A 72,089-nucleotide genomic window follows, 5' to 3' on the forward strand; every position below is an offset into this window, starting at 1 on the left:
ATTTTATATAAACTATATCTCTTGTAGTATTTCAAATATCTGTGAAAGTTTGAATGTACTGTTATTTTGTTTAGGTCTTACAGAAATGTTGCGCATTGACATAAAAACTCTAGATACACACTTGGTGGTCGTGCAGTAAAATAGTATAGTGGGTGCCTGAATTTTTCATCTCCAACCCTCAGGGTGTTTTCGTGTTTTGGGACATTTCCATTTTCCTGAAAAACAAGATGGCCGCACCCGTTCACGATCGCGTGGGTAAATTCGCGCGAGATTTCCCCCGCGATCACACGCGAACATGTACTAGCGAGCCGCACACTTTGCGAGATTACACATAGCGCCCGGAAACGGAATTACGTCACGCAAACAAGATGGCCACACCCATGTACGACCGCTAGGGTAACTTCGCAAACGTTGCGCTACAAGCGGCTTGCGAAAACGCAAAAAATCACGCGAACCAACACGCCGCAAAAAAAACAATTTGTGTATTCGCACGAATTCGCGGCTTCCGAAATCGATCTCGCCCGAATTCTCGCCCCGCGAATCGCGCAAAATTGCAGAAAAACGATTTTTGCAAAACTGAAAGCACTCAGCAGGTGCAAAAGTTCAATCTTATCATTAGTAACCATTCCCTCTAGTGCTTCCTGAGGGGCCCCTCCAGAGTTCAGCTGCCTACTTGCAACTATTCTATGACCCTGCTCTGACCCTCACAGCAGGCTCAGAGAATAGGTATAAGTATGCCACAAAGGTCCTGCTAAAAAAAATTAGACTGCAACAGAAAGCAATTACAGATAAGGAAGCAGGTGCCAGACTGGAAGTTCAAATTCAGTGACACATTAATCAATCAGCCCCTAATTCATTCATGTCAGTTGAGGCAGGGCAGGTGTGCTTTTCCCCCCATAATCTACAGTGATGAAACAGAGAGTGCCATGGGTGAGCCAGAGGGTGGCAGTGGTGAAACAGAGGGTGGCAGTGGTGAAAAAGAGGGTGCTGTGATGAACCAGACGTAGAAACAACATGGTCGCGACCGTTGCTACCCGACAAGTAAGTTCGCGTTTGCGAACTGGTAAAAAACCCTTGTGAAACGGCAGAAACACTTGCGAACCCCAAAAAAATAAAAAATCCACAAAATTTGCGAGAGTTCGCGGATTTTGCGGCTTGCGAATCCATAAATACGCAAATTCGCGGATTGCGAATCCGCAAAATTCGCCCATACTTACTCCAGGGGGGTGTAATAGTAGGGTAAGTGCTGGATAGTGTAGGGGTTAAAATTACTATTTTAACACCAGGGGGGTATAATAGTAGGGTAAGTGCTGGGTAGTGTAGGGGTTAAAATTACTATTCTAGCTCCAGGGGGTGTAATAGTAGGGTAAGTGTTGGATAGAGTAGGGGTTAAAATTACTATTCTAACTCCAGGGGGTTTAATTAAAATACATTTTATTAAAATTCAATATAATTTAAATATTAAAATGTATTTTAATAAATTAAATTATAATTATTTTAAGAAAATTAATTTAAAATTAAATTAATATTATTTTAATTAAATACTTACCCATACTTAGGTTGTAATGGCATGCGTTGTAATAGCACCTGCGTTGTAATGGCATGCGTTGTAAAAGCATGCGTTGCAATGATCTTGCGTTGTAAACATTTCGTTGTAATGGTAGTGCGTTGTAAAAGTTGCGCTGTTATGGTTGTTTCCCTCCCACACCAGTTACCAGTGTGGAGGAATGATTCCAAGGTTTTTGATATCCAACAAAATATGTTTCCATGCAGCCGTTCTCGAGATAGCATTTTCCGCGAGGTTATAATGCACCTCTACCTATATGTCAGGCAGAGTCACAGACAACCCAGGAAAATGGTCTTCGAAGGTTACAGAGGGGTTCTGCTCATGCAGGGGCACCCTCTCACGTAAAACCCAGCACCCTGCCTTCAGGATTGATAAGGCCTGCTATAGGGGTAACTTATAAGTTTTAAGTGCCCTGACCTATAGTTATAGTGAACCTATTTCTAAGGTCAGTGGTGAAAGCACCAGGTTACAAAGGTTGCAGTAGCAGACCTGTAGCTCCATTTTGCATGGCCCTTCATTGGTGGCATAATACATGCTCCAGATCCATTAGAGGCCTCTGGGGTACCTATGCGCTGGGTACAAATGTACCATATACTAGGGGATCCCTGATCAAATATCGATCCAAAAACACGGACCAACAAAAACATCGCCAAAAAAATTTCGTATGCAAAAATATCATCATATACTTAACCAATAATTTACACAAATATCGATATTTAATTATCGTAAAAAAATATATTGTTAACAATTATATTTACTACAAACATATCGACCACAAAAATATCAAAAATACATAAAATAAAAAAAATAACAAAAATATCGACAACACTATTATCGACTTACAAATAGCCTAATAACATATACAAAAAATATCGACAATATTATTCAACATTAAATAAACACTCCTCTCAAATACGTAGCAATGTAATTAACAAAAACATTTAAATAAATATTAAACAAACATATATAAATATATTATATACTTAAAATATATATAAATAAATAATTTATGCACCAATAAATATAAACATACTTAAGAATTTAAATATAGTCAATAAAACATATTTATTAACATATATTGCATATACAAACATTTTTTAAATTATAAAACAAATGTATACATTTAATCTTAAAACACCTACAAAACAAAATTAATTATATACCACTAACAAAAACCAAACACAACACCCTAATTAAAAAGTAATGACTACCAAATTCAAAATAATTTTCTCAACCAATAAATTTATAGTACAACACAATTAACCAATTAAAATGCAGAACTACTTAACTGACAACTATAAAAACAATTACCTAACTTACTAAAATTACTGTGTTTCAGCCAAACACAGCGGAAGACTGTTACTTTGCTAAAGAGAGAGAGAAAGAAATTCTACAACAACTACTTCAACAGATTATACAACAACACAAGTAAGAAAAAGCTTATTTTATTGACTATTAAATCCTCAACATCCTTAGTTTAACTCCCTAAAGTATATAAATGTTCTCTTTTTTTATTTGAGGCAGTAAACTGCAAACGATGTGTGACAGGACATGAAATTATTAATCCTCTTTCCCTGCTTGAAGCCCTTGACATCATATGATAGTGTTCTTTTACTGAAAGCTCACGCTTTGCATCTTTCACAAGGGAAGAATCCCTTGGCTTCCTGCAATAGCCTTGGTTTCTTTACAGTGTGATCTCGATGACTATGTACAAGGTTGTCTCGTAGAGAACGTGCTTTCCTGAAAGTAGTCAGGTGAGCAACTGGCACGTCAGAACCAATAATACTGTCGGTTTTTAACACATGCCAGTGTCTTCTCATGATTTTCCTAAACAGATTGGAGTCTTGGGAGAAGGAGGTTATCATCAGAAACCTCCCATCATCTTTGGTTTGTTTTTGTTTCTCAAAGAGACCCTCCCTCAGTAACTGTCTGACTCTATGAAGTGTATTGTTTAGGAGTTCAGTACTATAGCCTCTAGCTCAAAATCTGTCCAAACTGTCTTTGGCAGGGATCTCAAAGTCACATTTCATGGAACAATTGCGTCTTAACCTGAGAAATTCCCCATATGGTATATTCTTAATCAGGTTTTGGGGATTACTACTCGACGCATGTAGCGTGCTGTTCCCTGCGGTGGGTTTCCTGTACAGGGCCGCTTGTATCCTTCCATCACACACTTCCACTTTCAGATCTGGGTAGCTAGCTGCCACCAAGCTAACCTGGCCTGTAAATCTTAAATTGATGTTATTCATATTTAGGAATCTTATATATTCTTCTGCCTCATTCACAGGACCATTCCACACCACAAATAAGTCATCTATATAACGATACCATGACACAATTTTACTAGACCACTATTCGGGAAGTAGTCCTTCCTTTGTATTTATGATAACATGCCTGGTATTAAGATGGCGCCGCTTAGCACGTCGTGTTGCATTGAGACACCGAAGAAGGAAGTCTTTCCGAAACGTGTCTGTCTGAATAATAAAGATACTGCCTTGCTGAATACTTTCCGAGAGTGCTGCCTTCTTTTCCATGGACTGAGGAGGATTTTGAGCTTATATATATATATATATATATATATATATATATATATATATATATATATATATATATATATATATATATATATATATATGTATATATATTCACTGAAAAAACCATAGGTTATAGACCATATATAGTTAGGAATTAGCATTTAAAAAACCTTATTTTATTCACACAAAACCATTGAAATTCCATATATAGTTAGTTGCACTAACTATATATCGCGCACCCGCAATCCACTGCTGATCATGTCACATATTACATCATTCATGACATGGTCAGTGACATCACTGATGACATCACTGATGACATCTCAAATGACATCACTGATGAGATCACTGATGACATCTCATTTGACATCACTGATGAGATCACTGATGACATCATCCAGTGACTGTGTGTTTCTGTAAAGTTTAAATATGTTTTACATATTGAAGAATGAGTAGATGTATAAGTGTCTGGACGAAGGATTTAGTAGGTGCATGACTGAATGTATGAGTGAGTGATTAAATGTGTCTCACTGAGTGCATGGGTTAGTGACTAAACTGTCTTAATTTGTGCATCATTATGTCTGTTGTTCTGTAAACTGCTGCATGTGTTGATCAGTAGCTATATGATTAACTATATGGGTTATTGATTGATTGTCTAAGTATTTGTATGGGAGACTGAGTGTGTGTGTGGCTGGCTGGGAGGTGTGTGACTCTGTGCAGATCAATGTGTACTTGTATCAATGATTGTATAAGAAAGTAAGTATGTGTTAGTATATGTTTGAAAATGTAAGTTGCTCTATGTTTAACTGTATAGACAAGAAAATGGAAGTGTGATTGATTCTTTACAGGACTGACTAGGTGTGTGAGTAACTCCATGGATGAGTGGCAGAGTGTGAGTGTCTGTATAGGTGTATGAGTGCATATGATAGTGTTGTAAAGATGAGTGATTGTATGTATGAATGATTGTATGGGTGAATGAGTGAATGTGTGTGTAGACGTAGGAATCAGTGAGTACGTATGTAGTAACTAGTATTGGTGTGTCAATGGTTTCAAAAATTATACTCTGTATTTAACACTGGGTGAAACAGAGGTTATATTAAAATGTGAGGAGATGCATTGTATTGTCACATGAATGATATCATCAGTGATGTGGTCATTGATGTCAAATGAGATGTCATCAGTGATCTCATCAGTGATGTCATTTGAGATGTCATCAGTGATGTCATCAGTGATGTCACTGACCATGTCATGAATGATGTAATATGTGACATGATCAGCAGTGGATTGCGGGTGCGCGATATATAGTTAGTGCAACTAACTATATATGGAATTTCAATGGTTTTGTGTGAATAAAATAAGGTTTTTTAAATGCTAATTCCTAACTATATATGGTCTATAACCTATGGTTTTTTCAGTGAATTTTCAAGGTTTTGTAAATGCTAATTCCTAACTATATATGGTCTATAACCTATGGTTTTTTCAGTGAATTTCAATGGTTTTTTAATAGCAAATATCAAAACCTTTACAATGTATTCTTCTTTAAATCGAAAAATATTTTTTACATGTTTTTAATACAATTTTTTTAAAATTATTTTTATTGTTTCGCTCCCGGTACGCGAACCGGTTAGCTTCCCGTTAGCTCAATTCGGAGCCGCGACCCGGTCCGCGAACCGGTAAACGTTCCGTTTGCGCAACTGTCGCGTTAGAAAACAACATCGTGACGCGTCGCGTCAGCATGACGTTTCGCGTTGTCGCGTGATACGTCATATGACGTGCTACGTTACGCTGCCCAGAACGCTTCCCAGTTCGCGGACCGGGCGCTACCCACGCAAAAAAAACAAAAAAAAAATGTTGTTTTTTTTGCCCCGCGGGGCCCTTTTAAAGCCTCCACATTAAACCTAGGGGGTCAGGGAGGATCTACTATGCCCCCTTATGGTTATTTCCCCCTTTGTTTTGGCCTCCTCTTGTCTCTCAATCCTACCGAGAGACAAGATGGCGGCCGCTCCGGACTGTTTGGAATGTTGACAGACGCCGGAGAGCCAAACAGCTTCGCTACGCGAAGTTCTGGTACGCGCCCCGGTCCGCGAACCGGGGAGCTGCCCGGTCCGCTGTTACAGATATATATCTTTTTTTAAACGTTAATTTCTCAAAATCCACTGGAGCACATATATTGAGACCTACAAAAGGCACATCGGGCAACCAGTCCCTACAATTTTGCCAAGTTTCGTGCAAATCCATTCAGCCATTCGGGCTAAAAGTGAGGCCAACCGCCCTATGAAAAACTCAATGTTAAAAACACGTTTTGGGACCCCCCTTTTTTCTCGGCCCCCCCTGGACGAACCTCCCCAAATTTTCAGGGCTGCTCAGAAACAAAATGTTCCATTTTCCAGAAAATTTCAGCCAATTCCGTCCACAAACGCTAAAGTTATTAGACATAGAATTTTAAAAAATCCCATAGGGAAAAAATCCTAACTATATATACGTACTGGCGACCGCCAGTAGGTAATATATATATATATATATATATATACATGTATATACATATATATATATATTCACTGAAAAAAACGTAGGTTTTACACATGTTATAGTTAGGAAGTAGCATTTACAAAACCTTTGAAATTCACTGAAAAAACCGTAGGTTTGACACATGCAGGACATTTCACTCATATAAAACCATTGGAATTCCCCCGTTATAGTTAGTTCAGCTAACTATAACTCGTGCGCCTGCAATGCACTGCTGATGACGTCACATATTACATCACTCATGACATGGTCAGTGACATCACTCATGACATCACTGATGACATCACTGATGAAATCATCCAGTGAATGGGTGTTTTTCTGAAAATTAAATATGTTTTATATATGTATATCTGAAGGTTGATGGAAGAAGAAATGGGTATATAAGTGTATAAATGGCTGCTTTTTTGGTGAAAAATAGATTGTATAACTGACTGATTAAGTGTATCTTAATGAATACATGGGTTAGTAAGTAATGTTTAAATATATACATTTCTGTATCAGTCTCTCACTTTCTGTATAAGTGGCTGCATGTGTTGGTGAGTAGCTATATGAGTGATACATGAGTGTCTATATAGGTTATTGTTTGTTTGATTATCAGTAGGAGTATCTGAGTGTTTGAGTGTCTGTATGCTTCGTTGGGAGGTCTTATGTAGTGCATAGATGCATAAATGAGTGACTTACTGCTTGTATGTGTTGAAGGCAACATACGTGCAGGACTGTATGGGTGGATGAGTGTGTGTGTGGTGAGTAGCTATATAGGTAAATATTTTTTTTTTCTGTATGGGTGGATGAGTGTATATATGGGTTTGTTAGTGAATGAATGACTTTGTTAATAGTGTATTTGTGAGTAAGTACATATGTTTTAAACTAGTACATATGAGTTATGTGTGAGTAACTCTATGGATGAGTGTCGGTGTGTAACAGGATGATCAGGATGTATCAGTGTATGAGTACATATGATGAGTGAGTACATGTATGAGTGACTGTATATGTCTGTTGATGAATGAGTGGATGTGTGTATAGATCTTGGAATTACTAAATAGGTGTGTTGTAAGTGGCATTGGTATGTCTATTGTATTGAAAATGTTATTTTCTATTTTTGAATGTGTGTAATAAAGGTTATATTAGGGTGAGAGAAGGTCTGCCACTCTTCCACAAGGATGATGTCATCAGTGATGTCATCAGTGATGTCATTTGAGATGTCATCAGTGATGTCATGAGTGATGTCACTGACCATGTCATGAGTGATGTAATATGTGACGTCATCAGCAGTGCATTGCGGGCGCGCGAGTTATAGTTAGCTGAACTAACTATAACGGGGGAATTTCAATGGTTTTATATGAGTGAAATGTCCAGCTAACTATAACATGTGTCAAACCTACGTTTTTTTCGGTGAATTTCAAAGGTTTTGTAAATGCTACTTCCTAACTATAACGTGTGTAAAACCTACGGTTTTGTCAGTGAATTTCAAAGGTTTTTTAAATGCTAATTCCTAACTATAACGTTGCTGTAACCTATGGTTTTTTCAGTGAATTTCAATGGTTTTGTAAATGAACATTTTTTAATGTAATAATTGTTATATTTTTTATACTGATTTACAATATTATTATAATTTTTTTATTTTTAGATATATTATTTTTTAAATTGCATTACATATTTTTAATATAAATTGATAAAAATGTTTGTACACCGCTCTGCAACACAGCCCCCTGACGCGCTTGCAGAGGGGGAACTAATTCCCCTTGCATACTGGGGGTCCCTGGGGCCCAACTAGCCCACCAGGAACCTCCAGTATTCCCCAGGGGGCTGCATTGCAGAGAGGTGTAATGAGGCCACGCCCTTTTTTACACCTCTCTGCAGCGCAGCCCACGGGCACGTTTGCAGAGGGGGAACTAATTCCCCTTGCATACTGGGGGTCCCTGGAAGGCAACTAGCCCACCAGGAGCCTCCAGTATGCGCCAGGGGACTGCGTTGCTTTGCCCCGGAGGGTGGCGGTCCTCGGGGCAGTGTGGGGGGGGGGATTGGTCACCCCCCACACTTCTTTATCACTATGCCCCCACAATTTGGACCCCCTGGGGGTAATTTTTTAATAAACATACCGGGTTTTTAAAAAAACAAAACATTTTTGGCCTTGGGGGTCCTTGTGGATCCCCATGAGCAGGCCTAGGGGGTCAGGGTGCTTCTACCCTGCCCCCTTTTTGTATTCTACACGTTTGTTTTTCTGCTTTCTTGTGCCTCGGTCTACCGAGCACAAGATGGCTGCCAACACTTCCTGGTTTGAAGTGTTGAGAGACAATGAGAATGCAGCTCGTGCTCGAGAAGTTTTAGAACTCAAAAAGGGGGCAGGGTAGAAGCACCCTGACCCCCTAGGCCTGCTCAGGGGTTCCCAAAAGGACCCCCAAGGCAAAAAAAAACATGTGGGGGGGGGAAATCATGGGGTGCGCGTACCCCGCGATTTTTCGTAATTTATTATTATTATTTTTTTCACCTTGGGGGTCCCTGTGGGACCCCCTGAGCAGGCCTAGGGGGTCAGTGTGCTTCTACCCTGCCCCCTTTTTGGGTTCTACACTTTGTTTCTGCTTTCTTGTGCCTCAGGTTACTGAGGCACAAGATGGCGCCATCAATTTCTGTTTTGGAGTGTTGACAGACAGTGGCAGCCAATCAGCATGAAGCTCGTGCACGGCAAGGTGCGCGCACGGTGCGCGCTTATAGATATATAATTGATTTCAACTTTAATTTTCTCAGCAACTACTGGAGGGATTTACACCATTTAAACAAAAGTGTGATCTGCGTACCAGACCCTACCATTTTCCCAAATTTGGTGTAATTCCGTTCAGCGGTTCGGGCTGTAGCTGTGTCTAATCGTCCTATGGAAATTAACATGGGGAAAACACGTTTTGGGACCCCCCTTTTTTCTCGGCCCCGCTTGACGAATCTTCCCGAGACTTTCAGGGAAGGATCAGAGCCATCTTCTTTGAGAAATTCGCGGAGATTCATCAACCGGCGCCAGTTATTCCCAATAGAATGTTGCGGATTTCCTATGGAAACTAGATCCTAACTATAACTACCTACTGGCGACCGCCAGTAGGTATTTATATTTATATTTATATTTATATATATATATATTCACTAAAAAAACATAGGTTTCACAATCGTTATAGTTAGGAATTAGCATTTAAAAAACCTTTCAAATTCACTGAAAAAACCATAGGTTTCACACCAGTTATAGTTAGCTGAACATGTTACTCATTCAAAACCATTGAAATTCCCACGTTATAGTTAGTTGGACTCACTATAACTCGCGCGCCCACAATCCACTGCTGATGATGTCACATATTACATCATTCATGACATGGTCAGTGACATCACTGATGACATCACTGATGACATCTCAAATGACATCACTGATGACATCTAAAATGACATCACTGATGACATCACTGATGACATCTCAAATGACATCTCTGATGACATCACTGATGACATCATCCAGTGAATGTGTGTTTCTGAAAGGTAAAAATATGTTTTATATATTGAAGAATGAGTGGATGTATGAGTGTCTGGATGAAGGATTTAGTAGGTGCCTGAGTGACTGTATGAGTGAGTGATTAAATGTGTCTTACTGAATGCATTGGTTAGTGACTAAATAGTCTGAATGTGTGCATCAGTATGTCAGTTGTTGTGTAAGCTGCCGCATGTATTGATCAGTAGCTATATGAGTGGCTATATGGGTTATTGATTGGTTGTCCAAGTATTTGTATGTGAGGGTGAGTGTGTGTGTGGGTGGCTGGGAGGTGTGTGACTCTGTGCATATATGTGTGAGCAGTTGATTCACTTTGTATATGGGTTCAACAGTGCATGTGGAAAGAGCTGTATGGGTGGTTGACTGTCTGCATGGGTGTGTTGGTGAGTGAACGGCTATCTCAGTGCTCCATGTCCAAGTAAGTACATATGTAAAACACAGTGCATGTGAGAGTTGGCATATATAAATGACTATACATGAGAGCCTGTGATTGCGTAAGTGACTGTATGGATCAATGTGTACTTGTATCAGTGATTGTAAAAGAGAGTAAGTATGTGTTAGTATATGTTTGAATAAGTAAGGTTTAGTGTGTATAACTGTGTAGTTGAGGAAATGAGAGTGTGATTGATTCTTTGCATAAGTGACAAGGTGTGTGAGTAACTCTGTGGATGAGTGTCAGCGTGTGAGTGTCTGTATAGGTGTATGAGTGGATATGATAGTGTTCTATTGATGAGTGACTGTATGTATGACTGATTGTATGGGTGAATGAGTGGATGTGTGTGTAGACCTAGAAATCAGTGAGTGCGTATGTAGTTACTGGTATTGGTGTGTCAATAATTTCAGGAATGGTAGTTTGTATTTAACACTGGGTGTATCAAAGGTTAGATTAGAGTGTGAGGTGGTGCATCGTATTATCACATGGATGATGTCATCAGTGATGTCATCAGTGATGTCATTTGAGATGTCATCAGTGATGTCATCAGTGATGTCATATGAGATGTCATCAGCGATGTCATCAGTGATGTCACTGACCATGTCATGAATGATGTAATATGTGACATCATCAGCAGTGGATTGCGGGCGCGCGAGTTATAGTGAGTCCAACTAACTATAACGTGGGAATTTCAATGGTTTTGTATGAGTAAAATATTCAGCTAACTATAACTGGTGTGAAACCTATGGTTTTTTCAGTAAATTTGAAAGGTTTTTTAAATGCTAATTCCTAACTATGACGAGTGTGAAACCTATGTTTTTTTCAGTGAATTTCAAAGGTTTTTTAAATACTAATTCCTAACTTTAACGATTGTGAAACCTATGGTTTTTTTAGTGAATTGCAAAGGTTTTTTAAAAGCTTATTCCTAACTATAACGTTTGTGAAACCTATGTTTTTTTAGTGAATTTCAAAGGTTTTTTAAAAGCTAATTCCTAGCTTTAACGTTTGTGAAACCTATGGTTTTTTCAGTGAATTTCATAGTTTTTTTAAAAGCTAATTCCTTTGTATATCGACTTTGTAACCTACTATTTTTTTTTTATTAGCTGTTTTTTATAACTATTAATTATATATTTTTTTAAAAATTAATTATTTGTTCAATGTATATTTTTTTAAATAATTTTTTCCTGGTGCGCTCAGGGTGCGCGCACCGGTAAGCTTACCCGTATCATTTTGTCTTGGAGCGCTCAGGGTGCACGCACCGGTAAGCTCTCCCGAGAGCGCAGCGAGAGCGCTATTTCTGCGTTCGTAAAAAAACAATATGTATGAAAAGTAAATAATAATGCAAGACATTCAGTACCATACTTATAAAAGCAGTGTTTTTGATTTACAAAATGAAAATGATTTTGCATTTCCATAAAGCTACCAAAACGTCACTTAGGCGCGCCGCGTTAGTGCCCCCGGAAGCGCCTACGTTCGTGCCACGTAAGCGCTCCGGTGCGCGTAGCGTAAGCGCGTCAAGTCATGTGACCTTAAAATAACAAGTTTCATTGTAAGCATGGGCGTAAAATCTGTTCTGCTCGCGGATTTTGCGGATTTTCGGCTAATTCGCAATTTGCGAACTCTCGCGAATTTGCCGAAAATCCGCAAATTCGCACGCAGCAGATTTTTTTGCTTGGTGATACAATTTTGCGGTGCGCGGCGCTCACTTACCGTCATTCAGCATTTGCAGAGTTGTTTTTCTCCATATGTTGCGTGTGCTGCGCCATTTTGGATCTTGCTGCGGGATCCCACGGGAGTTTGGCGACCGCGATTACGTCATCGCGGCTTGCCACCTTGCACAGCACGCATCGCGAGAGTTCGCAATTACGAACACGTAAATGCTGCGAGCAGCAACAATCTCGCACTCGCGAAATTTCAAAATTTGCAATTTTGCACAAGAATCCACCAGCAAGCAGCATAAACCTACTAAAAATGATGATTTTTATCAGAATAACTCCTAAGGTTGACATTTGCCTGCACTTTTTTTGCAAGGAGTCCATTTTGGGGGGGGGGGAGGAAGGAAGTGCCCCACAGTCTCCAACTTCCTGTTCCTGTCCAGCAGGCTCCTCCCAGTGCTTTCTTCATGTGCTGGTCACTTTCATTTGGATCTTGACCTGGAAGGATTACTTTTTGTGGATGCTGCTGGATGTTTGGATTTGAGGCCTTTTTGACTTTCTTTGAATTACTTTTGGATTAGAAATCAACTTTCACAAGTAAGTTTGTTTGGGGCATTACAGTTGCTGCAACTACAATTTTGGAACTTTTTCAGAACATTAAATAAAATATATTGTGGGTAGCCACAGTATCTAGTAGGACCAGGGTTAGTTATGGGTGCATGATACAACTGTTTTGTTGAATTTAAACATCATTGAGGGCATGGATGGCATGGGATTGTGCTGATTTTTGTGTGTTTTTCGATTTTTGGGGCTGCTGTTGGGGCCTTTTGCCCAGGGGTAGTGAGTGGTGCATGGACTGAGTCTTTCTGTGGGGTCTCTTTAATGTAAACATCATGGAGGGCATGGATGGCATTGGATTGTGGTGATTTTTGTGTGTTTTTCCTTTTTTTGGGGTATACTGTTGATGGGGACTGACAATGTGGGTGGGGGCTATTTTGAGTGCTGGTACAGGCAGGCCCTTGCCATGTGCTTGGGGTGCAAGGGGCCATTTTGAAGGCAGGCAGTGTTCTCAGGCCTGCACCCATTTTGCCTAGCTTTCATCCATTATGCCCAAGGGTAGTGAATGGTGCATGGGCCTAGTCTTTCTGTGGGGTGACTTGAATTTAAACATCATTGAGGGCATGGATGGCATGGGATTGTGCTGATTTTTGTGTGTTTTTCGATTTTTGGGGCTGCTGTTGGGGCCTTTTGCCCAGAGGTAGTGAGTGGTGCATGGACTGAGTCTTTCTGTGGGGTCTCTTTAATGTAAACATCATGGAGGGCATGGATGGCATTGGATTGTGGTCATTTTTGTGTGTTTTTCATTTTTTTGGGGTGTACTGTTGATGGGGACTGGCCATGTGGGTGGGGGCCATTTTGAGTGCTGGTACAGGCAGGCCCTGGCCATGTGCTTGGGGTGCAAGGGGCCATTTTGAAGGCAGGCAGTGTTCTCAGGCCTGCCCCCATTTTGCCTAGCTTTCATCCATTATGCCCAGGGGTAGTGAGTGGTGCATGGGCCTAGTCTTTCTGTGGGGTGTCTTGAATTTAAACATCATTGAGGGCATGGATGGCATGGGATTGTGCTGATTTTTGTGTGTTTTTCGATTTTTGGGGCTGCTGTTGGGGCCTTTTGCCCAGGGGTCGTGAGTGGTGCATGGACTGAGTCTTTCTGTTGGGTCTCTTTAATGTAAACATCATGGAGGGCATGGATGGCATTGGATTGTGGTGATATGTGTGTGTTTTTCGTTTTTTTGGGGTGTACAGTTGATGGGGACTGGCCATGTGGGTGGGGGCCATTTTGAGTGCTGGTACAGGCAGGCCCTGGCCATGTGCTTGGGGTGCAAGAGGCCATTTTGAAGGCAGGCAGTGTTCTCAGGCCTGCACCCATTTTGCCTAGCTTTCATCCATTATGCCCAGGGGTAGTGAGTGGTGCATGGGCCTAGTTTTTCTGTGGGGTGTCTTGAATTTAAACATCATTGAGGGCATGGATGGCATGGGATTGTGCTGATTTTTGTGTGTTTTTCGATTTTTGGGGCTGCTGTTGGGGCCTTTTGCCCAGGGGTAGCGAGTGGTGCATGGACTGAGTCTTTCTGTTGGGTCTCTTTAATGTAAACATCATGGAGGGCATGGATGGCATTGGATTGTGGTGATATTTGTGTGTTTTTCGTTTTTTTGGGGTGTACAGTTGATGGGGACTGGCCATGTGGGTGGGGGCCATTTTGAGTGCTGGTACAGGCAGTCCCTGGCCATGTGCTTGGGGTGCAAGGGGCCATTTTGAAGGCAGGCAGTGTTCTCAGGCCTGCACCCATTTTGCCTAGCTTTCATCCATTATGCCCAGGGGTAGTGAGTGGTGCATGGCCTAGTCTTTCGGTGGGGTGTCTTGAATTTAAACATCATTGAGGGCATGGATGGCATGGGATTGTACTGATTTTTGTGTTTTTTTCGATTTTTGGTGCTGCTGTTGGGGCCTTTTGCCCAGGGGTAGTGAGTGGTGCATGGACTGAGTCTTTCTGTGGGGTCTCTTTAATGTAAACATCATGGAGGGCATGGATGGCATTGGATTGTGGTCATTTTTGTGTGTTTTTCGTTTTTTTGGGGTGTACTGTTGATGGGGACTGGCCATGTGGGTGGGGTCCATTTTGAGTGCTGGTACAGGCAGGCCCTGGCCATGTGCTTGGGGTGCAAGGGGCCATTTTGAAGGCAGGCAGTGTTCTCAGGCCTGCACCCATTTTGCCTAGCTTTCATCCATTATGCCCAGGGGTAGTGAGTGGTGCATGGGCCTAGTCTTTCTGTGGGGTGTCTTGAATTTAAACATCATTGAGGCATGGATGGCATGGGATTGTGCTGATTTCTGTGTTTTTTTCGATTTTGTTGGCTGCTGTTGGGGCCTTTTGCCCAGGGGTACCCAGTGGTGCATGGACTGAGTCTTTCTGTGGGGTCTCTTTCATGTAAACATCATTGAGGGCATGGATGGCTTTGGATTGTGTTGATTTTTGTGTGTTTTTTTATTTTTGGGGGTGTTGATGGGGCCTGTCCATGTGGGTGGGGGCCATTTTGAGGCCTGGTCCAGGCAGGGCCTGGCCATGTGGGTGGGGGTCTAGGGGCAATTTTGAAGCCAGGCAGTGTGCTTTGTAGTGTCATAGGCCTGCACCCAGTCTGCCATGCTTTCATCCATTATGCCCAGGGGTACTCTGTCAGTGGTGCATTTTATTGGTCTTTCCATTTTGGGGGGTGGGTATAATAAAAATGCTTACTTGCAAACTAATTATTGAAGCGCTATATATGCAACTTTTATTTAACTCATGTTCCTCTGGCTTCGTTTGCTTTTAGGTGCAGAAAGACGAATCATCAGCCTCATCGTGCCTCATCAGTGCCAGGAAGAAGTCATGCTGCGGTGTGTGCAGCACAACGTCACGTGTGGCCACAGACAACTCTGCAATAATTTCAAAAGGGGGTGGTGATGGACAGAGTATCTGAGTTAATCAGAACACTCCTACCCAGTCAACAGATCAGGGCTTGATCCATCACCGTTTTTTAGCTCACTGCACCATCCCAGTTCAGAACCTGGCTATATGCAAATTAGTCTGTCCCTGGCCCAGTGCATCATGGGAACAGGGCAGACCAAACTACCAAGCCAATTCTTCACTGGAAAGGAAACAAGCTTCCGTGGACCGGTTTCTGGCATTACAGCCGTCTTCGGCACGGCTTGCTTGAATCCTGATGGTGCAGTGAGCAAGGGACTCACGTCTGAGCATACCCTTCCACACTTGTGGTGGCCAAAATAATTTCAAAAGGGGGTGGTGATGGACAGAGTATCTGAGTTAATCAGAACACTCCTACCCAGTCAACAGATCAGGGCTTGATCCATCACCGTTTTTTAGCTCACTGCACCATCCCAGTTCAGAACCTGGCTATATGCAAATTAGTCTGTCCCTGGCCCAGTGCATCATGGGAACAGGGCAGACCAAACTACCAAGCCAATTCTTCACTGGAAAGTAAACGAGCTTCCGGGGACCGGTTTCTGGCATTACAGCCGTCTTCGGCACGGCTTGCTTGAATCCTGATGGTGCAGTGAGCAAGGGACTCACGTCTGAGCATACCCTTCCACACTTGTGGTGGCCAAAATAATTTCAAAAGGGGGTGGTGATGGACAGAGTATCTGAGTTAATCAGAACACTCCTACCCAGTCAACAGATCAGGGCTTGATCCATCACCGTTTTTTAGCTCACTGCACCATCCCAGTTCAGAACCTGGCTATATGCAAATTAGTCTGTCCCTGGCCCAGTGCATCATGGGAACAGGGCAGACCAAACTACCAAGCCAATTCTTCACTGGAAAGGAAACAAGCTACCGGGGACCGGTTTCTGGCATTACAGCCATCTTCGGCACGGCTTGCTTGAATCCTGATGGTGCAGTGAGCAAGGGACTCACGTCTGAGCATACCCTTCCACACTTGTGGTGGCCAAAATAATTTCAAAAGGGGGTGGTGATGGACAGAGTATCTGAGTTAATCAGAACACTCCTACCCAGTCAACAGATCAGGGCTTGATCCATCACCGTTTTTTAGCTCACTGCACCATCCCAGTTCAGAACCTGTCTATATGCAAATTAGTCTGTCCCTGGCCCAGTGCATCATGGGAACAGGGCAGACCAAACTACCAAGCCAATTCTTCACTGGAAAGGAAACAAGCTTCCGGGGACCGGTTTCTGGCATTACAGCCGTCTTCGGCACGGCTTGCTTGAATCCTGATGGTGCAGTGAGAAAGGGACTCACGTCTGAGCATATCCTTCCACACTTGTGGTGGCCAAAATAATTTCAAAAGGGGGTGGTGATGGACAGAGTATCTGAGTTAATCAGAACACTCCTACCCAGTCAACAGATCAGGGCTTGATCCATCACCGTTTTTTAGCTCACTGCACCATCCCAGTTCAGAACCTGGCTATATGCAAATTAGTCTGTCCCTGGCCCAGTGCATCATGGGAACAGGGCAGACCAAACTACCAAGCCAATTCTTCACTGGAAAGGAAACAAGCTTCCGGGGACCGGTTTCTGGCATTACAGCCGTCTTCGGCACGGCTTGCTTGAATCCTGATGGTGCAGTGAGCAAGGGACTCACGTCTGAGCATACCCTTCCACACTTGTGGTGGCCAAAATAATTTCAAAAGGGGGTGGTGATGGACAGAGTATCTGAGTTAATCAGAACACTCCTACCCAGTCAACAGATCAGGGCTTGATCCATCACCGTTTTTTAGCTCACTGCACCATCCCAGTTCAGTACCTGGCTATATGCAAATTAGTCTGTCCCTGGCCCAGTGCATCATGGGAACAGGGCAGACCAAACTACCAAGCCAATTCTTCACTGGAAAGGAAACAAGCTTCCGGGGACCGGTTTCTGGCATTACAGCCGTCTTCGGCACGGCTTGCTTGAATCCTGATGGTGCAGTGAGCAAGGGACTCACGTCTGAGCATACCCTTCCACACTTGTGGTGGCCAAAATAATTTCAAAAGGGGGTGGTGATGGACAGAGTATCTGAGTTAATCAGAACACTCCTACCCAGTCAACAGATCAGGGCTTGATCCATCACCGTTTTTTAGCTCACTGCACCATCCCAGTTCAGAACCTGGCTATATGCAAATTAGTCTGTCCCTGGCCCAGTGCATCATGGGAACAGGGCAGACCAAACTACCAAGCCAATTCTTCACTGGAAAGGAAACAAGCTTCCGGGGACCTGTTTCTGGCATTACAGCCATCTTCGGCACGGCTTGCTTGAATCCTGATGGTGCAGTGAGCAAGGGACTCACGTCTGAGCATACCCTTCCACACTTGTGGTGGCCAAAATAATTTCAAAAGGGGGTGGTGATGGACAGAGTATCTGAGTTAATCAGAACACTCCCACCCAGTCAACAGATCAGGGCTTGATCCATCACCGTTTTTTAGCTCACTGCACCATCCCAGTTCAGAACCTGGCTATATGCAAATTAGTCTGTCCCTGGCCCAGTGCATCATGGGAACAGGGCAGACCAAACTACCAAGCCAATTCTTCACTGGAAAGGAAACAAGCTTCCGGGGACCGGTTTCTGGCATTACAGCCGTCTTCGGCACGGCTTGCTTGAATCCTGATGGTGCAGTGAGAAAGGGACTCACGTCTGAGCATATCCTTCCACACTTGTGGTGGCCAAAATAATTTCAAAAGGGGGTGGTGATGGACAGAGTATCTGAGTTAATCAGAACACTCCTACCCAGTCAACAGATCAGGGCTTGATCCATCACCGTTTTTTAGCTCACTGCACCATCCCAGTTCAGAACCTGGCTATATGCAAATTAGTCTGTCCCTGGCCCAGTGCATCATGGGAACAGGGCAGACCAAACTACCAAGCCAATTCTTCACTGGAAAGGAAACAAGCTTCCGGGGACCGGTTTCTGGCATTACAGCCGTCTTCGGCACGGCTTGCTTGAATCCTGATGGTGCAGTGAGCAAGGGACTCACGTCTGAGCATACCCTTCCACACTTGTGGTGGCCAAAATAATTTCAAAAGGGGGTGGTGATGGACAGAGTATCTGAGTTAATCAGAACACTCCTACCCAGTCAACAGATCAGGGCTTGATCCATCACCGTTTTTTAGCTCACTGCACCATCCCAGTTCAGTACCTGGCTATATGCAAATTAGTCTGTCCCTGGCCCAGTGCATCATGGGAACAGGGCAGACCAAACTACCAAGCCAATTCTTCACTGGAAAGGAAACAAGCTTCCGGGGACCGGTTTCTGGCAACTTGTGCAACTGCGGCCTGCTGTTCTGAAATCTGAAGAAGATGGCCCCAAAAAAAGTTGCCCGTAGCTCCTCTAGCAAGAAAGTTGCCAGTAAGGAGCAGAAGAAGCAACTGGCGCCACTTACCAAGGAGACTGGTGTGAAGACCGCCACATTTTTTGGGATAAAAAAAGTACGCCTGCAGCAGCAGCGGGGTCTGCTGGGGACCAAGCTGGGAGCAGCACCTCCGCTCCATTGGGCTCAGTGCCACCACCACCACGCCAACTTAGGTCCAAGCCCTTGAGTGCTGCAGAGGCAGCCAGTATAGTTGTTCAATCACCATCGACCAGTGATGTTGGCTCATCGCAAGAAAGTAGCAGCATCCCTCAATCAACACAGGTTGTTGTAACTCATCTGACGAGTGTTCAACAACCACAGCCGCAACAAAAACCACATGTGCAAGTACAAGTCCAAGTACATGTGGAAGGAGAGGCGGTGCAAGGAGAGGAGCAAGTAGAGGTACGTGGAGCGGCACAAGTGCCCACAATAGTTGTTCCTCCCGAAGTAGGGGCACATCAGGAAATCGACATTCAAGCCGAGGTATCACATGAGGAAGCCACTCCTCCTGATGATTCATTATCTTCTAGATCCCCAGCAAGGAAAAGATCAAGGATGGTGTCTACTTCTTCTTCAAGCCCCCTTCCTTCTGATGATATGGATGAAACTTGGGAACCACCAGTGCTGCCTGAGAGTGAGGCACACCATGATCTGACAAAGGTAGCTAAGCGTAAAAGGAAGGTCCCCGAAAGTCTCAGAGTCATGGAGTGTGATGATGATGCTGAACAAGAAGGGGCGTATACTGCTCCTGCTGATGAAGACTCTCACAACGACGACGCAGTCATCATAGGCGTCACTCCAGCCTCAGCGGGCATGCAGCACACAGACATTTTCACCCTAGCCCGAAATGCTGCTGAGCGTGATGATGATGATGGCGACGTGGGAATGGGACCACCATGAATGCAGTTAACTAGTACACCAACATCACCACCTACAGCTTCCATATTTTCGCGCCAGAAGGGACCTCCATCCACCTCGACCTCCATGTCCTCAATTAGTGGTGCTGTAAGTGCACAACGTACTAAATTTCGGCAACACACATCCTCCAGTTCATCTGGCATTAGCAGCATTCCCAGTATCGCCTCCTCCGCTCCCGCAGACATTTGAAGTCCGCAGTTTGGGACTTCTTTAGTGTTAGCCCAACAAGGGAAAACATAGCCATTTGTACCATTTGTAAGGTTCGAGTTAGTCGTGGTAAGCTTGGTACCAACTATGGTACCGGAGGCCAGAGAGGTCATCTTGAGAGACAGCACACTGTCAAATGGCATGCGCACCTAAGGGAGATCAAGGATGCCCGAATTGCAAGTCAACAAATTGTATCCGTTGATGTTTCATCTGCTGATGATGAGGAGGAAGAAGAAGCGTCAAACATTTCTTCACTTACACCCAGTACCCCTGTCAGAGTGTGGAAGAGAGTGAGACACCAACGTGAAAAAGTTCATCACGGAGCGTAACTGGGTCGCAGAAGTCATCATCATCCCGTAAAATGGTCCAGCCCACCATTAGAAGCATGTTGTTTTCAGAAGCGCCATATGAACGCAACCACCCAATGGCGCGTCTGTATATCAGTAAGCTGGCTAAAATGCTAGCGCTGGACCTTGTCCCTTTTTCTTTTGTGGAAGGGGTGGGTTTTCTTGAAATGGTGGCAACGCTCTGCCCTAAATGGAAGGTTCCTAGCCGGTTCTATTTTGCCAGAGTTGCGATTCCAGCACTACATGAAGATGTGCTGGAGGTGATTGGGGCAGCTTTGCAGAAGAGTGCTGTTCACACTATACATCTGACAACAGACATGTGGAGCAGTTGCGCAGCCACTGATTACATGTGCATCACTACACACTGGGTCTCTTTTTCAGGGGTTAAAGGCAAGATAAACGCAGGTGTTGACGAGGACAAAGTTTATAAAGCTGCTCGGAAACATGCAACAATAGCCATGTTTGCCATCGAGAAAACTCATACAGCAGAAAACATTTTGCATGAGTTTAACACAAAGGTATTTCAATGGCTGTCCCCAAGAAAACGCATGATTGGTTATGTTTCCACGGATAATGGCGCCAATGTAGTTAAGGCCATGGATATGGGTAACTATTTCAGAGTGCCGTGTCTGGTGCACTGTATAAACCTGGTTGTTAAAAAATTCTTGAGTGAAGAAAGTCCAGTCTCCGAGTTACTGACCACCTGCCGAAGAATGTGCACACATTTCAACCATTTTTTTAAGGCCCGGAAGCAGCTGAGGTGCCTGCAATATGAACATGAATTGCCAGTGAAAGCACTCATCCAGGAGGTGTCAACACGTTGGAACTCAACCTTCTACATGCTTGAGCGTCTGTATGAGCAGTATGCGGTAGTTGATCAGTATTTCTTTAAACTGGGTACACCTATGATGGACATGAGGATACAGGTGGAGCAATGGCACCTAGATAAAAGCCTGACAGACATGCTTTGTCCTTTTGAGGTCTTCACGCCTGCAGTCAGCAGGGAGGACTGTAATTTGGGAAAAGCTATCCCATTGTTGAGCATGCTAGAGCACCGACTGAAGGCGGTGTGTTCTAAGTTTGAAAAAGATGGAAAGGAAGAAGCATTAGAGTTGGCGGCGAAGTTATTACACCGTCTACTTGGCGATGATCGTCTTGAAATGATCAAGACAGAACAGCATTCCATTTATGCTACTATTCTGGATCCACGGTACAAAAAGGCAGTGGCAGGCAGAGTATTCTTTTCTTTTGATGACGCAGATGTTACAAAGTACAAACATTGGCTAGCTGTGTCAGCCACTCGGTTGTCAGCCACTCGGTTGTCAGCCACTCGGTTTGAAAGAGAACAGCAGGAAATTGAAGGAAAAGGCAGTACATCAGCATCAGCAGGCCGTCCGCAGTCAAAAAAATCCCCTTCTGCATTTGTGGCTGTGGCAGAAGTGAGTGATTTTCCCTCTCAGCCGTTAACGACACCAGCAACCGTATCATCTGCACCAGACACAACAGTAATATCGGGTGATGAAGAGGATTGGCTAACTCAGCTTGGGTTTGCTTCTGAAATGGTCCCATAAAAAAGTAAGCAAAGTGGAGGAACCCGGGAGAACCTTGAGTTGATGGTGCAGGCCTATCTGAATGACTCAACAGAGGTCCATCTTTCTCATGACCCATTGGCGTATTGGCATGGGAAAACAGTTGCTTGGCCAGAGATCACCAACCTGGCTATAAATTACTTGTTTTAACCACTTGCAAGAGTGTCTTCTGAACATGTTTTCAGTACTGCTGGTGGCATTGTAACTTCCAAAAGGACCCGCCTCTCGCCCAAAAATGTGGAGAGGTTAACAATGATCAAGATGAATCAGCACCTCATACCACCAAATTACAAAATACGAGAATGCACGCAGGAAGAAGACGAGGAGGACACCAACTTAGATGAGGGAAGTTCTTCTATGTTAAGTGACCTACTCCCGTATGAATTCGAAGAGTTTGAGGACGAGCTCTTCTTCCCTGACACCGAGCCTTGAAAATGAGTCAATGAATCACTAACTTTCTTTTTCGTCCTTATTCACTTTTATTCCTGTGTGTCTCTTTCTTTGTTTTGCAAAATCTATATAACAAAAACTTTAATCACCTAATCACAAAAACAAGCCCATCAGCAGAACTTTCTTCACTTATTTGCTTATTGATTTGAAGGTGCCGCAGTCTGCATTCCTCAGGTTCACAAGTTCACAAGAACATGCTCCTCTATCCTCCTCCTCCAGACTCCTATTTCCCTCAAAGCAGATGGCTGGATTACGCCCAATGAAGAAAGACTCAGCACTTGTGGGGGTGTTCTACTTCTTTGCGGGTGAGTTGACGGCTCTGGGGCCATTGCTGGGAAGGTCTAATACCTGATAAAAGTGGTTTGGAGAAAATCGGAGCAAAAAAGATGTTTGCCTTTTTGCTCACTATCATGTTTTCGGTGGCCTGTTTGGGGGGGTTCCTGGTGTTTGTGGGTGGGTTTTGGGGTCTGGGAGCAACGCTGGCACAGTATAATTTTGATTGCATTTGTTTTCCAGGACATCCATGGTGGAAAAGTCGAGTTATGACCTTGCTGCACAGCGCGTTTGGACAGAATTGAAAGAAGGCTGAAAAATATTCTAAGTATGAGATTTTCCATTTTTGCTTTTTGCCTGTTTGGGGGTGTTGTGCTTTTTTGCGGGTGGGTTGGCGGGTCTTGGGGCATTGCTGGGAAGGTCTAATACCGGATAAAAGTGTTTTGGAGAAAATCCATGAGGAAAAGCGTTTTGGCACATTAACTTAGGGCTCGTTAGGGTTAGCACTAGCAGCAGGATTGCATGTGTTTCGGGGTGTTCTAGATTTTTGCAACTGAGTTCTGGGGTCTTAGAGCACTCGTGGGAATTTGTAATTTTGGTTGCATGTGGTTTGAAGAAAATCCGTGGTGGGAAAGGGGGGATTTGGCCTAGTTAAAGAAAGCGTTTGCCACTATTCTTAACTTTGGGCTCGTTAGGGTTAGCAGTATTGTATTGCATGTGTTTGGGGGGGGCTGTTTGTGGGGGGATTTGGGCCTACTTTACTTTCAAAGTACGTTTTGTCACCATTTTCTACTAGGCCTTGTTTTTTGAGATCTGATTGGGGGTCTTCTACATTTTTGCGACTGGGTTTAGTAAGGGTCTGGGAGCACTGCTGGGAAGGTCTAATTTTGTTATAAGACCCAGTTTACAGTACACCTAGCTTGAGGGGAAAGATCCGCTAAATTAATTCGCCCATACTTATTTATCCTTCAAAAGGAGACTCAGACAGAGTATGCACTTTCAAAAATATTAAACTGTCTATTAGGAAACTCAAAGTGTGACTTTTTGTACTACACAGCGTACATACCTTATATTTATTTGTCAGTGGTGTTCTAATATCACTTCCTGTTTTTCCATCAATAATTACAGCCCGGGTTTCAGCCTGTGCAATGGGAAAAGGATAAAGTCAGGCTTCACATTAGCGAGCCGCAATTCAGCATCCGCAAGGCAGGCAGTGGACAGGGTGTCTTCTGGTCACCAACATTGATGGACGGAGCATCAGATGGAATGGAGGAGTCCCGCTAATAAGAGGAATGGTTGGATGCATCTTACAACTTCCCAAATTCAACAGGACATCTACAACAACATACAGATACAGTATCCGTTCTTTTCTAATTATCTTTTAAGTAATGTTATTGCTGTGAACTTCTATGAGTGTGACTCTGCATTTCTTTGATCTCTGCTTCTAAATTCATCCCTACAGCCATTGGATAGGTTTTACTTCTTCTATTTTTCTAACCTAATTTAATGTACGAAGTGTTTCTCTGAGTGCAGAGATAGGCAAGTGAAAACGCATAGTTATTACTGCAGCCCTGTACTGTCGCATTCTTTCATTCACGGTTGTCGAAAGTACTACTTACTTTTCAGTAACCATGCATGCAGTAGTGCATGCACTTCCTTTATGTCACTTAAAAGATTTATGGTTAGCTTTGTACCCAAAGATTTGTTTATCTTCAATTATTGTTTGTCCATGCTGTGCTTTTTTTTTCTTCTCTCAACAAAACTTTCCCAAAAACCCCCATTCCCATCCATTTTCTAAACCCTTTCCCTCTTCCCCCGGGCTGTGTGGTTTTGATTGATGTGTTACTAAATGACAGTAATAATTCCACACACTTGCTGGGGAGGATAAGGTCATAGCAACAGGCTGGTGAAGGAATCCGAGGATATATTCTTACTCAGCTTGATACCGAGTCACTATTGACAAATGAAAGCAGATTTTCATGTGCGCCATCAACTTGATTGAGAGTGAGTCCTATTAAATTAGCATGTCAATGTTTCTTAATGATCATATAGATATACAGAACATATATAATGGCTCTATTTATCTACAGAGCATCATCCATTAAGAATATTCTTCAGCAGCCAACTGGCAAGGTTGAATTAATAGGAGAAGTCTGAAGAAGCCTATCCGAAATAGGTAAGAGTGAATCTATACTATGTATAACGCTATCCTTTAGAATATTCAAACAAAGTAGTAGTATTGAAAAATAACTTAATAACAGCGACATCTTGATACACCATTAAATTTTATATTCACCATTTTATATTCGATTGTAAGATAGTTTCTATTATATTATTCCTCTACATTAATGTACAAACATCCTCTCCATACTAAACTATTCTAACTCTCTATTCTATTCTAAAGTATATTCTCTTCCTTATACCTAAATGAATCTATTCATGTAGGTGAATCTAGGATTATGCCTAGAATCATGAATTATGTAGGACAATTTTGTTGTATATAATATGTGTTGTCTAAAAATATGAAAACTCACGTCTTAGGTTTATTTCTTTATAGGCAGATATATGGTTACCTCTGTAAATATATATGTTTTCTCAGAGTGAAATAATATCTGGCGGTATTATCATGTTTATGTATCTGTTCTCTAGCACATAAACTATTAATAAAAAAATGTAAACTGTTTTGCACAAAAGATATTAGATTGTAAAAACTTGTCTCTAATGTTTCTTCCAGCATCATGATGGTAAAGTCCTGAGGAAGACACGGACATGTGTCGAAACGCGTAGACAGGAAACCATCCACATATGAATTTTTATTAGCATTCATTTTTATATTACCTAATGCATATGCTACAATGCCATAATGTTTTATCATATGTCATGAATGATTCTTTGTTTTTATCAAATACTATCCCATGTATGTAATTAAAATGTACTTTTGTTGCTAAACAGTTGTGTATTATTTAATTTTGTGGCTTATTTGCCATTGTTTATGTGCTAGTTAATAATCGAGTTTTGCCTGGGTTTGTTTATTTACATATATTGTTTTCCCTGACCCAGGAATCAGGGGGACCTTGTTATCTCACATATCCATCAACTTGATTGGTCATCAAGAACATCCTCCTCCTAGACGTGGCAAATGAAATTATTACGCTGCTGTGTCCTTCACCTTCAGTACTATTTCTTGTATTAGTAGCCAATGTCAAAGAAATTCAAGGCAAGTAGTAGTTATACTTTAAATACTTTACCATTTGTTAGGTTACATTGTGGCACTGTTCTAGTGTACTGTCACCTGCTATATTCTCTATCGTACCGTTCTAATGCTACGGTAAGGACAAACAAGGTTTCATTTTCTTTTTTTTCAGATGCTGCAACTGCCACTGTGTAACATCACAAGTACCACCGCAATGATGACATTTCATCCGTCCAGGATTGCCAACCTTAATCGCCATTTCGCGTGCAGCCAGCCCTGTGCCTAGCCCTATCTCCAAACACAAATTACAGGTAAGATAAGCGTTTGGGGGGAGGTAGTATAATGGAGTATTAGGAGAGACCAGAGAGTGACGGTCCTAGGACTATTGAATTCACTTACTCTGTGAGAGGCACTTAGTTTTGAAAACATTTGTGCCATTAGTACTTACACAACTTGAATCAAGATGCCACTTAAGTTTCAGGACTGTTAAACCCCCACCCACCAGCCTCAAAAGCAGTAAAAAAAAGTATGCTAAGATTAAGTTTAAAGTATATTTATATATCCAGTAACATAAAAAATCTCCTGCAAGACCCAACCCACCCCCTCCCCCGAACCCCAACGAATGTCCCTGAAAACAAAGTCCAAAAAAGTAGAAAACCCAACTCCCAATTCCCACCCCCCAGAAGTCTTTAAAAAAGGGGCAAGGGACAGTCTCCTCCTACTGGCTGCTGTTAACTTTTCGGGCCAGGTCAGCATGCTCCTTGCGGAGGGTCTCGAGCAGGGTTTTGGTGTTGAGGAGCTCCTGCTCGAGGTAGGAAACCCTCAGGGAAAGGCGGTGCATCCTTTTTTTGCAACTGCTGTGGGGGGCAGCTGATGTCTTTGCTGCTCGGCGTGGCGGGTGGCTGCGGTACCCCGGCTCCGTACCACTGGAGACTTGCTGCGCTGACTGGCTGACCCAGGGAGCGCGGAGGAGGATGCAGGTGTCGCCGTGGATGTTGTTGACGTACTCTGCGTGTCCTCCTCCTCCTGGGCCACCAGCCGCCGATATTCGGCAACAGTGGCCTCCAGTCTCCGTTGCCGGGCCCTTTCAGCCAGTTCCTTACTTGTTGGTTTGGAAGGAGCATCTATATGAAGAAAGAAAGACATAGTCTGTAACCAATGCTCTTTAAGATTAACACAAAATGATTCAGCAGAAAGTTGTGTCACAGTAGAAGTAGCAACTTGCAAGCGCAGTACATAACTATTGTGGCCAGTATCTATCTAACCTCCCACTTCTTCATCCTTGCTCTAACATTAGTGAGAGTTTAAGGAATCAATTCTACGAGCACTATGGACTCACTCCATTAGAGTCGACTATGACAGAACACCAGTCTTATTCTTCTTCTTCTCTCTTGTTTAGCAAAATTGGTACGTTAACTTCTGCAAGCCGGCATAATACCAGCACAGTCAACTTGCACCAGAGAAAAACAGACGCCCGCCATGATGAGTGAGACAGACTTGCGTTACTGTACCAGTCCAGTACATTCAGGTGGTGATGCTCTTACTTTTCTATTACGGGTGGCACTGAGAATACTCTGTTACAAGGGCTACTGCTTAATTAATTTAACTTTCACCCTACAGTGCCAATGAATAGATACTAGAAAAGGAAAATGAAGAAGATAAATAATCTGATTATCTATCACTGCACATGGTATGTATTTTCTTACATATGGGATGACTTTAGGTGCTTTGCTTTTTATTGATTGAACAGTGATACATCCACACAAGAATGACCGAGTTCTACTAAACTTATTAACAGAGGTAGTGAGTGGCCATCGTAATAGCCGGATATATGCTGTGCTTGCAATACAAACTACTGCTACTATTCAAGGTAGTATTCGGACAAAATTACAACTTCTTTTCCTTGCCTTTCCTACACTGGGACGGACGTGTGGGTGCGGTGTTACATGCTCTTCAAAGTAACACTCAGTTCATCCAGTGACCGTCTACTCTCTTGAGATACACATATGCTATCTAAGAGTCAGATAGTACCATGATCCAGGCATCCATCCATTCAAACTATATGTCAATCATTCTTCTTCATGTCTCGCATCTGGACAAACCTTACGTTTTCTCACGGGGAGCACACTATGCAGTCTGCAATCTCAATAAGTAAGGAATATAAGAGCTTACCACTGCCCGCCACTACCGTGGCAACCCGCACAGCAGTTTGGTCCGGCACTTGCACCGCCTCCTACCCAGAACTTCATTCCTCCACCTCCGCGCTGGGCCCAGCACCAGATGTTCCACCTACAAAGTACATTTAAGAATGTTAGATGTCATAGACATACACCAATCACTAGTATTTTGTCTAGGAATGAAAAAATGTGAATACTGAAAACAAGCTAATAATTTGTGACTGTCGACTCTAAAGTAAAAATGTCCCTTTTTCCAGGGCAGGGTGTTGTCTTGCTGCACTTTTTGGCACAACTGATGAATGCTTGCTTTTTAACACGCACCATTTATCTCATAACAGACTGAAGCTTCACTTCTAAGAACAAATCATCATCACTAGGATGGACGGACCAACGATTCAGCACCAAAAAGAAAAATTAAAGTTCAAACCAGGTGAGGACTCGGCTCGCCCACAAAAAATGTGTGAAATAAATCACTAGAAGCACTTTTCCATTTTTAATCAACCGTTTATGTTTTATGACAAGCTTGATTTTAATAAATATTTTTACTTTTAATAAAGCTTTAAAACTTAAATAGACTCTGTGGGTTTTGGTCATGAGTGAATGAGCAAAAGGTTTTGCAATTTGCAATGCATGAGCCCGTGCCTCTGACACTTCTGGACTCTGACTCCGTACTCTTGTCCTGCGTTGGATAATCATCATTGGGGATCAATCATCGATGAATTCGGGAGCTAAATGACTCTGCCACACTATCTAGTCAGTAAGGAGATTGGGGGTTCTTCAAAGTCTGATATCACTGAGGTATGTGGAAAGTCTACCTGCGCCTATTATAATTGATAAACAATGCACTTTAGTGTCCGTAGTTCTGTTTGTACAGATTTGTCCCTGCAACAGTAGTAGTATGGATTGTCCTCCTATCCAAACCAAAAGTAAAGTAGTATCTTATTCTTTCTTGGTGGTCATTCACCTTTTTATTGTTGGTAATTGTCAAAGCATAAACATTTAGAAGACTTGAAAAGACATTAGGGACAATCCCAGAGGACTGCACTCAGTGCATAGAGCTATTGCTGACTAGAATGGGAGTTTCGTTTTACACCTTTTGCCAAATGTTCAATCTTAGTTAGCTACACAGACAGACAAATAAGAATAATCTAGTAATACCACAGGGAGTCATAGTCGAGGCAGGATAAGAATTTAGATACAGTCTACAAGAAGATCAAAGACGATTTAGAAAAAATCGAATGAGGAACGCTAGGAAAAAATAGGTACTCTATATTAAAATTAAAACTTACCGGGGCCAGCAAAGGAGTCCTCGCCTGACCGATCCTGGCCTTGTTCAGCAGCAGCAGCCTCCTCCAATGTCCTCTTGCCCCTGGGGGGAGCTGATGTACAACATGAAAGAAAGAAAGACCCAAAAACATGGATGATTGTTGTCAACCAAATCAAACATTTCAAAAGAACAATAACAAAATCTTTTGGCGAAATAGCAAATAGACATCTATTCAACGGGATATATTGACCTATCTCATGTGGTCTACTACGATATTAGTATTGCTTGATTTGCGGACCGTCGACTTGGAAAGTTATGCAACTCACTAAACAAACTACTAAAAAGGTTCGCCTAGGACTGGCAGGCAGCAGTCCGCAGCACGCGAAGTGACAGACAAACTCCATTGTGATTGCAGATCAGCGACAACACTAAAAAGTGTCCTACTACATTAACCAGTCATTAAAATACTCAAACTATCAATCCACCACCACTATTTCTTCTTATTGCCAGGTGTACAAAGGAAGGGCTGGACTTGAGTCTGTAGGGGCAGATTTACAAGCCCCTTGCTGTTCTTTTGCTCCATTGTAGCGTGACTTTTGTGACGCAGAGGCATAACAAAAGAGGCGCCATGGTGGGGCGTATATTAACAACGTGACGCATATGGGAGATGCATCACGTTGTAAAGCCCTGCGTCATCAGGGGGGCGTTTCGGCGCAAGGGAGGGCGTTCCTGCGCAGGAACGCATCCTAAAAGTGGCTGAGGGAAATCTACAAGATGTCAATCAGTCACTTTTAGGACAATGATGCGTGACTCAAACCCTGCACCTGCTTGAAGCAGACGTACGGCTTGACGCAGCATTGGGGAGATAGGGCACCCCAGAGTATTGCTGGAGCTGCGCCATCGTTGTGACGCAACTCCAGCAATGCGCCGCCTTCACGCCACAGATGCGTAAGGCTTCTGTGATGTTTTGGGCCCATGGTGCACCGCATTGTAAATACGGCGCACCATGGGTGGTGGTGGCGTGGCGCACAATTACTGGCGCATCCCTACTACTTTGCAGGGATGCACGGGTAATTGAAGATCTGACCCTTAGTGGCTAGCATTACGCAGTTCTTTACACTACACTCATACATCATTTCTCAGGCCAATGAAATGAACACAAAATAGAAAACAAATAAGCATAGTAGCAAGGCTACTGAGAAGGAGAGCAGTGCACCTGAAATGTACAGAAGATTTTGAAATATAATTTACCTACAATGTAATCGGCAGCATTATTGCTCTTGGTAAAAAACTAAAATTTGCTATATAATAACACACAGAGCGGGAGAAAACAGAGTAGTGATGAAATAGCTACAAATAGCTACTACTACTCACCAAGCCCGGGGATCTCGATGCCGAGCACGTCCAGCAAGTCGCGTTCCCGGTCCATGAGATCCGTCCAGCGGTGGGTGGCCTGGTTGTAGGTGCGCCGGACCCCAGATTGTTCAAACATGGCCCGGCACACCATCTCCCACCGCTTCCGGCGCTCCCGGATCCCGTAGCCGGTAGTGATCTTGCCGCCTCCCATGATGGTCTTGGGGAGGCGGCGCTGGACATGAAAGACTAGTGCGGCCACCTCCTCCGCACTAAAAATCTCCCGAGCTATAACTTGCGCTACAAGCGGCTTGCGAACACGCAAAAAATCACGCAAACAAACACGCCGCAAAAAAACAAATCGTGTATTTACACGAATTCGCGGCTTTCGAAATCTTTCTCGCACAAATTCCCACCCCGCGAATCGCGCAAAATTGCAGAAAAACGATATTTGCAAAACTGAAAGCACTGAGCAGGTGCAAAAGTTCAATCTTAACATTAGTAACCATTCCCTCTAGTGCTTCCTGAGGGGCCCCTCCAGAGTTCAGTTGCCTACTTGCAACTATTCTCTGACCCTGCTCTGACCCTCACAGCAGGCTCAGAGAATAGCTACAAGTATGCCAAAGGTCCTGCTAAAAAAAATTAGACTGCAACACAAAGCAATTACAGATAAGGAAGCAGGTGCCAGACTTGAAGTTCAAATTCAGTGACACATTAATCAATCAGCCCCTAATTCATTCATGTCAGTTGAGGCAGGGCAGGTGTGCTTTTCCCCCCGTAATCTACAGTGATGAAACACAGGGTGGCATGGGTGAGCCAGAGGGTGGCAGTGGTGAAACAGAGGGGGGCAGTGGTGAAAAAGAGGGTGCTGTGATGAACCAGACGTAGAAACAACATGGTCACGACCGTTGCTACCCGACAAGTAAGTTCGCGTTTGCGAACTGGTAAAAAACCCTCGCGAAACGGCAGAAACACTTGCGAAACCAATTTTGCGGATTGCCAATTCGCAAAATTCGCCCATGCTTATTTCATTGGTTGCTAACAGGTTTTTTTTTTCAAAGAATGAAAACCCCACCCTTTTCCTTCACTTCTTCTTTCACTTTGGTGAGAGCAAGACCTCTTTTTTTCTGTGCTAACAATCTGTGGATAGAATGGCTGCCAGAGCATCCAGCAGCAGTGAGGAGTCAGATGGTTTTATAGATGAAGAGCCTCCTCAGCCAAAGGTGAAAGAACATTTCATTTGGAAATTTTTTGATATACCTGAGGGACATAAAAAAGTAAATGCTCCAAAGGTGGAGTGTAAGATCTGCCTTACTGTACTTTCCCGAGGAGACCCCAGAAGGAAGTACAGTTTTGGTAATTCTACTATGATTCGACACGTCCAGAGGAGGCACCCCCAGAACTATGCCCGGGAGAGTGTCAGGGCTCCGGCACGAGAGGCTCCAAGGGATGGTGCCTCTACTTCAACTGGAGGAGCAACTGCATCGGTGAGGGGGCGACCAGAAGAGCTGATCCCGAATATTCAGCCAGTTTTTAATGAGGCCACAATCAAATGCAAACATTGTGATGCTCTACTTTGTTACGGGGAACAAAGTATTATGATCATTGTTCGAGCATTAGAGAACCACCGCTGCCGTTCCCAGCCCTAATTTGGATTATATTTTTTTTGCTCCTGTCGAGCAGTTTCCCATTTCCTGTTTTTGTTTTTGTTGTAAAAAAAGAAAAAAGAAGAAAAAAAATAGTTCTTTTTAGAACTACCTCCAATTCTCAAAAAAGAACTGTATTCTTAAAAAAATGAAAAAGAGTAACTGAAGTGGAGTGCAGTGAGAGAGGAGAGGAAAATGAGTGAGAAAGCAAAGAAAGGGACGAGAGGGGAAGTGAAGTGAAGTAGGGGGACTGAAAGAAGGTGAGTGTGGGAGGTGAGTGAGGAGAAGGAGAGTGAACATGGGGAATGAGGATAAGTGAAGAAAATGTAGTAAAGGAACGGGGGTGTGGTAGGGTAAGAAAAGAGCAGTGATGTTTAGGAAAGAATGGAGATACGGACTGGAAAAAGGCAAGTGAGTGTGAGACAAGGTGAGTAAGGGAGTGAAGAGACAGAGAAAGTGAAAGAAAAAGTGAGAGTAGAATACTGCGGGCCTAATTTATGAGGCCATGTGTCACTTTTACGCCGCCGGTGCGTCACTTTTTGTGACGCACCAGTGGTGTAAAAATGCACCTTGTTGAGTCATATTTACAAAGTGACGCATCTAGGTAGATGCGTCACTTTGTAAACCCCCTGCGCCACATTAAACCTGCGCCAGGTGTAATGTATGCAAAGGGGGTGTATTGACGCAAGGAAGGGTCGTAGAAGTGACGCCGTGAGATTTCACTGCGTCACTTTTGTGACACACTCCAGCAATGCGTCACTTTTGCACTTACAGATACGTCAGAAATACTGACGTATCTGTAACTCCTTGCGACATGATGAGTCATACATTAAATATGACGCATCAGGAATGTCGCAAGGAGAGCGCACTGAGAAGTGATGCATCGCTGCTTTCACGCGGCGATGTGTCATTTCTCATAAATGAGGCCCTGAGTGAGAGAGAAAAGAAACATAAGTGAGGAAGTGTGGCTGTGTTATAGGGAGTGAGTGTGATAGAAGAAGAGTGACAGACTTACGGGTCAGAGAGAATGAGGCTAACAGAGAGAGAATGAGCTAAGTGGAGTGTAGAAGTAAGAGGACAGAGGGAGTAAGAGAAGGAATTAGTGAAGTGGAGTAATTACAGTAAGGGAAGGGAAAACAGTGAAAGAGCAAAGGATGGGAAGAGAGAGGAAGAAAAGAATAATGGCATTGATTTTTTCTAATTTCAGACCCATATTCTTGTACCTAACCGATTAAAATTGTTCCCACACATATTCAAAACCAAACTGCACATTTTAATTGGTTGTACATTTCAAGACATTGAAACTCACATAACATTCACCCCTCCCAGTGCTCATTCACCAAGTAACCATGGTAACTCCCTCTTAAACCAGCATACAGTTCACAAGCTCATCATACTAGGTTGCAAAAAAATCCATCAATGCTGTTTGACCTCTCAATCTACTAGCTAATGAAATGCAATGTTTGTTTAAATGTCTTTTTCTCAACCATTGAAATGACTTCTTACAAAAAAAAAAGCATGCACCCTAATTTTCAGTGGAGATTTTTAAGAAAGCTCCAATCATTTCTGGTTATTCAACTGCACTGATTCTATGGCAGGACCGGATTATGCTTTCTCATTTCTTTACTGCACAAACAGCAGCCAATGAAAATGAAACTACAAATGAAAAAACAACATTTCCCATGAGGCTTTGAACCACGCCTCCAATACAACAACCAATCACAGTAGTAATAAGCATATAAAGTATAGAGACACTAATCTGGCCTCCTCTTTCTTTGCTGCTCCGCAGCCCAGATAAGTGCTCTTTACTTTATATGCTTATTCTGCTTCAGGGCAGGCCTCCTGTTGTAAATATCGCCCCTGGCGCTTACTTGCGGATAATTACTATTTATATTGTTGTATTTGCACTGTTTTACCTTGTATGCACTGTTTATACCGCTATTGTGATTGTTGGGTCTACGCCGCTGACGGCTTCTTTTCCCCTCCCGACTTCGGAGCGGACCTTCTCTGGCCCACTCCGTGTCACTTAGGTTTCCCTTGGAGCGTGTGTTGCGCCAGTAGGCCCACCTTCTCTCCCGGTTTGCTGCTTGAAGACCGCGGCCGCTTCGATCGCGGTCCGCGATTAGGAGGGACTTGCCCCCCCCCCCTCAGGGAAGGAGGCGCACGTCGGAGCTCGTCTGAAGACCGGCGTCTTCGGTGACTCGCGCGCGTCAGTGTGCGTGCGCAGCCCGCCTTTAGTGCCTGCAAGACGCTCTGCCCCCGGCTGAAGTGGGGAAATATGCAGTTTGGCCAGGAGCCGAGGGGCCGTTTTTGACATCAAAAAGCAGCGTTTTCCAGCGCAAATTGCATCGGAGCTCTTGAGCATTAACCCCTTGCTTCCCAGTGAGTGAGGAAGTGGGACAATTTTTGGAAACCCTTCAATAAGCCAGTTAAGGGTTATTTTCCCTCCATTAGTCCTAGAATTGGACTTATACGCCTGACTTTGACTTCTTTCTTGGTATTTCCGGCTCCTGTGCTTGGCACTTCCCCTGATTTGACGCCCTCGCCTGGGTTGGCAATTGTGCTTCCCTCTGGGTACTTAGAGTGGAATTTTGACAATTCCTTGTGGATATGGCAGATACGGAATACTGCGATGAGGAGGGTACTGCGTGTGGCTACCAGGGCAATGATGAGTATTACGAAGAGGAGTCTATGGAGGATATTATTGACAAAAAACTGGACGCTAAACTTGATAAGGCCCTTTCCTCGGCCCTGCTTCCCTTAGCCAAGAAACTGAAGCTATTAGTCCCTGGTAAGCCTCTTCCTCTTCCTGGTCAAGACCACTCCCGCCCCCCCCCCCTAAGAAGGTGGCTATTGACCCGACCTGGCCCCACGCCCAGTCCTATGATAAGCTATATAAATCCAAAGAGTCTTCTGCTGGTGACAAAGCCTTGCCGTCCCGTCCCCTCCCCTCCCCCCCTGATAATACCACTACTGACACCGATACTGATACGGACTCCTCAGATGCTGCCCCGCGCAAGCGCACTAAGAAACGTAAGCATGCTTACCCCCTGTCAACCCTTCGCCCTTCTCTTTTGACCCATCGGACATTGTGCACCCTAGATCTTCGGATTTGGTTCCCCCCCCTGCTGTGGCAGAATACCTGGAAACTCACCTCCGTAAAGGTTTTGACAAAGAGGTGAGAGCACGTCTTAAGTCCGAGTGCCCCGTCCCGATTTGGCCCACAAGGTGGCCGTCACCCCCGACATTGACACTTCTATGACTACTTTCCTCAAGAAATATAAAAAAGGCCCCAAGAAGGGTATTGATCACGCGCTCAGAGCGTGCCAAGATAAGGTCCTTGACCTTTCGGGTCCTTTGGCCAAGATCCTGGAACTGGCCCTTCAAGCTCAAGAGACTGGGGATGCCATTCATCCTGAGGTCCTAGCGGGCTGGGCGCAACGTGCCATCTGCATGCTGGGGAACGCCAACTGCGCCTCAGCTTCTGAGAGACGGAAGTCAGTCTTGCTCCGGATTGACCCTCAGTTGGTAGAACTGGCTTCTTCTGAGCCGGGTCCTTTGGCGGAAGGGCAGCTGTTTGGAGACAACTTTGTGAAGGATATTGCGAAATTTGTTAATACCTTCGCGTCCCTGGATAAATCTCAAGCCTCCTTGAAGAGGGTGTTGCACCAGGTCTCTAATAGGGCCGGACGTGGCAGGGGACGCTCGACCGGCCCCTATTCTAATACCAGTCCTCAAAGGGGATACGCACCTAGACGTGGCAGAGGCTACATGCAAGAGCCGGACCAGGCCGGTTTCTACCCGTCAAGATCCCGCGGCTTCAGAGGCCGCTTTAATCGAGGTGTCAACAGAGGTTACAAGAATTTCGACAATCAGTCCTCTGGTAAGTCCCTTGTGCCCCTTGGCTCCTTTAGGGGGCAGGTTGCATCACTTTGCGATGAATTGGACGAGCCTCACGTCAGATGCTTGGGTCCTCCAGACCGTCCAGGGCTACCAGATAGAGATGTTAGATTGTCCCCTCCAGGCCTTCCCCCGTCAGCCTCTCCTTTTCTCCCGTCTAGAACAGAGTTTTATCGACTCAGAGCTGGAAGAATTGTTAGCCAAAAAGGCTATTGCTGTAGGGCCCTTCACTACGGGAGGCTTCTGCAGCAACGTCTTCCTAGTACAGAAGAAAGGAGGCGGCCAACGCCTAGTTTTAAATTTAAGAGACTTCAATCCTTATGTCACTTATCGCCACTTCAAGATGGAGGGTATCCATCTTTTACGAGACCTTCTGTTGGAGAACGACTGGATGGTCCGTTTAGATTTAAAGGATGCCTATCTGACAGTCCCCATCTGCCCCTCTCATCAAAAATACTTACAGTTCCCTTGGAAAGGGCAGTGGTACCGTTACAGGGTGCTTCCCTTTGGTCTGTCCTCAGCCCCTTGGGTGTTCATCAAGCTTCTCAAACCTGTGATCTCTCGCCTCCGAAAGATGGGAGTGCGTCTCATTGTTTACCTAGACGACATGCTCATTCTTGCCCAAGATTGGTCCCTTCCTCTCACCCACTTAGAGTGGACGACGTCCCTGCTGCAGAATCTGGGGTTCGTAATCAATACCAAAAAATCGGTGATGATACCAAACCAGCAGATGGAATTCCTAGGTTTTCTGATAGACTCAGTCTCAGCTCAACTCCTCCTTCCTCTTCACAAGATCAGGTCCATCAAGAGAGAAATAACATCCACATTGACCAAGGAGATGATCTCCTTGCGGGTTCTGGTGAGGATTGTGGGCCTCCTGGCTTCGTCAATTCAGGCCATTTTCCCGGGCCCCCTACATTACAGGGCCCTACAGAGACTAAAAATCTTTTACTTACAGAGGAGGTTTGATTACGACCATCTCATTCCTCTTTCCCCCGAGGCCCGAGAGGAACTTCAGTGGTGGCTGGAACACATGTCAGCTTGGAACGGCCGAGCCATCTTCGGGCCAGCCACAGATGTGGTAGTCGAGTCAGACGCCAGCCAGTGGGGCTGGGGCGCTCGCTGTGGAGACTTTACCACAGGAGGACGGTGGTCAGCAGACGAACTCACACTACACATAAACTGTCTAGAGTTGTTGGCAGGGTCTTTTGCCATCAGGTCTGTCTCACCGCTGAAGAGCAATTGTTGTATACTCCTTCGAATGGACAATGTCTCAGCGGTGAGATACATCAATCGGTTAGGGGGGACAAAGTCCCGCATGCTGGTGCACATTGCGAAGGAATTTTGGCACTTTTGCCTGGCTCGCAAGATCTCTGTGGTGGCAGAATACCTTCCGGGGAAATTCAATCAGGTGGCGGATTGGAATTCCCGGTTTCTTCGAGACTTCAGCGATTGGAGACTTCATCCATCGCTGTTTGCTCGGATTATGAGTATGCGAGGCCCCTGTCAGATAGACTTGTTTGCCTCTCGCCTCAATGCCCATCTTCCCCTGTTTTACAGCTGAAGACCGGATCCGATGGTGAAGGGAACGGACGTGTTCCTACACCATTGAGGGCAACGGAGGAATTATGCCTTTCCCCCATTTGCTCTGATCCCGAGAGTAGCGGCCTTTGTGCGCCGGCAGAGGGCAACAATAGTGTTGGTGACCCCGTTCTGGTTGACTCAGTCGTGGTTTCCCACACTGTTGGAGTTATCTGTGGACCTTCCCTTCAGGCTCCCAGTTTTCTCGACGCTTCTGCAGGATCCAGTGGGAGCTTGCCACCCCTTAATCCTGCAGAATCAGTTGACTTTGATGGTGTGGACGCTCTCCGGAGACATGAATGCCTTGCAGGCCTTTCACAGGAGGCTTCCAGCTTTATGCAGCAGGCGTGGGCTCCTTCCACCCGGAAACGATACACTGCATCTTGGAAGAAGTGGGTGGGTTGGTGCCTTTCAAAACAGGTGGATCCCGTGGGATCAAATGTAACTGAAGTTCTGAATTTTCTGTCTGAATGTGCAGCTTCAGGCCTGGCTTACAGGTTGGTGAATAATTTCAGGTCTGCTATTTCTGCTGGACACGATCATATTGGTGGTAAGCCTGTGGGGATGCATCCCTTAGTGTGTAAGATACTTAAAGGGGTTCGTGTGGCCAACCCTCCTCAGCCCAGGTATTCCACGCTTTGGGATGTTACAAAAGTTCTTAACTTCTTGGAAACCTGGCCCGATAACGGTGATTTATCCTTAAAACAGCTTTCTGCCAAGCTTACTATGTTACTGTGTCTCATCTCATGTCGCAGAGTTTCAGATGTTAGAGCTTTAGATTTGGCTGGTAGGATGTTTTCTCCACAGGGTGTCTCCTTTGTTATTATACGACGAACTAAGACTATGTCACGCTCAGTGGAGTATCCCGCTTTTCCACATAATAGCAAGTTATGTGTGTTGCAGTGTCTGAAATGCTATGAAGAGCGTACTATTGCACATAGGACTGATCCCTTAGGCCAGTTGCTAATCTCTGTTCAGAAACCCTACAAACCAGTCGCTGCGGCTACTTTAGCCAGATGGGTTCGTTGGATTATGTCAGAGGCTGGCATCGATATTTCTGTTTATGGTGCTCACTCAGCTAGAGGTGCGATGGCTTCTAAAGCCTATTTGTTGGGTTCCCGTTTGGAGGACATCCTCAAAGCGGCTGATTGGTCTTCGGACTCAATGTTTAAAGTTTTTTATTATAAACCTATTCCTCATGTTTCTGATGCTGTGTTTGGTGAGCTTTGAACCCGCATAATCAGAAGCCTCCTGTCCTGCCATAGAATACAAAATTTTCTAGCTATCACGACAAGAATTTTAGATTCTATTAAGGACACGGAGGCGAGGGTTATCCCACCCGTTGGGACAGTTATGTAACTGTAGAGTTATTAAAGTTATGTTGTTTAACATCTTTATACCCACCCAGTGAGAAATGTAGTGGTGGGCTCCTTTTTCTCAAACTTCTTTTTCTATTTTAGGAAACGACTCCAACAAGAGTTGATTGCCTTCGTTGGATTGTGCTGCTGTACCTTCCTGGCGGAAGATGATTCCTTCGTAGTTATGGATTGTTAAGGAACTGTTTTTTCTCTCCGTTTAGAGTTCAAGACTTGGTTATTATTACGAGACTGTTTGCGCAAAGAAAGAGGAGGCCAGATTAGTGTCTCTATACTTTATATGCTTATTACTACTGTGATTGGTTGTTGTATTGGAGGCGTGGTTCAAAGCCTCATGAGAAATGTTGTTTTTTACATTTGTAGTTTCATTTTCATTGGCTGCTGTTTGTGCAGTAAAGAAATGAGAAAGCATAATCCTCGCCTCCATGTCCTTAATAGAATCTAAAATTCTTGTTGCGATAGCTAGAAAATTTTGTATTCTCAAACACTTTTTTTTCATAATCAAACTGCCATTTAATTTCCACAATTCATCTGACTAGAAGCACATCTACCTTCAACATGCAAAAAGTCTGGTTTGTGGGTCATAGCTATGTCCACTGGAGTCAAAAATACGCAGTTAACAGAGGTATTTACAATCTTGATTTACCAAATGTGGACATTGTATAGATTGGACAGAGAGGATTGAGGAGTCACCAATTGATACCATTGGTAAAATCCTTTATGCATTTACCACACCCTGACCTTATAATTGTGCACTGTGGTGGAAATTACCTAGGCACTTTGACTGGGGTTGGTCTGGAAATGCTTTTAAAGGACATCTTTGGGCAATTGATGTCACTTTTTCCAAAAACTGCCTTGGTATTTTCTAATATATGCCAAAGGCAAAAATGGAACTGGTCCAACCAATTTTGTCCACAGATTGAAAAAGCAAGGAAACATGTAAATAAATCTGTTTCTGCTTTCCTCAGAGACTATGGTATGGGTTCCATTTACCACAACAACTTGCATTACAACATGCAAGGCATGTATAGGAGAGATGGTGTGCATTTTACAGATGAGGGGAATATAAGACTCTGCATTGGTACCTACTTGTAGGTACAAAAAACACCCACATAACACAACAGCTCTTTTCAGAGCTAACTTACCTCTAAACACTCTACATTATTTTTTTACTCTATTTTTTTACACTGTTTTTCCCCGTGGTGCGCTCAGGGTGCGCGTACTGGAGAGCGTACCCGGGAACGCACCCAGCGCTTACCCCGCGAAAATTTAAAAAAAATAAAATGTTTTTTTGCCCTTCGGGGTCCTTCTTGGCCCCCCTCAGAAAACCTAGGGGGTCAGGGGGTGTCTACTCTGCCCCCTTTTAATTATTTCCCCCTTTCTTTTTCACCTCTTGTGTCTCGATTCTACCGAGACACAAGATGGCGGACTCTCCGGACTGTTTAGAATGTTGACAGACACCCGACAGCCAATCAGCTTTCCGCTCGCTCACTCCCGTAGCGCGCCGGGTGCGCTCCCCGGTAGGCGTACCGGTGAGCGCTCGGAGCGCGCCTATAGATATGTATGTGTTTTTGAAGTTAATTTTTAAAAAAACCACTGGAGCAATTTTCACCAAATATAGCAAAGGCACATCTGCGTACCAGTGCCTACAATTTTGCCAAGTTTGGCGTAATTCCATTGAGTGGTTCGGGCTGTAGACTTGTCAGACCGTCCTATGGAAATTAACATCGGGAAAACACGTTTTGGGACCCCCCTTTTTTCTCAGCCCCCACTTCACGAATCCCCCCGAAACTTCCAGGGAAGGAGCGGAGCGGAGCTGGCCAAAATTTTGGAAAATTACACACAAATTCCTCAACCGGCACCAGAGTTATTCCCAATAGAATGTTGCGGATTTCCTATGGCAGCCAATCCTAACTATAACTACCTACTATATATATATATATATATATATATATATGTATGTATGTATGTATGTATGTATGTATATATATATATATATATATATATATATATATATATATATATCACAAAACAGAAAGGGGTGTCCCCTCGAATGAAGCCATCACACTGGTAGGTATTTTCAGCGTTTTATTGTTGCAGGTTAGCATCAAAGTTCAAAGGACAGATCAACACAGTTCTTGTAGCCTGACGCGTTTCGTGCTCCACTCGCACTTTTTCGAAGGCTGCGCTGGAAATTCAACGCCGAGCATTAGAACACCTGATTTCAATCTTCATCTTCCCAAGTGGGCGTTAACATCAGCTCGCGCTGTCTGCTGGTATTTGTGGTGTTGCTAATTACACTGCAGTGAGCTGCTCGGCGTCAAATTAAATATCCCAAATCTTAACACCTCATTTGGTGGGCAGTTAGGTCTCTTCGTTCTTTGTGCCCAGTGACCCTACAAACACGCACCTCCAGTCCAGAAAACTGCTGCAAGCCCAAGCATGCAGCACTGGTCCGCTTTTCTGCGGCGGGGCTCCCTTCACGGCTGGACTGGCCGTAAATATCACAAAACAGAAAGGGGTGTCCCCTCAAACGAAGCCATCACACTGGTAGGTATTTTCAGCGTTTTATTGTTGCAGGTTAGCATCAAAGTTCAAAGGACAGATCAACACAGTTCTTGTGGCCTGACGCGTTTCGTGCTCCACTCGCACTTTTTCGAAGGCTGCGCTGGAAATTCAACGCCGAGCATTAGAACACCTGATTTAAATGTTCATCTTCCCAAGTGGACATTAACACACTGGAAAAGATTAGACTGCCCATTGCCCATCCATGCTCAGTAGTATTCGCTATTCTTTTTTTTTCCAGAGGAACATAATTATATTAACCCATTATTAATTATTAATTGCTGTCATGGATTTATCATCCTTCCAGCACTAAAGGTTACACTAGTCACTTTATAGGTTGAGTCCACTACTTCAGTTTGTTGTAACTTGTACTTGGCTATCCCTGCCACCATTGTGTTTTATTTTTACATTAGCATTGATTAATATCACTATAATTCATCATCACTTTCTTCTTGTTTGGCAGTCTTCTTCTTGGGTACTTACTACTTACTGTACTTCTACTACTCGTTCCCTAGTTTTCCTCAGGTGAGTGACTTGTCTCAATTTCTTTTTTTGCAAATGCAACTGTCTACTACTGCTACCACCACCCACCATGGCACCTTAGGAAACCAAACCATCACCATGCAGCCCTTGCTACACCTAAACATCAATCACAGGTAAGAGAAGAAGTGTGGAGGAGTTAATAATGTATATCCTATGGAAATTAATTAATTCACACACCCACATCCTTTTGAGTAAATACCACAAAGGGATTTTAGTTGCAGAGTGCATAGACTAGGAGGAGAGACTGACAATAGTAGGACAAGTGAGGGTACTGCATCTATCTGTCGGTGTGTTACACTATTGGTAGATTTCAAAAACTGGCTGCGGCCCAGCAACAAAAGGAGGAAACAAAAACAAACAAGGTGATGTAAAAGAGTAACCCCCTGTTAAAAATTTGCATCAGATCTTGTGTATTGGAAAACTATAAATGTATTACCCTAACAAGTATAAACTAGAAGACAAACCTACAACAGCTGACTAGCTCTTCTCCCTAACCCCAACCAATGCCCAGTAAATTAAATAAATGTTCATGTCCAAGTTCAAGAAAAAGTAAACCTCAAGGTTCCCCAACTAGTCCCAACATCCCACCCACCAAAAGAAAGATTAAAAAAGGGGCAAGAGTCAAATACTGAGGGCAGTGATGATGATGAGTCTGATGTCTAGAAGATGGGCTGTCGTCTACTTCTCTCCAGGACATCCTCCAGCTTGGCCTCCAGGCACGCCACCCTGAGGAGCATGCTGCACCAAAGGTTCCTGCAGGAACAACAGAGGTGGGCAGCAGTAGATGTTGGTGATGGGCAGGGGGCGGCTGCCATAACACGGCACCATACCACCGGAGGCACAGGGTGCTGGCTGGGCTCTGGGGCATTGGAGTAGGAAGCTGCAGCTGCCGCCTCCTCCTGCTCCTCCCCCAAGACAACCAGCCGGCGATATTCATCCCCGATGACCTCCAGCCCCCTTTGCCGGGCACTGGCCGCCAACTCCTGCCTAGTGGTTTGGGAAGGAGTAGCTATTTCAAGAAAGGAAAAAAAGAGAATTGTAACCAATTCTTTTAGCACAACAGTAACACAAAATTAAATTACTCACATAAAAATTATAGTGCACAGTAGTAGCAGTAGCACTAGCAGTTGTCGTATCCTCCTCTCCTCCTCGCTTCCCTTCCTCTGCCCCTAGCATTTGGATGTGATGATTATACTTTCAGGCACTAAGTATGGAGTATAGTATAAGTTTTCTTTTTATCTCTATTGTTTGGCATAATTAATCTTGTAGGCATTCCTGCTCAGTCAGCTTGTGCCCTTGACAGACATACTCGTGTTGCAGACTCATGGACTTTACTACTGTCTACATGTGGGGCAGCTGTACTACACAATTATATATTTCCATTACGGCCATACTCTGTTAAATCAATGGCAAACGCTCAGACAATTTCACTTTCACTCTGACTACACTACTGCAATAAGGCACATAATGATGGTTAATGATTACATGCTTATGGATGATGAGAAACGGCAGCATGACATCATTTCACTCACGTGATGATGATTATGACATACTGAATGATTTGTAAGTACTAGTTAACATGCAGACGATAGGCTCCCCATGGCTGACACAGGGAGGGGACTGGAGCGAAAGTGGGCATCAGAGTCGGAGGGAGGCGATTATGGGTAGGGTAAATATTTAGTCAGTCAGTCAGTCCAAAGCACTTTATTCGATTAATTAAAAATCATAAAAGCAAAAATGTGACAATTCATTACTTCCTGTACATACAATCACATGTGCAAATTTATCATATAGTAAAAATAGTTAAAAAAATACATCAAATCAGGGATATACAAATATTAAAACCCAAGAAGAAGAAAACAAGATCAGTCAGGGTGATTACAGATAACTGCTCTCTTAGCATTATTCCGAACAGCTGCTACCAAGAAACTTGCAACACCAAACATTACTCGGGAACTACTTAATAGTTGCAAGTAGGTCAATGCGGGTCTGACTTGTAAAAACCCAGCCTCCCTCAGTAACAGTTTTAAAAAAGTTTTTCTGATTTCGGCGTAGTGCTCACAGAACATGATAAAGTGCAACGTGTCTTGGCTAGAGAAGTTGTCACAGCTACAAGGTGGTGAGCTTTCCGGTTTGCCCCAGACTGGAAAATGGCCTAACGATAAGTGGATTAAGTTGAACCTGAATCTAATTAAGAGATAACGATGGAACGGGATTGTGACAATTTTTAAATATGGTTCTAAAGACATTGATGTCAATAGAGCGTAATTAGCTCTGGCACAGGGTTTCAACTGTTCCCGTTCCTCACGCTCTAGAGCTAGCATACCCAGGGCATTCTTCTTTGTCCAGGCTATGTCTTCCTTTTTAATTAGCTCTGGAGCCAGATAAATTTCAGGGCACCCGAGTTTTAAAAACATTTCCTTTATGTAAACTAGCCAAGGTACCCTATCTACCCTATCTAAGACCATACAATCTCTCAAAATAAGATGGTTCAGTGAAATCTCTTGGTTCAGCCAAGTCTTAATCCAGGTAATCAATGGGGCAACCTTCAGTTGATCACTCACATATCCCACCCCCAATTCAGAGTGAATAGAAAATGTGGGAGTAGATTGGGGAACCGCCAAGAGGGATCTTAGGAATTTATTCTCGGCCACCTGTATCTTTTCCTGAGTTGTATAGCCCCATACAGAGGCCCCATACGAGGCTATAGCCAGGCATTTCGATTTGTACACATTTAAAAGTGCCTCCATGGGTCTCGCCCCCAGCCGCTTTGCGAAGCCCATAAGTGCAATTGTTGATCTAGCTACAACGTTGGACTTTAACTTCTGCTGAGGACCCCATGTACTCCTTTCATCAAATAAAACCCTAAGGTAAGTAAAAACAGGTACCCTTGAGATTTCCACACCGTTGCAAAAAAAACGTTTACGTTTTTGCCCCCTCGGACGTTTGCCCATAATCATAACATGTGACTTAGGGTTGTTGACCTTCAAATCTAAGGAACCCATAAAGGTCCCAAAGGAGTCCAATAGTCTCTGGAGACAAATGCCCGTCCTAGCCAACAACACTGCATCGTCCGCGTACAGGAGAACCGGTATTACAGAACCTCCTATACGCAGGACATCTAGTGAAGCACCCTCCAGATTTTTGTCTAGGGCATTAATGTATAGGGTAAAAAGAAGGGGCGCAAGGATGCAACCCTGCCTTACGCCCCGCCTCGAACTAAAGTGACTGGTGCGACCCCCCTCCCTAGTGACCCTGACTGATGCTGAAAGCCCTTGATGGAGAGTGGCTAAAAAATGTACTAAAGATGGGTCAATCCCTATGCTTAATAAGATAACCCAGAGTTTCGACCTGTTCACCAGATCAAAGGCCGAAGAGAGGTCCATAAATCCCAAGTAGAGCAACCCTTCCTTGGCCTGGGTATATTTGCTTATCAACAGGTGCAGGTTTAAGCATTGATCAAATGTACTTCTCTGCTCCCTGAACCCATATTGGAAATTGGAAAGGACCCCTCTTTCCTCCAGCCAGTTCCTAAGTTGGTACAGGATGACTCTGCCCAAGATTTTAACAGCAGAGTCAATCAGCGAGATTGGTCTGTAACAGGAGGGGTCATCCCTCCGGCCCTTTTTGAAAACTGGGACTATTACAGAGGTTGCCCAGGATGCCGGGAACCCATTTACGCAAGACGCATTAAAAACATTAGTTAAAATCTTTGCCCAAAATTTGGGTAAAGTGCTATATAAGTCCGCTGGAACACCATCCGGGCCTGGGGCTTTATGTTTGGACATTTCTAATATCGCTTTGTGGACATCCTCCTCATGAAATAAAAGAGGAGGCACAGGCTGTATGGGCTCATAATGTGTCTCTTGGGTGGTGCTACTCTCACTAGTATAAACCCCTCTAAAATGAGACAGCCATTTATCATCCGGGATCACACAGTCTAAACTAGAAGTCTCTTGTCCTGAGAAAAAGGGATGGTTGATGGTTGCCCAGAATTTGCTGCTGTCCCTTCAGATTTCTACCGATAAAAGGTTATTCCAAGCCTCAGTTTTAATAGCCTTTTTCCGGTTATATATTGGCCTTTCATAAGCCTTCCTTAAGGTAATCACAAGCGCTCTGTCTCTGGGCTTTTGTTTAAGTGCCTGCAAAAGAGCACTATGTGCTTTGGAGCAACAACCGTCAAACCACCTATATAACTAATTTGGTAACAATTTATTTTGTACCATCAGGTCTGCTTCAATCTGGGTGCAAATGGTGACATACGCCTCAACAATATCACTGCATGGGGCAGAGCTATCTAGACAGACCCCCAAGGGAGCCTCTGCCTTTCGGAGCAAACCCTCCATAAAGGCTTCTGGAATCACCTTGGCCCACTTAAGCTTCCTTCCTTGATCTTTTGGGGCCAGATGTGTGATCTCGCTAGCTAAATTGTTCCTATTAATAGCGGCCTCCCCCCAATTAAATTCCAGGGTCACAGGGTTATGATCACTAAACCCCGATGGGATTACTTCATACAGGGTGGCCCTATCCACTACCTCAGAGGAGACGAAGATATAGTCAGTAACAGTATCCGAGTCTCTACCCTTAAATGTAGGGGCCCTCCCCTCCTCCAGGTCCCGTGCTACCTCAAATAGATTTGAACTAGCTAAAAGATCCTCTAAAGCCTCACCCTGCCTATTGTGTTCAAAGTGCGGGATGAGCGAGCCTGGAGGTCCATAGATATTTTCCAAAACACAGTCCCAGCCACAAGGATGGATATTAAAATCACCCATAATAATGGTCTCGAATAAAGTCTTGTGTGCTGATTTATAATCATTTAAAAAACCTGCCAGGGAACCTAAATGTTGGTTCACAAATTCATTCTCACTGGCGTTATAAAAGTTGATTAATAAAATAGTGCATACATCCGGTCTACCCCACTCCAGGATTAATAATTAATAGATTATTAGACCCAGACTCCAACATAGAAAAAGAGCCAATAAGTTTTAAGAGGTAAGCATGACCAGGCCACCCTTTGGTCTACCACCTAACCCCGGGATCGCACTAACTATAAAACTTGAGTACCCATCCAGGAAAAAGTCCTTTGTTGTATCCCATGTTTCTTGTAGGGCTATAATATCGTAATGTTTAACAAAGTCCACCCATATTTTGTCATTCCATTTAGTTCTATTTCCGGCCACATTCCAGCTCAGTATTTTACAGGTGGAAGGACTACTCAACCCCCTGTTAGGCTCCCCTGGTTTGTCGAGTATATCAGGTAGTCAAACATTGTCCTCCATATTTGATAAAGGAGAAAAATGATTCGACAGAGCCATATCTGTGACCCAACTCGTTATGGCTCTACCCGGGTTGCTAGCAGGGGTTTCTCCTGTATTCTCTGCTTTCTCTGGTACTCTACCCCCTCCTGCTCTTACCAGCCTTTGGGGAACATCGACCCAATGGTTAGCTCTGGGGGGCAAGTTATTCCATTCCAGCAAGGGTGATTGAATATTGGTGCCAGGTGGGTAGAAATACCCCAAAGGGAGAGGCCTAATACCGCCACCCCCAATATCAGAGGCATCCCAAAACAGCCTATTTGCAATATTTGAGCTATTAAAATTGACCACAACACAATCCCCCGAAATGCACTTTTTCCACTTCCCGACCCACCCCACCCGTCTTGCCATAATGACGTGGGAGGAGATGTCAGAGTTACCACTACTCAATTGGGCACACCACTTTTTGGCCAACCCAATAAGGTCTCGTGTGCATTCAACAGATTTGCTAGGTAAAGAAGGGACCCCCGTCAGGACGGCCACCAACGGTGCAGCGTCTGGCGGGAGATCTAAAATAAATCCCCTCCTCTGATGGAGCCCCTTACTAGTACTGAGACTTGCCCTGGGGGGCGTAACTACCCCGTTATCCACTGATTTAGCCTTGGCAATGTGGGCAATTAGGGGCTGAGTGGCTTTTGATATATTCAATACCCCTACCTTCCCAAAATTTGATGCGGGAATGGAGGGGGCATCAACTAGGATAGTGGCACATGTAACCTCTTGCTTTTTTTCGTCCCATTAATACTGCGCTCTTCACTAACATAAGTACCTGGCCTGCAACAAACTCTGTGCTCTTCTATAAATTTATCGATATTTGCACATTTAGTAACCAGACTAGCGACACAAGTATTCAAAGAATCCACAATGTTCTTAGCTAGACCAATAAGAACAGGTTCCAGATGTGACTCACACATTTCTTCCACAAGGGACGCCAGGCGATCAGTTCCAATATGATTTAAAGGCTGTGGGACCGTGCCAAGTAATTGTTTATTAGTTGACTTCCGCGGTTTCCTTCTATTCCCAACCAGTCCTGTGGATACTTCATCAGTTTTATCTGAGGGAGCAGAAACAGACCCCCCTACATCAGTAGTTTGTTTTTTAACTAGACCACTGTTAGACACAAGTGGTGGGTTCTTTATCAACACAACAGGGTCCAGAGGAATAATAGGTCTTGGAGCTGGTTCAGGCAAGCTTACGGGGGAGTCACCTATGGGAGCAGGCGTTACCAATCCTAGTTCTTTTTCTGCATTAGCGATTTCGGCGCTCAACACCCCCACCGCTGCGGTCAGATAGGGAATAATAGTCTCTGATTTCCTAGGAACTTTAGCCTTTTTTCCCCCCTCCTCTCCACGAGTAGCTTGTTTTCGCTTACCCATTTCAACAGCCAAGGGTGGTGGCCCGTCCCGGCCTCCTCTGGCCCCGAATGGCCACAGATGGCCCGCCCTTTGCCCGGGGTTAGCCCGGGGCACGTCTGCGCGCGTTCCGTGATGCAGAGGGAGCCTCCTCCTTTTCAAGCACCTCCGGGCGCGCTGGCAGGTGGAAGTGAGCGCCGAGCAGCCTGGGAGCTGTAGTCCCCCCTGCGGCGTCCTCTCGATGTTATGGACTACAGCGGCAGGGGAGAACCACAGCGTGAGGTCCCCAGGAGTTTTGACCGGCTGGCAATGATGGAATCGAGCCCCAAGGCTCGCGGTATGCTCCCAAGTGAATATGCTCCCCGCTCCACCGAGGGAGCCTCCTCCTTTTCAAGCGCCTCCGGGCGCACTGGCAGGCGGAAGTGAGCACCGAGCAGCCTGGGAGATGTAGTCCCCCGCCCCGCGGCATCCTCTCGATGTTATGGACTACAGCGGCAGGGGAGAACCACAGCGTGAGGTCCCCAGGAGTTTCGACCGGCTGGCAATGATGGAATCGATCCCCAAGGCTCGCGGTATGCTCCCAAGTGAATATGCTCCCCGCTCCACCGAGGGAGCCTCCTCCTTTTCAAGCGCCTCCGGGCGCACTGGCAGGCGGAAGTGAGCACCGAGCAGCCTGGGAGATGTAGTCTCCCGCCCCGCGGCATCCTCTCGATGTTATGGACTACAGAGGCAGGGGAGAACCACAGCCTGAGGTCCCCAGGAGTTTCGACCGGCTGGCAATGATGGAATCGAGCCCCAAGGCTTGCGCTATTCTCCCAAGTGAATATGCTCAATTTAGTCATGCACAATATATATGTTTTGCTTGCAAACTACTGTGAGTCAAGGGAGTATTCCATTCTGAAATACAAGTACAATCTCAAACCTTTGAATCAATAACCTTGCAAAACAACAGTCAGTGTTCTTCCAAAGGCTTTTGTTTTCATTCACATTCAGTGCATTGCTCTTCTAGCATTATTATTATTTTATTCTTAATCTTCTTCATCCTTGGCTTTGGTACTCTTGCACAGTTTAATTTTCTTTTACGATCTCTTCATCCAGTTCACCCTACTATGTTACCATCCAGGCATCTATCCATCCAAACATGGCTATCATAAACCGGCTTTCACTGACAAAAAACATACATTTAGATATAACCAACCACCACCCATGCCATGTGTCCTTGCTTGCCTTAGAGTTTGACCCTTCAATCCCCCCCGGAGGATTCCTTTCACCCATACAGTTTCACCCACCCAGACAGGCATCCATTCTGCTTTCTCTTTCACCTTTTCACCCATCCCTCAACTACCCATGCATCCTATTCCTATCATCTTTATCCACCACCTATGCATCCCAGGCCCCTTCTTAAACCCATGCATCCTTCTTTGGCAGTCATACATCTCTTCTGACTGTTTGTCTTCATCATAAAAGTGTCTTTTCTCAGTAGAAGATAGAATATGCCATTAGTTGCTCAATCCCCGCCGCTAATGCTAATGTTTAAGTGAAGGCAGGGTGTCTTCTTGAACTATTCAGTGTTCACAAGCAACAACTTAGCCTCAGCAGAAGTACAGTGTACTAGTACTGAGTGTGCACCCTTGCAGCAAGTGTATTCATCATTCTCAATAAGTAAGGAATATGACTTACCACTGGCCACCACTGCTGCTGGCTCACCCACTGTGGCAGCCGCATCCGCTCCCTCCGGAGAGGCATGTTGGCCCTCACCACTGGCCCCAGCACTGGTGGTCAGTACGCCTGGAAAAAAACTCCCATTTTTTTAGATGCCATATACACCTCTCCTATTTATTTTTTTCATTAGCAAAATTGAAAATACATAATTAATAATACATATACACCACACACATCACTATCCACTAATCGGATACTAAAGTACAGTATAAAGTATGTCCTATCAAAAAGGAACTAAATAATATCTGGTTGGGCATTTTGTTGGTGGCAATTTTTGAAAAGTCTCTCAAAAAGAGGGCAACCCACAGGACTGGACTCAGTGATTAGAGCTATGGTGCATCTCATTTTTTGAAAAGAAGAAAGAGTGGCCAACTGTGCAGACATGAGAACTCTCTCAGTTGGAAAATGGTGCCGTCCTCCTACTCCTCATACTTCCTTCCAGCCATGGTGCATGGTAACAGTTGTTCAGTGTTCACCATCAATTGCTGCTACTAAAAAAGTTCAAGGCCTGGATTAGAAAAAGTAAAATACACCACTTTGGGGGGTCCTGCTCCTGTCCAGCGTGAGTGACCACCATTACTGATTGAGCATGATGAGACAGTAAAAGAAACTAAAGCCTTCTCATCTCACAATTCACAAACCTGCGGATATACCTTACTTGTCTTGAGCATGCAACAGCACATTAGTGCTACTAGTAGTAGTAAGGAGTCCTCACTGGTACTAGTAGTATCCTAGGAGCAATGGGTTCTCTGAGTCTAACAGTACCACCACTAGGCAATACACATAAGGCGGGGAGAGAGAAAGCTCAATGAAACCCAGAAGAAAGCAAGCTACAGACAGACTATATACTTCAGAGTCAGAGCAGAGGTTATTCAGATGCAGTTTGATATGATGTAAAAAAATACCAGACACTAGAAGAATCAATGTTAATAGTAGTCCTTAGTAGTAGGTAATGGGGAAGCAAAAACAAGAATTTAGAAACTGATAGATTGAAGAGGATTTTGGAAAAATTTAAATTAGGACATGGAAATAATAGAGCAGTAAAAGTTAGGGAAACATTAATATATTACAACACCAGGAAGACTTACTGCTGCTCCTGGGAGGCCCCTCCAGCTACCGCACCAGCCGCACTGCCAGCTGCCCCAGTCTTCTTCTTGCCCCTGGATGTTGATCATATAAAGAGACAAAAAATTATTTGTGTTAAATATATAAATATAAGTGCTCTAAAAATATTTTTGGACAGCAAACGGCAATTGCAATAACATTGACCTATGCTAAATCAATCAGATCAATTTATTTGACTAGTAGTAGTCGACTAGTATGTATTGCAGTACAGTACCATCCGATCATTATTATTCAACAGTTCAATTCCGATTCCTGAATCTTAAACATACCTAGCCCGCCTATTTCTGACTTTGGAATGAATTGCAAAAATATTATATGTGCTTCTAAGTTCAGATCTCATTCCCAATGATCTCTCAGTCTCAACTTCAACAACCCCCTTTGACGGGCCAATTACTAAGTCTGCATTTATTCTTCTTCCTGCATAGATGGACGCATGCATATTGAATACAGCAAATTGGTTGGTTGCTATTCACTCACTATAAGCAGACCCTCCAGTATTTCGCGATTTCGCGATTTGCAAAAAAATCGCGAAATCGGCAGTTTTGTAAAAAAGCCGCAATTTTTATAAAACTGCCCGCGAAATCCAAGGAATCCGCCCTCTTCTATTGGCCTGGTGCCTCTCGCCATGGAGCCAATAGAAGAAGGGATCCTCGGGTCCTCACAGCAGGCAGGCGAGAGGTGGAGTGCTTATTTAAACCCCTCCACCCCTCACCTGCCTTGCTGCTGTTTTCTGCTTCTTCTCACCTGCTGTCACCTGGCTGCTGCAAGGTAGGTCTGTTCTGTTAGTTAGCTGCTGGGCCCGCCGCGTGCCCCTGTGCGGCGGGCCCGGTGGCATGGTGGGCCCGCCGCACAGGGGCATGCGGCGGGCCCGGGGGGGCATTTTTAAAAAAAAAGTATATGGCTGCTGGGCCCGCCGCGTGCCCTTGTGCAGCAAAACAAACAAGATGATGGACGGAATGTTGCACAATGGTAAAACATTCACCCCCAGTCACAGATCTGGGTTTAATCCATCGTTATTTTGCTCACCAAGCCACCCCAGTTCAGACATGTCCATATGCAAATCAGTCTTGGCCCTGTGCCTCATGGGAACAGTCCAGCCCGAACTGCCAAGCCATGTCTTTCCTGGACCGGAATCAAGCCTCCTAGGACCGGTTTCTGGCTATCAGCTGTCTTCAGCCAGGATAGCTTGACTCCAGTGGCGTAGTGAGCAAGGGATTCACGTCTGGGCATTCCCTTCCCACATAGGGTGAACAGCAAAACAAACAAGATGATGGACGGAATGTTGCACAATGGCAAAACATTCACCCCCAGTCACAGATCTGGGTTTAATCCATCGTTTTAAAAAAACAGCCCCCTGGCCCGCCACGGGCCCCTGTGCGACGGGCCCACCATGCCACCAGGCCCGCCGCACAGGGGCACGCGGCGGGCTCGGCGGCATTTTTTAAAAAAAAGTTTGTTGCTGCTGGGCCCCCGCGTGCCCCTGTGCGACGGGCCTGGTGGCATGATGGGCCCGCCGCACAGGGGCATGCGGCGGGCCTGTGGGGCATTTTTTTAAAAAAAGTATATGGCTGCTGGGCCCGCCGCATGCCCCTGTGCGGCGGGCCCGGTGGCATGGTGGGCCTGACGCACAGGGGCACGTGGCGGGCCTGGGGGGGCATTTTTTTAAAAAGTATATGGCTGCTGGGCCCACCGCGTGCCCCTGTGTGGCAGGCCCGGTGACATGGTGGGCCCACCGCACAGGGGTACGCGGCAGACCCGGGGCATTTTTTTTTAAAAAGTATGTTGCTGTTGGGCCCGCCGCGTGCCCCTGTGCGGCGGACCCGGTGGCATGGTGGGCCAGCCGCATAGGGGCATGCGGCGGGCCCGGGGGCATTAAAAAAAAAGTATGTTGCTGCAGGGCCCCCGCGTGCCCCTGTGCGGCGTGCCCGGGGGGGCATTTTTAAAAAAAAAGTATATGGCTGCTGGGCCCACCACGTGCCCCTGTGCGGCGGGCCCGGTGGCATGGATTCGGGCCCAGCTGGTTGTGCGGGCCCAGGGGGCACATGGGGGTGCTGTGTGGTTTTCAAACTGAGGCGTAGTGGGGGAGGTGGCAGTGAGGTAGGATAGGTGCCATGGGAAGGCCGCCGCATCAGGCCTGCTGTAACTCTTTTTTCTTCTTTTTGTAGAGCTCCGGAGGGAAGAATCTGCTGGTTCAAGAGCCGGTACAGGACATAGGTAAGTTTTGTCCCTGCCTCATGCCCGGTGTGCAGCGGTCCCAGGGGGGCATTCTTTTGGGGCCAGCTGGTTATGCTGGCCCAGGGGGCACATGGGGGTGCTGTGTGGTTTTCAAACTGAGGCGTAGTGGGGGAGGTGGCAGTGAGGTAGGATAGGTGCCATGGGAAGGCCGCTGCGTCAAGCCTGCTGTAACTATTTTTTCTTCTTTTTGTAGAGTCCCGGAGGGAAGAATCTGCTGGTTCAAGAGCCGGTGCAGGACACAGGTAAGTTTTGTCCCTGCCGCATGCCCGGTGTGCAGCGGTCCCAGGGGGTATTCTTTTGGGGCCAGCTAGTTATGCGGGCCCAGGGGGCACATGCGGGTCCTGTGTGGTTTTCAAAGAGGCTTAGTGGGGGAGGTGGCAGTGATGTGGGATAGGTGCCATGGGATGGGCTAGCCAAGCCTGCTGTAACTCTTTTTTCTACCTTTTGTAGAGTCCCAGAGGAAGGAATCTACTGGTTCAAAAGCCGGTGCAGAGCAAAGGTAAGTTTTGTCGCCTCCGCGTCAAGCCTTCTGTAACTCTTTTTTCTTCTCTTTGTAGAGTCCCGGAGGGAAGAATCTGCTGGTTCAAGAGCCGATGCAGAACACATGTAAGTTTTGTCCCCGCCGCTTGCCCGGTGTGCAGCAGTCCCATGGGGGCATTCTTTTGGAGCCAGCTGGTTATGCGGGCCCAGGGGGCACATGGGGGTGCTGTAGTTTTTAAAGAGGCGTAGTGCGGGAGGTGGCAGTGATGTGGGACAGGTGCCATGGGAAGGGCTATCCAAGCCTCCTGTAACTCTTTTTTCTTCTTTTTGTAGAGACCCAGAGGGAAGAATCTGCTGGTTCAAGAGCCGGTGCAGGACACAGGTAAGTTTTGACCCCTCCGCATGCCCGGTGTGCGACAGTCCCAGGGGCATTCTTTTGGGGCCAGCTGGTTATGCGGGCCCAGGGGGCACATGGGGGTGCTGTGGTTTTTTAAGAGGCGTAGTGCGGGAGGTGGCAGTGATGTGGGATAGGTGCCATGGGATGGGCTAGCCAAGCCTGCTGTAACTCTTTTTTCTACCTTTTGTAGAGTCCCAGAGGAAGGAATCTACTGGTTCAAAAGCCGGTGCAGAGCAAAGGTAAGTTTTGTCGCCTCCGCGTCAAGCCTTCTGTAACTCTTTTTTCTTCTCTTTGTAGAGTCCCGGAGGGAAGAATCTGCTGGTTCAAGAGCCGATGCAGAACACACGTAAGTTTTGTCCCCGCCGCTTTCCCGGTGTGCAGCAGTCCCATGGGGGCATTCTTTTGGAGCCAGCTGGTTATGCGGGCCCAGGGGGCACATGGGGGTGCTGTAGTTTTTAAAGAGGCGTAGTGCGGGAGGTGGCAGTGATGTGGGACAGGTGCCATGGGAAGGACTATCCAAGCCTCCTGTAACTCTTTTTTTCTTCTTTTTATAGAGTCCCAGAGGGAATAATCGTCTGGTTCAAGAGCCATTGGGCCGTCTGGCAACTAATATATGCTTTCTGCTGCACAGAACCGGTATGTTTTGATTTCTGTACACTTCCGGGTAGATGAATACCACATACACTAAAGGGCAGAAGCTTGAGTTTCACGCCTTTTTAATCATGTTTAACCTACGTTTTCTTAACTTTTCATCCAACAATTGCAATGTCCTTTTCCCCTTTGGAACACATCTAGTAACACCAAATATATTTGTAGGTGAGCTACGTGAGTGCGCCACAAGCCTGAGATCTTTTGGATTCCAAGGAAGCAACAAGCCACTACAACAAAAGCAGGATGGAGAACTTGCTGCAGCCCGTGAAGACTGTGAAGCACCGATCACATCTACCTACCCATATAACTGCAGCAGATCGGGCCAAATAGTACAGCGCTGTGATGCATGCTGATGGTGGCGTGCTGTTTTGCAGTGTGTGCAATGTGGCGGTGGACCAAATCCGGAAACACACAGTTGATATGCATGTGCGGTCCCAAAAACACTTGAAGTGCTATTCAGACGATCCAGACCCTCACTCTTCGCCAAAACGTGCCCGTCAGATGACTGTGAACTCACTGTTCACTAAGAGTACAGCTGCCGGTGCCTCAAACCAGGAAATTATAAGAGAGTGGGTCAATGTCTGCAGAGCGCTGAACATTCCGCTGAGCAAAACCGACCACCCTGTGTTGCGCAAGTTTCTCCATGAGCGAGTACGAAATGGTGGAGCGATACCTGGGAGTCATCAGCTTCAAGAACGTTATCTCCCAGAGAGATATATAGTAGCAAAGAACGAGCTGAAAGAACACTTGCAAGATCAGAGGATCAGTGTTATATTTGATGAAACACCTGATGTCGAAGGGCGTTGTGTATTAAATGTGTTATTTGCAGTGGTCTCTGCGCAGGGTGGACGTAAGATCCACACCCACCTAGCAGACACAGTGTTCCTCTCACAGTGCAACCATGGGACTGTAGCGCAAGCAGTTGTGAAAGTGCTCACAGAGTACAGCATAGCCTTTCAGGACGTTATTTCCTTTAACACTGACAATGCGGTATACATGCTCAAGGCATACAAAAATATTTTGAGAAATCTGTACACAAACTCCATACATATCACCTGCTTGGCACACATAATGAACCTTATTGGAGAGTCATTTAGGAAGCCTTTCGTGGAGCTAAATGCTTTCCTTCTGTACTTCTCGCGCATCTTTTACATGGCCGGTAGCAGAAAGAGAAGGTACCTGCACCATCTTGCTGAGAACCATGGGATGAAACCACGGATGGCACCTGACCCCTGCAGTACCCGGTGGAATTCTTGGTTTGCTGCTGTGCAGTACCATGGCAAGCATTTTTTAGCCTATGCTGGGTTTTTTGAGTCTGAGATGCAACTCAACAAGTCTCCCCCAGATTCCCTTGAAAATCTGCAAAGGATTTTGAACAGCGACCAAAGAAACTGCATTAAAGTGCAATTGGACATTGTGGCCGAAAAAATGGCAAAACATTTTACATCTGATGGACTTATTCCAGAGTCAGACACCAGTGACAATGAAGGTGTATGATTATTTGGAGGACATTCACATTGACCTAACAAACAATTCAGTCCTCACTCTGGAGTCACTAGAACCATTTTTACAGACCACTGCAGGGGCTAAATTAAGGCTGACACAGAAAAAAAAATAACAGCCCAGCTTAATGAAGCTTTTGAAAATTCTCTGGAAAAGGCGGGCAAATACATGGGGGGGGGGGCAACCAGGCATTGGGTTCTTGAAGCAAGTGCGCCTTTTCAATCCTGCACGACTCTGCATCCTGCCTAACGACAAGAGTGCATATTATGACATCCCTGGTTTCAGCAAAGTTCCCGATCAGGAGCTTTGCCTCTACTTTGAACATGTAGGCCCAGAAGCAGTACAGGCATCTGTTTCTGGGGTGATTGACACTGACCTCTTTTGGCATGGGATGGCTGACCGCATTCCAGCCCTTTCACAGCTTGAAGCTGTGTACAAGGACTGTGTGACCAGTTCTGCAGATGCTGAAAGGAGCAACAGCATCTACAAAATTATTTTGTCAACCAGACGATGGTCCCTCTCAGAGCAATCAATCCGGGCATTATTGTTTTTGCATTATAATCAGCAGCACAATATTGGGCTAGATTTGGACTGCTCAGAAGTACTGCAAGATTAACACGACAAGCATACATGTTCCGTGGGCATTTATTCATTAACATGTTTATGTCCTATATGTAGCCTTGAAGCCAAACAAAGTGTCTACATTGTAAATAAACCAAATACACATAGCTTCATGTTGTTAAATAACTCTAAAACGAAGATATCTGTGTTTGTCATAGCAAAAACTGCCAAATAAAATGCAGCAAAATTGCCGCTAAATTTCCATAGTTGTGCCACTAAATTTCAATATTTGTGCCGCTAACTTTGCTAATCCATGCCGCTATATCCTGGGGGGTCTGTATAAGAACTACAAAAGGTTCTACTACGACTGAAGTCATGTGAGAGGACATGTCACTCACAAGTCATGATGCAGGCTGCTAAATTACCAAATAATACTAACTAACTTTAAAGTTCACAAAATCCACACCGGTTATCTGGTCTGACCATACAGCAGTATTTTTCACCATATCATTGCCGAACCCTCAAATTGGAGGGTGTCCACCCAAATTAGCCAGGACCTGTGGGGCCTGGAATAAGGTTGAGGGACGAGCATTTGAAGATCTTCTACTCGGGTCTAAAGAGCCACTCCCTCTTGAGGCTGAAGCGGCGGCCCTCACGTATACAATTTGGGTTGAAAAAGCCTGTGGCATTCTCGCTCCACCTAAACTACGCCTTCTGGCCAGAGCCCGCCCATCAGCCCCCTGGTTTTCCGAGGAACTCAGAAATCAAAAACTGGGCTGTAAAAAATTGGAAAGGGCATGGCGTAAAGAATACAGGGAAAGTGATAAAAAGCTTTACAAACAAAGGGCCAGATGTAGGTGGCCAATTACCGGTCGGTAACGGCCGAATTCGGCCGTTACCGACCGGTAATTGGATTTTGAGATGTAATTACAGAATCGGTATTGCCCATTGATTCCTATGGGCTGCAAGGCCCATAGGAATCAATGGGCAATACCGAATCGGTATTTACAGAATCGGTAAATACCGATTCTGTAAATGCATGCCCTACATCTCAAAATCCAATTACCGGTCGGTAACGGCCGAATTCGGCCGTTACCGACCGGTAATTGGCCACCTACATCATGAAGAATCTGCTGGTTCAAGAGCCGGTGCAGGACACAGGTAAGTTTTGTCCCTGCCGCATGCCCGGTGTGCAGCGGTCCCAGGGGGTATTCTTTTGGGGCCAGCTAGTTATGCGGGCCCAGGGGGCACATGCGGGTCCTGTGTGGTTTTCAAAGAGGCTTAGTGGGGGAGGTGGCAGTGATGTGGGATAGGTGCCATGGGATGGGCTAGCCAAGCCTGCTGTAACTCTTTTTTCTACCTTTTGTAGAGTCCCAGAGGAAGGAATCTACTGGTTCAAAAGCCGGTGCAGAGCAAAGGTAAGTTTTGTCGCCTCCGCGTCAAGCCTTCTGTAACTCTTTTTTCTTCTCTTTGTAGAGTCCCGGAGGGAAGAATCTGCTGGTTCAAGAGCCGATGCAGAACACACGTAAGTTTTGTCCCCGCCGCTTTCCCGGTGTGCAGCAGTCCCATGGGGGCATTCTTTTGGAGCCAGCTGGTTATGCGGGCCCAGGGGGCACATGGGGGTGCTGTAGTTTTTAAAGAGGCGTAGTGCGGGAGGTGGCAGTGATGTGGGACAGGTGCCATGGGAAGGACTATCCAAGCCTCCTGTAACTCTTTTTTTCTTCTTTTTATAGAGTCCCAGAGGGAATAATCGTCTGGTTCAAGAGCCATTGGGCCGTCTGGCAACTAATATATGCTTTCTGCTGCACAGAACCGGTATGTTTTGATTTCTGTACACTTCCGGGTAGATGAATACCACATACACTAAAGGGCAGAAGCTTGAGTTTCACGCCTTTTTAATCATGTTTAACCTACGTTTTCTTAACTTTTCATCCAACAATTGCAATGTCCTTTTCCCCTTTGGAACACATCTAGTAACACCAAATATATTTGTAGGTGAGCTACGTGAGTGCGCCACAAGCCTGAGATCTTTTGGATTCCAAGGAAGCAACAAGCCACTACAACAAAAGCAGGATGGAGAACTTGCTGCAGCCCGTGAAGACTGTGAAGCACCGATCACATCTACCTACCCATATAACTGCAGCAGATCGGGCCAAATAGTACAGCGCTGTGATGCATGCTGATGGTGGCGTGCTGTTTTGCAGTGTGTGCAATGTGGCGGTGGACCAAATCCGGAAACACACAGTTGATATGCATGTGCGGTCCCAAAAACACTTGAAGTGCTATTCAGACGATCCAGACCCTCACTCTTCGCCAAAACGTGCCCGTCAGATGACTGTGAACTCACTGTTCACTAAGAGTACAGCTGCCGGTGCCTCAAACCAGGAAATTATAAGAGAGTGGGTCAATGTCTGCAGAGCGCTGAACATTCCGCTGAGCAAAACCGACCACCCTGTGTTGCGCAAGTTTCTCCATGAGCGAGTACGAAATGGTGGAGCGATACCTGGGAGTCATCAGCTTCAAGAACGTTATCTCCCAGAGAGATATATAGTAGCAAAGAACGAGCTGAAAGAACACTTGCAAGATCAGAGGATCAGTGTTATATTTGATGAAACACCTGATGTCGAAGGGCGTTGTGTATTAAATGTGTTATTTGCAGTGGTCTCTGCGCAGGGTGGACGTAAGATCCACACCCACCTAGCAGACACAGTGTTCCTCTCACAGTGCAACCATGGGACTGTAGCGCAAGCAGTTGTGAAAGTGCTCACAGAGTACAGCATAGCCTTTCAGGACGTTATTTCCTTTAACACTGACAATGCGGTATACATGCTCAAGGCATACAAAAATATTTTGAGAAATCTGTACACAAACTCCATACATATCACCTGCTTGGCACACATAATGAACCTTATTGGAGAGTCATTTAGGAAGCCTTTCGTGGAGCTAAATGCTTTCCTTCTGTACTTCTCGCGCATCTTTTACATGGCCGGTAGCAGAAAGAGAAGGTACCTGCACCATCTTGCTGAGAACCATGGGATGAAACCACGGATGGCACCTGACCCCTGCAGTACCCGGTGGAATTCTTGGTTTGCTGCTGTGCAGTACCATGGCAAGCATTTTTTAGCCTATGCTGGGTTTTTTGAGTCTGAGATGCAACTCAACAAGTCTCCCCCAGATTCCCTTGAAAATCTGCAAAGGATTTTGAACAGCGACCAAAGAAACTGCATTAAAGTGCAATTGGACATTGTGGCCGAAAAAATGGCAAAACATTTTACATCTGATGGACTTATTCCAGAGTCAGACACCAGTGACAATGAAGGTGTATGATTATTTGGAGGACATTCACATTGACCTAACAAACAATTCAGTCCTCACTCTGGAGTCACTAGAACCATTTTTACAGACCACTGCAGGGGCTAAATTAAGGCTGACACAGAAAAAAAAATAACAGCCCAGCTTAATGAAGCTTTTGAAAATTCTCTGGAAAAGGCGGGCAAATACATGGGGGGGGGGGCAACCAGGCATTGGGTTCTTGAAGCAAGTGCGCCTTTTCAATCCTGCACGACTCTGCATCCTGCCTAACGACAAGAGTGCATATTATGACATCCCTGGTTTCAGCAAAGTTCCCGATCAGGAGCTTTGCCTCTACTTTGAACATGTAGGCCCAGAAGCAGTACAGGCATCTGTTTCTGGGGTGATTGACACTGACCTCTTTTGGCATGGGATGGCTGACCGCATTCCAGCCCTTTCACAGCTTGAAGCTGTGTACAAGGACTGTGTGACCAGTTCTGCAGATGCTGAAAGGAGCAACAGCATCTACAAAATTATTTTGTCAACCAGACGATGGTCCCTCTCAGAGCAATCAATCCGGGCATTATTGTTTTTGCATTATAATCAGCAGCACAATATTGGGCTAGATTTGGACTGCTCAGAAGTACTGCAAGATTAACACGACAAGCATACATGTTCCGTGGGCATTTATTCATTAACATGTTTATGTCCTATATGTAGCCTTGAAGCCAAACAAAGTGTCTACATTGTAAATAAACCAAATACACATAGCTTCATGTTGTTAAATAACTCTAAAACGAAGATATCTGTGTTTGTCATAGCAAAAACTGCCAAATAAAATGCAGCAAAATTGCCGCTAAATTTCCATAGTTGTGCCACTAAATTTCAATATTTGTGCCGCTAACTTTGCTAATCCATGCCGCTATATCCTGGGGGGTCTGTATAAGAACTACAAAAGGTTCTACTACGACTGAAGTCATGTGAGAGGACATGTCACTCACAAGTCATGATGCAGGCTGCTAAATTACCAAATAATACTAACTAACTTTAAAGTTCACAAAATCCACACCGGTTATCTGGTCTGACCATACAGCAGTATTTTTCACCATATCATTGCCGAACCCTCAAATTGGAGGGTGTCCACCCAAATTAGCCAGGACCTGTGGGGCCTGGAATAAGGTTGAGGGACGAGCATTTGAAGATCTTCTACTCGGGTCTAAAGAGCCACTCCCTCTTGAGGCTGAAGCGGCGGCCCTCACGTATACAATTTGGGTTGAAAAAGCCTGTGGCATTCTCGCTCCACCTAAACTACGCCTTCTGGCCAGAGCCCGCCCATCAGCCCCCTGGTTTTCCGAGGAACTCAGAAATCAAAAACTGGGCTGTAAAAAATTGGAAAGGGCATGGCGTAAAGAATACAGGGAAAGTGATAAAAAGCTTTACAAACAAAGGGCCAGATGTAGGTGGCCAATTACCGGTCGGTAACGGCCGAATTCGGCCGTTACCGACCGGTAATTGGATTTTGAGATGTAGGGCATGCATTTACAGAATCGGTATTTACCGATTCTGTAATTACAGAATCGGTATTGCCCATTGATTCCTATGGGCTGCAAGGCCCATAGGAATCAATGGGCAATACCGAATCGGTATTTACAGAATCGGTAAATACCGAATCTTAACAATTCGGTATATACCGAACCTGAAATACCTACATCTCCCCCCCTCTATTTTACCACCTCTTAAATACCGATTCGGTATTTAAGAGGTGGTAAATTAAAATTACCTACATCTGGCCCAAAGTCTCCTATTGTATAAAAAAATGGTGGGATTGGCAAAACAAGACTATTATACAAAACGTATAATCCTCGCCAAGAACTCAGCAAAGGAATTGTTTATTACGGTCTCCGCCTTGGCTGCCCCTACACCCGCGGTCACACCCGATAGCCCTGAATTATGCGAGGAACTAGCCAAATTCTTTCTAGGGAAAGTAGAGACAATTTTTAACGCTTTTTCTGGTTTAGACATACCAAATTGTCGGGTGAACACACCAGAAATCATCACTGAGTCCGTTGCTGGGCCAGAACTGGAGTGTTTTTCTCCGGTAAATGGCGAAGAAATCATGGGTCTGCTGCAAGAGGCAAGATCAGGCTCTCCATCAGATCCATGTCCAGTTGGTGTGATTAAACTGGCCCCAGGTCCGATAGTTACATCACTGGTAACTGTGTTTAACAACATGCTCATGACTGGAGCCTATCCATCCTGCTGGAAGATTGCCTCAATTTTGCCCTTATTAAAAAAATCAAATTTGGACATTAGGGATCCCAATAACTACCGCCCTATAGCGAGGCTCCGTCTACCAGCTAAACTTATTGAAAAAGTGATTCATATCCAACTTAGCTCCTTTCTCATGACTACTCTCCCAACATGGTTTAAGATCGAATCATAGCACGGAATCTGCTCTGATTAAAACAACGGAGGAGATCAGAGCAGTGACCGATGTGGGAGGTAGGGCTGCACTGGTGTTGTTGGACCTCTCCGCGGATTTCGACACGGTCCATCATAAAATCTTGCTGGACGGTTTGAAGGCATGCGGAGTACAAGGAAATGCGTTCAACATCCTAAAAGCTTTCCTTTCCAACAGAGTTCAGACTGTGGCCTTAGGTGAATTTGAATCAAAACCCTTCGTCTTGCCTTGTGGGGTCCCTCAGGGTTCGTCCCTGAGCCCCACACTATTTAATATATATGTTATTTCACTGGCCCCTGTAATTCGGGATTTTGGTTTCGAGCTTACCTCGTACGTTGACTATACCCAGATTGTGGTGTCCTTGCTACCAGGAAAGGTAGAAGGAGTAGCCAAGAAATTTCAGGTCTGCATGTTGGCGGTCGGAAACTGGATGGCGGTAAACTGTCTTAAATTAAATTCAGCCAAAACAGAAGTCATACTGTTTGGCTCAAATGTCAACTTCTGGAGTCCAAATTGGTGGCCGGAGCGGATGGGCAATGCTCCCACCCCAGTGTCCAAAGTCAAAAACTTAGGGGTATTGATCGATGATCAACTTACCTTCCGACCTCAAGTCAACGCGTTATCTTCTTCCATCGCCTTTCTGCTTAAATCCATTCGCAAGATACTGCTATTTATTCCAGGTACTGTCTGAAAAACAGTGGTTACCACTTTGGTCTTGGCGCGGTTGGATTACTGCAACAGTCTTTTTTTAGGTGCCCAGCAGGGCATATTAAATAGATTGCAGGTTCTGCAGAATGCAGCCGCCCGGATGATTCTGGGCATTTCAAAATATGCCCCTATGACCCAGGAGCTAGCCAAACTTCATTGGCTTCCAGTGCGAAAGCGGATTTTATTTAAGACACTGTGCCTGGTATTTAAGGCCTTGCGAGGATTAGCACCATCTTGCCTCCGGCACTATTTCTACTGGTATTGCCCGACCAGACACCTTAGATCCACTGATGCAAGATTGATTACAGTTCCCCGCATTAAGAGAGCATGCTGGGGAGGCAGAGGCTTTGTGCTGGGTGCCACCAAGGCTTGGAATGTCCTGCCGCTTCCTCTCCGAAAGATGACTGATCTTATGGCCTTCAGAAAGGCCTTGAAGGCCTGGCTATTCACTAACTAACTGCTGATTCGACTTTCCTTAGGAGTATTACTTAGCGCCAGGACACCTACGGGTAACAGAGCACTGTACAAATGTCAAAAATAAATAAATAAATAAATAAACTAACTAACTACTGCTACTATCTTAATGACAGGAAAGTGGACAGCCTGGCAGGACAAAGGAAATGACTGGAGTCTTTCCTATGTGGATTAAATACCTACCTAAGTGAAATTCTCTAATCTCTCTTACATAACCAGCCCAAGTGAGCGCAAAGTTGCAAACAAATATGATTAGTTAGTAGCGCCGAGCACATGTCTGGAAGTAACAATTACATAATATAAGATTGTTAAACATGAGTTACCTTACCTGCATGTAAGCAGCAGCAGCATGTTAGCTAATTGCGCAAAAAAATATATTCGCAATAACAGTCAGAACAGAAGAACACAAAATAGTAATAGAAATAGCTACTCACCAAGTCCCGGAACCTCAACAGCTGGCAGGTCCTGCAGGTCATGCTCCCAGTCCAGGATATCGGACCACCAGTGAGTCAATTGGTTATGGGTGTGCCGAACCCTAGAACAGCGAAAAACTGCCCGGCACACACTTGCCCACCGCCGGTGATGCTCCCGGTGTCCGTACCCGGACCCAGGCCTGCCCCCTGCTGCCAGGGTTAAGGGAAGGTGGCGCTGGATACAAAAAACCATTGGGGCCACCTCCGCCTCACTAAATAAGGCCCGTGCCTGCACCCCTTGTGGGCGCCTCCTTCCAAAAGCAAGGGGGTGGCGGCTCTCACTCCGAGCCCTCCTAGTCTTCCCCTGGCCCTTTGCCATGGTTCTGGGTAGGCGGGGTGAAAAAGAAAAGGTAGGAAAGTAAGTAAAAGAGATGAAAAAAGCAAGTAATAGAAAAAGAGTGAAAAATGCAGTAAAAAACACACAAAAAGTAGGAAAATACAAACTATACAATCAGGAATAGAGAGAGATAGATAATAAATAAAAAGATCAAAAAAGAATTCTAGAAACAAAGGATTGAAAAGATATAGGGAGGATAGAAAAACAGGCCCAGAACCATAGCAAAAAGTGAAAAACAAGATGGCCGCACCCATTAGCGACCGTCTGGTGTAGTTCACGTGATATTTCCTCTGAGCACGCAAAAAGTGTCCCCGAACATGCAGTATGTGTTCCCGAAGAGGAAAAACGCATCGCAAACAGGTGGAACATGCAACTCTGCATGCTTGCGAAACTTCGCATAGCTCACAGATTATTTTTCAGGCTTCGCGGAATTCCGCGTAGCGCGACTACATGAACTCTGCCAAGGGTTAATTACAACTACACAGTAGTCATCCAGGCGGGTGGCGTGGCAGTCTCATGGCGGTGCCTCTGTTAAAAGCGACACCACCATTAAAAGAGGCAGTTCATGGGACCGCACTACGAGTTTCCTGCATGGCATGGACTCATAAGTCCTTGCCGTGCAGGAACATATGTGCACCTACACAGGGGTGCCCAAGTTGAGCTCCCTGTGTGCATCCACATATGTTTGAGGCACAAGGGGACACTGTAGAACCCCCTTAGGTTCCTGTTGGCAGTGGAACCGCCATGAAAAGCCTGGCTCAGAGGAGACTCGTAGTATGCTTTGCCACGGTCCCACCAAGAATATTGTGTCCTCTCACTGCCGCTCCTCCGCCAGGGAACTGCCATTCCCTGGCGGAGCAAGCGGTTCCCTGGCAGTCTGACTGTCCGAGTCGTAATCGGGCGGTTGGACCACGTGTGCAGCGGTGGCTGGATATGCCATGACTGCTCCACCACAAGTCTGGTGGTCCTCGGACCAACAGGCATGTAATAGGCCCCTTTGTAGCAATGTAAGTTATTGCAGCTTTGTGGCAGACTTGTTAAGCAGTTGCTTCTGACTTGAGAGGGAGAACTAGTACAGCTCTGAAGGGCTTCAGTCTTGTTAAAGACTTCACCCTGTTTTGTCTGATTCGAAAAGGACATCTAATAATTACTTGCGATAACAATAACTATGTGAAAGGCCAGACCGATGCGTGTTTGGCTAATTGTCCACATATGTTAAGCACATAATGTCACCGTAACCATGTTCTCTTTTAGCTCAATGTATGGTGAATAAAGAATGTAACTGTTATTGTTGTTCTTAATGGCAATTAAAAGTAAATTAACATATTTATATACATTACATCAAGAAAAACATTTCACAACAAAATCCTTAAAATATTTACTGACAGTTGTATATCGAGCAGTATTTTTGAATATTTCACAGATAACTTAAGTCATGAGCTAATGCACGCATTGTTCTCGCTGAAATTTCTTAAAGTACAATGGGTGAAATGCAGTAAAATGGCTCTGCTCTCATCTTCGTGCAAGAAGCCTGCAGTTTGTCACCTCTTATCGTGTTTGCTTTTTTGAAGCCTTCTTATAATGCCTGTTATTTTCAAAAGCATCTTGACAGGAAAAATATTCAGTATGTAAAGTGCATATACAACACACGCCTTTGGCAACAGGGCCCAGAAAAAGTAAGTGACAAGCACACAAACTCATTCATGGGTAATTTTAGAATATCCAATTTATACAATGCTACTAGACACACATTATAAATTGAGGAGCGCTTTAGCTTTCATAGAAAAAACATGCGTTGTCAACAGGTAATGCAAATAGTCTGGATACCAAAATAGATAATTTAGCAGCTTAAAGCCAGCGTCTAAGATCTCTACTTGCTGCAGAAGAGCCATTTGTGGAGCATCCACTTGGTGATGTAAAGAGCCTACTTATGACACACGTACGAGGGGGATGGGAGGGGGGCTCCAACAGGACAAATGCTAAAAATCCTTGCAACCATACTTGCCAAAGTCCTGCAAAATGTGTACACTTTGGACACTCAGATTCCTCTAACTGCGTAAATGGACAGCCAATTAGATACTTAACAAAGCTATAAACTGTGAAATAGACAACATTACGAAAAGCGATCTAATTATTAAACACTTAAAACTTAGGGCATGAGTGATATGGGATTTTTTAAGCACCTATCTGAACTAATGCAACGCAGAAAGGTGATTAGTCTTAGAATGCTTGACAAAGCCTCAGGCACTGTCAATCATTAGGGTGTGCACTGGGGTCTGCATGCCAGTCCATCATTTTTTCCCAGTGCACCATTCCGGAGAGGTAGCAGCCATGGCCGGATATACTTCCTTTGAACAGGATAACAAGTCACCCCTTACTGTAAACAGCATTTACTCATGGCACTGACAGTGTATTGATGAGCTTGTGGGATGACACTGTGAAATGGGCTAATGAGACGGTGGATGCTGCATTTGTCAGTGGCCTTGATTCTGTAAACTATAAAACTCTGCTTCAGAAGATTGGGGAGGTGACTCAAGTTGGTCTATTAGCTTATTAAGTGGTTTGATTCGTTTCTGAGTCAAAGAACCTAGGGCCACATGTATCATTGAAATTCGCATTGGCAAAGGCCGAAATTCGCAGAATTTCGGCCTTTGCAATGCGAATTCGCAAAATGATATGTATGAAGGAAATCCCGATGCAAAAAAAGGAATTGCAAAATTTGCGATTACTTATTTTGCGATTGCATTTAAGAAATCGCACATTTTGCGATTCCTTAAATGCAATGTAAGAAGGCAAAAAATGTGCTAAATGGCATTAAGGAATCGCAAATTACCACCAACTTCTAGTTGGTGGTAAGTTGCGAATTCCTTGAAAAATGCAAATTTTTGCATTTTTTAAAGTGCCATGTGTCATGTGCACCACATGTGCACCTATGCTTATTTCAGGGGTGCAACACCCCTGCACCCTTGAAATTATTCTCAATTTGCGATTAGCAAATTGCGAATCGCAAATTGAGAAAAAATTCCCATTCCTTCTTATGGGCCTCCTGGCCCATAGAAATGAATGGGAAAGTATTCCTTAATTGCGAATTCGCAATTTGCGAATTCGCAATTAAGTAATATCAAGAAATCGCAAATTATTTTTATTTTTCTTGATACATACCATTTTGCGATTCTGAAATAGCGATTTCTTAAAAATCGCTATTACAGAACAGCAAAATGGTTCCTTGATACATATGGCCCCTACAGAGTTAATTTGTGTTCCTTTTAGTCATCCAAAATAAAATGAACTGATGAAAATGAGAAAAGGTTCCTATTACAAACTGAAGGACTAACAGTTAGATTCATGAAAGACCCGTTTTGCAAGTCTATAATAGCGATTCATAAGGAATCGCTATTACAGACTCGCAAAACGGGATTCATGTAGGAATCACAATATTTATTGTGATTCCCACTGATTCCTTATTTGCGATTAGCTAATTGCTAATCGCAAATAAGGAATAACTCCCCATGCCTAAAGGCCCATAGGAATGCATGGGGAGTTATTCCTTATTTGCGATTAGCAATTAGCTAATCGCAAATAAGATTGCGATTTCAAGGGTGCCAGGGTGTCCAAAGGACACCCTGTAGCACCCCTGAAATGTAAATTTACACCTGCGTGCCACGAGCGGTACCGGACCTGAGAATATTTTTGGGCAGCCTACGCAGCACCCCTACATACATGCCTATTCCCTGCTGACGAGAGGTAACAACCTCGAAACACGTGTCCAGGGATGGCCAACGCGACAGTGATTTTTGCTCAAGACTCTGGCAGAGGCGCACCCGCTGATGCTTACTTCATGGACCACAATGCTTGGGGCAACACGCTGGTAGGACAAGCAGTGTGCGACCGAATGGACTTCCTTTTATATTCAAGCTCCCTTGAGCTGGTGGGGCTGACGAGCCCGGGTTACGCACCTGCGTGCCACGAGCGGTACCGGACCTGAGAATATTTTTGGGCAGCCTACGCAGCACCCCTACATACATGCCTATTCCCTGCTGACGAGAGGTAACAACCTCGAAACACGTGTCCAGGGATGGCCAACGCAACAGTGATTTTTGCTCAAGACTCTGGCAGAGGCGCACCCGCTGATGCTTACTTCATGGACCACAATGCTTTGGGGCAACACGCTGGTAGGACAAGCAGTGTGCGACCGAATGGACTTTCTTTTATATTCAAGCTCCCTTGAGCTGGTGGGGCTGACGAGCCCGGGTTACGCACCTGCGTGCCACGAGCGGTACCGGACCTGAGAATATTTTTGGGCAGCCTACGCAGCACCCCTACATACATGCCTATTCCCTGCTGACGAGAGGTAACAACCTCGAAACACGTGTCCAGGGATGGCCAACGCGACAGTGATTTTTGCTCAAGACTCTGGCAGAGGCGCACCCGCTGATGCTTACTTCATGGACCACAATGCTTTGGGGCAAAGCGCTGGTAGGACAAGCAGTGTGCGACCGAATGGACTTTCTTTTATATTCAAGCTCCCTTGAGCTGGTGGGGCTGACGAGCCCGGGTTACGCACCTGCGTGCCACGAGCGGTACCGGACCTGAGAATAGTTTTGGGCAGCCTACGCAGCACCCCTACATACATGCCTATTCCCTGCTGACAAGAGGTAACAACCTCGAAACACGTGTCCAGGGATGGCCAACCCGACAGTGATTTTTGCTCAAGACTCTGGCAGAGGCGCACCCGCTGATGCTTACTTCATGGACCACAATGCTTTGGGGCAACACGCTGGTAGGACAAGCAGTGTGCGACCGAATGGACTTTCTTTTATATTCAAGCTCCCTTGAGCTGGTGGGGCTGACGAGCCCGGGTTACGCACCTGCGTGCCACGAGCGGTACCGGACCTAAGAATATTTTTGGGCAGCCTACGCAGCACCCCTACATACATGCCTATTCCCTGCTGACGAGAGGTAACAACCTCGAAACACGTGTCCAGGGATGGCCAACGCGACAGTGATTTTTGCTCAAGACTCTGGCAGAGGCGCACCCGCTGATGCTTACTTCATGGACCACAATGCTTTGGGGCAACACGCTGGTAGGACAAGCAGTGTGCGACCGAATGGACTTTCTTTTATATTCAAGCTCCCTTGAGCTGGTGGGGCTGACGAGCCCGGGTTACGCACCTGCGTGCCACGAGCGGTACCGGACCTGAGAATATTTTTGGGCAGCCTACGCAGCACCCCTACATACATGCCTATTCCCTGCTGACGAGAGGTAACAACCTCGAAACACGTGTCCAGGGATGGCCAACGTGACAGTGATTTTTGCTCAAGACTCTGGCAGAGGCGCACCCGCTGATGCTTACTTCATGGACCACAATGCTTTGGGGCAACACGCTGGTAGGACAAGCAGTGTGCGACCGAATGGACTTTCTTTTATATTCAAGCTCCCTTGAGCTGGTGGGGCTGACGAGCCCGGGTTACGCACCTGCGTGCCACGAGCGGTACCGGACCTGAGAATATTTTTGGGCAGCCTACGCAGCACCCCTACATACATGCCTATTCCCTGCTGACGAGAGGTAACAACCTCGAAACACGTGTCCAGGGATGGCCAACGCGACAGTGATTTTTGCTCAAGACTCTGGCAGAGGCGCACCCGCTGATGCTTACTTCATGGACCACAATGCTTTGGGGCAACACGCTGGTAGGACAAGCAGTGTGCGACCGAATGGACTTTCTTTTATATTCAAGCTCCCTTGAGCTGGTGGGGCTGACGAGCCCGGGTTACGCACCTGCGTGCCACGAGCGGTACCGGACCTGAGAATATTTTTGGGCAGCCTACGCAGCACCCCTACATACATGCCTATTCCCTGCTGACGAGAGGTAACAACCTCGAAACACGTGTCCAGGGATGGCCAACGCGACAGTGATTTTTGCTCAAGACTCTGGCAGAGGCGCACCCGCTGATGCTTCCTTCATGGACCACAATGCTTTGGGGCAACACGCTGGTAGGACAAGCAGTGTGCGACCGAATGGACTTTCTTTTATATTCAAGCTCCCTTGAGCTGGTGGGGCTGACGAGCCCAGGTTACGCACCTGCGTGCCACGAGCGGTACCGGACCTGAGAATATTTTTGGGCAGCCTACGCAGCACCCCTACATACATGCCTATTCCCTGCTGACAAGAGGTAACAACCTCGAAACACGTGTCCAGGGATGGCCAACGCGACAGTGATTTTTGCTCAAGACTCTGGCAGAGGCGCACCCACTGATGCTTACTTCATGGACCACAATGCTTTGGGGCAACACGCTGGTAGGACAAGCAGTGTGCGACCGAATGGACTTTCTTTTATATTCAAGCTCCCTTGAGCTGGTGGGGCTGACGAGGCCGGGTTACGCACCAGCGTGCCACGAGCGGTACCGGATCTGAGAATATTTTTGGGCAGCCTACGCAGCACTACTACATACATGCCTATTCCCTGCTGACGAG

The sequence above is a fragment of the Lissotriton helveticus genome, chromosome 10, assembly GCF_964261635.1.
Source record: "Lissotriton helveticus chromosome 10, aLisHel1.1, whole genome shotgun sequence".
NCBI classification, from domain to species: domain Eukaryota; kingdom Metazoa; phylum Chordata; class Amphibia; order Caudata; family Salamandridae; genus Lissotriton; species Lissotriton helveticus.